The sequence below is a fragment of the Rhamphochromis sp. 'chilingali' genome, assembly GCF_963969265.1.
Source record: "Rhamphochromis sp. 'chilingali' genome assembly, chromosome: 11".
Taxonomy (NCBI): Eukaryota; Metazoa; Chordata; class Actinopteri; order Cichliformes; family Cichlidae; genus Rhamphochromis; species Rhamphochromis sp. 'chilingali'.
In genome coordinates, this window is record NC_137938.1 from 330,862 (window position 1) to 402,950 (window position 72,089).

Sequence of the window (72,089 nt, forward strand, 5' to 3'; positions counted from 1 at the left end):
TTGTGAAGGAACTTTTATCATTTTTGGGCGAATATAAAGCTAAAGACAATGCGGCCGAGAGTGATTTTTCCCGCCCTTCAGACAAAAGAGACAAGTATGACGAGCTGCAGGAAGAAATTAGAGTGATAGGGCAGAAACTCAAGATGGCAGACGCTGCCCCGAGCCTCGGCCAGAACCTGCCGTCTTCTCAAGTACCAGAGGTGACAATTCACAGGGAGTTTCGCATCTGTGGCCAAATAGGTGAGGGAGGGCAGCGCGATCGGCTGTCCTATACCAACCTGCTGCATCAGATGGAAAATGGACTCCGCAAAGGCCACAGTGAGTCAGAAGTTATTGAAGCAGTGATAAGAGCCATCAATCCAGGTCTCAAACTGCGTGATATGCTTGAAATAAAGACTGATTTGACACTCACACAGTTAAAGACAATATTAAAAGGACATTACAGAGAAGATGATACATCTGATTTGTACCAAAAATGATAAATATTTCCCAAGATCCAAAAGAGTCAGCTCAAGACTTTTTATTCAGAGCCATTGAGCTTAAAGATCGCCTCCTGTACGCATCCAAGGACAAAGAAGCAGAACACTACAGTCGGGACCTGGTAAAAAGGAAGTTTTTGAGATCAGTGGGTACTGGGCTGCAAAATGACAACATAAAGTTCCAGATTAAAGCCCTTCTTGACAACCCAGATGTGACTGATGAAATGCTGATTGAGAAACTAAATGAAGCTGCCAATCTCGAGACAGAAAGACTGAACAAGTTAAAGAGGAACAATACAAAACCACCAAGAATCAATGAGCTACATACTAGGGATGAACCACGCAGCAACTCACAGATCTCCGCCACCAAGGAAGACAAGAAAAATCATCCTCCACCCGAAATGCACGACCTGGTGAAAGAGCTGAGGAACAAGGTTGCAGAGGTGAGGCAGATGGTTCTTGCTTCCCTGAACGCTGGCAAGTCGCAGGCTACAAAAAGGACATCAGATGCTGCCGCGGACACCCGGAGGAAGAAAGGCTGCAGGACCTGCCAGAGCAATGGAGAGGGAGACAACTGCACCCACTGCTTTAAGTGTGGCCAGCCCGGCCACATCTCCAGAGGATGCCGAGCTCCACTTCAGCTGCAGGGAAACGCCAGAGGGCCACTGCCACGGGACCAGCAGTGACCCCACCGCCACATCAGGAGTCCCGCCGCTGTGGTTGCTGCCACCAGAGAGAGTCGGTCAGCACCCCACTCCAGAGGTGTGCAGGCTGCTCATCTGTCAGTTACTGTCGCGGAAGAGATCCAAGTCAAGACAGGGCGGAGTAAAGTTGTTTTACGCCCTAGTGAAGCTACTACCATTCGCTGTCGCACACGCATACAGGCTGACGAGGACACTGTAATGTTATTTTGTCCTGTTCTGAACCCCAGCCTGCCTGAGGGGCTTCATTTGCAGGAAGTATTGTTTAAAGTAAAAAGGGGCAACTCAGCCATGGTCCCAGTATCTGTCACAAATACCACATGCCATAATATTACTGTAGATCCGCGTGTGGTCCTGGGGCACATTGAGGGTGTAAAAGCAATATACCCAGCTGCCCTAAAACCTGTAGAAACTTCAACAACTAAAACAGCAGACGATGCAGGTGTTGAAGTCCCATTAGCCCCCACAGGTGAGACAAGTGGTGTTTGGGATCCCCCTGTAGTTCTAGACCATCTAACGAGTGGCCAACAGTCGGCGGTGAGGATGATGCTCAGGGAGGAATGCATAGCTTTTGCAAAAGACGAAAATGATGTAGGCTGCATTCCTAGCCTTCGGATGCACATCACTCTCAACGACCAAACACCAGTTCAAAAGACTTACAATAGTGTGCCTAAACCTCTGCATCAGGAAGTAAAAGCTTACCTGCAAGACTTGATCAATAGGGGGTGGGTCACAAAATCCAAGTCGCCTTATTCGTCACCGATAGTCTGTGTTAGAAAAAAATCCGGTGACCTCAGACTTTGTGTGGATTATCGAGAACTTAATCGCAAATCGGTGCCTGACAGACATCCTATTCCTAGGATACAGGACATGTTGGACAGCCTTACTGGTAGCTCCTGGTTTACAGTACTAGACCAGGGAAAGGCTTATCATCAAGGATTCCTAGACGAAGACAGTCAGCCACTCACTGCATTCATCACCCCCTGGGGTTTATACCAGTGGGTTAGAATCCCATTTGGACTCAGCTCCGCCCCAGCAGAGTTCCAGAGGAGCATGGAGGAGTGTCTTTGGGGTCTGCGTGATGATATCTGTCTACCGTACCTTGATGACAATTTGGTCCACAGTAAATCTTTTGAGGACCATGTTGAGCATGTAAGAGCCGTGCTACAAAGGTATCAGAGACATGGGGTCAAACTTACTGCTAAGAAATGTGAACTGTTCAAGCCTAAGGTCAGGTTTTTGGGTAGAGTGGTGTCAAAAGATGGCCATAGTATGGATCCAGCAGAGGTCTCCTCCGTGATGTCACTTAAAGAGAAACACCCTAGTACAGTGGGGGAAGTGAGACAGATTTTGGGCTTCCTATCTTATTATAGAGCCTATATACAGGACTTTTCACGTATCGCCAAACCTTTGTATGAACTGCTAGCAGCCCAAACAAATGCTAAAAGTAGCCCACAGGACTTAAAAACACAGAACAAGAGAAGGAAGGATGAAAAACAAACAGGCTAAAGGACAGTTGCCTTCATCAGCCCCTGTGAAATGGTCAGAGTCACACCATCAGGTTTTGTCTTACTTAGTCAATAAACTGGCCAGTCCTCCGATCCTAGGCTACCCTGATCTAAACCAACCATTTGTGCTTCATACTGATGCTTCTCAAGCAGGGTTAGGAGCAGTGCTCTACCAGCGCAGTAATGGCAAGGTAAGAGTCATAGCTTATGGATCTAGAACGTTAACGCCGCCAGAAAAAAATTACCATATGCATGCTGGCAAACTAGAGTTTTTAGCTCTCAAATGGGCTGTCTGTGAGCGCTTCAGAAATTATTTGCTGCATGCGCCATCTTTTGTGGTTTATACAGATAATAATCCACTCACCTATGTGTTAACGACAGCAAAGTTGAATGCATCAGGTCAGCGTTGGGTGGCTGAGCTCGCAGATTTCAACTTTACGATAAAATACAGGCCAGGAAAAACAAATGCAGATGCAGATTTTTTATCCAGGATGCCCCTCGATTTTGGGGACTATATGAACTGCTGTATACAGACGGTTAGCCAGGACGTGGTTGCAGCCTCACAGCAGGGCATATTAGTGCAGCAAACAGAAGCTCTAATGTTTAACGCTGTCTCCTTCCACACCCTTCAGCATCAAACACGAGCAGAGGAACTGCTGGACATGATTCAGCCCGTACCGAGAGAGGAAATCTGTGCAGCACAGCGGCAAGACCCCGTGATAGGTAAAATGTACGAGTCTGTAGTGCAAAACAAAAGGCCCACCACACAGGAAATTAAAACTGAGAGCACTGAGTTTAAAGCATTGGCTAGAGAGTGGAGCAAACTAAAAATCAGAGAGGATGGAACTATGTTCAGAGAGACTCGACACAAAAAACAACTAGTCCTCCCCTCAGTTTACCACCCACTAGTGCTCAATGAACTACACAAACAGATGGGTCACTTGGAATCAGAAAGGACCCTAAATTTAATTAGGGATCGTTTCTTCTGGCCTGAGATGCAAAGAGACATTGAACACTTTGTCAGTAATGTTTGTGAGTGTCTCAAACAGAGGAAGCCAAACAGACAGGCACGGGCACCTATGTTGAGCATAGAGACCACTCATCCATTTCAGTTGGTTTCAGTTGACTTTTTGCACCTGGAGCAATGCAAGGGGGGGTGTGAATACATACTTGTAGTTATGGACCACTACACCCGCTTCGCTCAGACAGTTCAGGCTCCTACCAGGACTATGTGGACAGATGGAGAAGGAGAATGGCTGAAGCTTACACTGTCGCCTCCAAAAATGCAGCTAAGTCAGCTGACCGAGGTAAAAGGCAGTACAACAAAAGTGTGCATGGTCCACCACTTCAAATAGGGAGTCGTGTCCTTGTTAGAAATGTTGTGGAGAGGGGTGGGCCAGGTAAAATCCGCTCCTATTGGGAAGACAACATCTACATTATTAAAAGACAAAAGGGAGAGGACAGTCCTGTGTTTGAGTTAGAGCCAGAGAATGGTAAAGGCAGGACAAGGATTTTGCATAGGAATATGTTGTTGCCTTGCGATTTTCTTCCGCTCCTAGCAGATAAGGAGGCAACTGTAACTAGTACTAAAACAAGGAAAAGACATTATAACAAACGGAAACAAACATGCATGACTCCAACACAAGTGGGGAGTGAGGAGGAGGAGGACACAGATGAGTTTTCTGATGCGGTTTTCACCTGGCCTTATCCTGAGCCTCAGTGTTCACCCACATTGGACCCCACAGCAGCAGACTTTATGCCACTAAGGGACAGGGGTGAGCCAGATGAGTTTCCTCACATGTCAGGAGATGGCCAGGGGCCCCCCAGCCAAACTGATGAGGGGAAGATGGACAATATGGAACCAGAGGATGTGGCTATTGTGGGTGCGGGGGAGGTGGACAGCAGCTCTGATGTCAAAGAGGCTTTGGAAACAGACCAGCCAAGTCCATACCCAAAGAGAGAAAGGAGGAGACCACAGACTTTGTGTGTGACTTCCCTAAACCTGCTGGTCTGGAAGTCCAGCAGTTCATCTAAACAAAAGGCACTTAGACTAAAACTGACATAGATATGTTTATCCTGCCATAAAACAAGAAAACAAGGTACGACCTCTCCCATGCTCCCAGGATGTGGGTGTGAATGCCAGAACACTCTGGGAGGCACAGAGTCTCCACAGACTACTATGGATCAAACCTCTATCAATCTACAACTAATTATAAAACTCTAAGCATATATGAGTAGATATTTCTAAGCATAAATGACAATCAACAATACAAATCTAACACTAGTGAATAAGGGCCTCTAAGAACACAATAGCAAAGCCACACAAATGACCAAAAAACACTTTAACTGTTCTGTACTAATACTGTGGTTGACTAAATATATTCTAGTTATATGTGTGAGGGTTTGAAAAGTGTATCATTGCAGTTTTACAGTATGTGACGTGTGTCTTACTGTGGCCAGTTAGTGTGACACTTTGAAAACTGTGGTTTTCCTGAAAACAAGTTCTAAAGTTAACATTTAATGTAGATGAGAGTCAGAGCAGTCAGACAGACTGTTGTAGTCTGTTCTGCACATTCACATCATCTTTTAATCATGGCTGATCTCCTGCTGCTAGTGTACCTGCTTCTCATGTGCAGTAGCGGTTTTTGATACGGGCGACACGGGCGGTTGCCCGGGGCGGCATTGTGGTGGGGGCGCCATCACGGGCATCAGCAAAAAAAAAAAAATTTGCTCGTACTCATGCTGCCCCAACATCATGCCAGCGCATAGTGGGAATGGCACAGGCACCAATCGGTTTTCTATCGCCCATTTGCTGGGAGTAAGGGGCGGGGCGGCGGGGGATTATCTGGCTGGCTGGAGCAGCATCTAATAACCAACTCTCAAAATAAAACAAAATAAAAACAAAACAAAAAACACGAAAACACCAGACATCATGATACAGACAGGAGTAAAGGGATCAATAACAATTTAAAATTTACAGTTTGATGATTTAAAGTCTCACACACAACCCGTCGAAAGGGGAGGGGGGCGGCTGCTTCCAAATAGAGCACATTTCATTCATAATGTTGTAAATCCAAGCCCATTATGTATTCATGATTTGAATCCTGGGTTGTGTGAAATCCCAGAAACAAACGCCAGAGGGAGTGCTCGCCCAGGGCGCCAAACGGGCTAGGACCGACACTGCTCATGTGTAAGTTAAACTTCTTATCAGGTTCATTCGATGTTCACGTCAGCTATTACTTAACATAGCCTCACTTATAATGACTGTTAGCATGTTTCTCTTGTTTACATCAGAATTTTAATAGTTTATATTTTTTTTGTTGAATTTATTTTGTTTTTTCTCCTTTTCTTCTTCAGATTCTTTTCATGAAATCAAAGCACAAGGTCAGTCTTATTTTTCATGTTTTAATCAATGTGTGGTATGTTTTTATTTTTATTTTTTGTAGCTTCTCTACAGTAACTCAGCTTTGCTCATCATGAATACTTTTTGTGCAACTATTAACTATTTAAAACCACAACTGTATGAAATTTCAGCCAGTGTTCCACCTGTACTGAGTGTGAATCCACCTCTGATCACAGAGACAGACTCAGTCACACTGAGCTGTCAGACTCCATCATCTGTTTCTGTGTCTCAGTGTGATTTCTACATTGCAAGCCAAAAACTGCTGACGATTGCACAGAAAAGTTTACCTGCTGAAGTTGAAGTGAGATGTTCTTACACTTTACAGGTTTATACTTTTAAACATGCATCTCCTGACAGCAAGTCATCCACCGTCACCATAAAGAGTGAGTGACGAAAGTACCATGAACAGTTTATAATATGTTTCACTAATGCTTATGAGGTTCATTTCACAGCTTATGCTTCCATTATAAAAATAAATTTAAAATTAATAATATAGATATAAATCTATTTAAATAATATAACATATACTCTATTTTTTCAGATCTTCATCCACCTAAACCGACAGTGAGCCTGCTGATGATCACAGACACAGACTCAGTCACAGTGAACTGTCAGACTCCATCATCTGTTCCTGTGTCTCAGTGTTATTTCATCATTTCAGGAGATAAAACTGTCAAATCAGCTCCTTGTCTGCAGACTCTGACAGGGTCTGAATTTCTGTCATGGACACGTCAAAGTTTACCTGCTACAGTTGAGATGACCTGTTATTACATTTTTAAACATAAATCTCCAGTGAGCAACATGTCAGGTTTCACCATACAAAGTGAGTAAATACTGCTGAAGTGCACTAATACAAGGATGTTTAGCTATGGTATCAATACAAAAAAAAAAAACAGGTTTCTATCAATTTGGGTTTTGAGGGAGGTATAAGAAAAAAATATTTGATCATTTAAAAACTAAAACTCTGAGAGAGGTTTCTATTATTAGATTGAAAGAAAGCAATTAAACATTTGTTCATTTAACTTGAGAAATGTTTACATTTTTAGCTCCTCGGCCTGAACTGACAGTGAATCCACAGATGATCATAGAAACAGAGTCACAGTGAACTGTCAGACACCTCACAGTAACATATCCTTCATCAGTATACAAACTAAGTGATCATTCTGCTTTTCTTGTTGTTTATTCTTTCAGGATCATATATTATGTTCCAAGTTCTGCCATTTTAGTGAATAAGAGCCTCTTACACACAAAAAAAATCAAAGGGATTATGGGATTATGAAGGAACATGTGTGTGTCAGAGTTTATTTAAATGCATTATATTTTAATATTTTTGTGTTTTCAAAGGTGTGTCATGGCACATCCCTATAAATTGTGTTACTGCAGCTAGTTTGTTTGATTCACACAAAATTAATGTGACATTCAGTTATTTAGTTAAACAAATGTTTTACCTTTTTGCTGTGAACTGGCAGTGAATCTATGGGTGATCACCAAAAAGACTCAGTCACAGTCAACTGTCACACTCCTTCATTTGTTTCTGTGTCTGAATGCTTTTTGTTTTCTATCATCAGCTCTTTCATCCAGGTTGTTTGAAGTTTTTATTTATTTTTTAGATCCATCAAGTCTGACTATCTGTACATCGATTCTGAAAGGATCTGAAAGTACTTTGACCTCTGTTGCTTGTATCCTGATGAATTTAAGCAGAGATGCTACTACAGATGAGAGTTTTGCAAGTGAATAAAAGGGTCAATTGTTAATTGAAACAAGCATTTACCTGAATACACTTATCTTACCACTCATGTAGTTGCTTTTACATTATCAGCTTACACAGTAAGCAAGGTAAGCTGATACTACAAAAAAAAAAGAGTGGAACAAATAATTCTCTTGTTATACTATTGTGTATTTAGGTGTTATAAACAAACTGATTTAACTAATTTAACACAATCTCAAAAATATACCTGTATTGGGAGCTGATACGAAACTAATTTAGAAAATACTTAATGTGCTTATTTTAAGTGACAGTTAAAAGCCAAATGTAAAAAAGGATGATTTTGTAGTCACAGCTTTGTGAATTTCAGAGATTCTGGTGAGTAAATGCAGATCTGTGTTTATGACCCAGCATTTTGTGTCACAACATCCTCACAATTTTCATTTGCCTTGTTGATAATTTGAACCTGTGACATGACCTCTCTTGAAGCAGAAAAAAGGATGTGGATGATCGGCGCAGTGCTGATAGTGGATGCCTTTCTGCTTGTGTTGCCTTTTCTGCTTAATCAGTGCTGGACTGGTAAGCATTTAAAAAGTCCAGTTAATACATTTTCACCTTTCATTTCAATTTGATTTCATATTCAGGTTTTATTATTTTATGGTAGTAAAACATGAACAAATGACTGCCTATCCAGCTTCCCTCATTTGTCTTGGACTTCTGAGGCTTCATGAATAATTACTTCTTATTGTTTTTTTAACATTCTGCAGAGAAATGCAGTTTTGGGAGGTAAGAAATGTTATTCTCACATATTAGCATATGTCTTGTGTATCAGTCTACACCTTAACATTGAAGTTCATTCTGTTTTTCTTGTTTTCCATTCAGACAAAAAAGCAAAGTCAATGGTAAATCAAAATGTATGTTACTAATTTTATTTTACTGCAATAATAATTCAGATGCTATCTCAGTAGTTTATATTTAGTCATTAAACACATTTTGTTGCGGTTTCAGTTTTAGATGATTGGAAATCTTTGGTGAGTCTCAACAATTGAAGACTTTTATTTTCAAAACTTCATCTACTCTAGAGATATTCCTTCCTGCAGTGATTATTCTGTGTTGAATAAAGCTGCCGTAATACCTGAAGTAAATTCTTATTAAATGATTTTACAGGGTGGTAATAGTGACACGTACAGTACTGTCACCTATGACTGCAACACTGGTGAGTTTCATTTTCCTTTATTCCTGTTGTTAAATACTCTGATTTTCAAATTTCACTGAAATTGCCACTGCCTTTATCTGATGTCAGTTTGTCTGTTTCCACTCTTTCTCTAGTTTGAAAAAGAAAACAGATCTCCTGTATTTGGGTCGTGTTTCCAGCTGTCCTATAAGAAACATAGAAAAAAAAACACAAATAGAATAAAGAATACATGAGAATGTGTCAGCTTTGACTTAATAACGTTTAATTTAAAGATGATATTTTTACCTCTCTTTAATCTCCATCTTTTCATTGTTGGAAGTTATTTAAAACAGGCCTTGGTTAAACTCCTCAGTTCAGCCACAGCCTATTTTAGCACATTTAAGACAAACTTTCTTCTGAACATCACAATAACACGGTTTGAACAGCAGTTAGGAGGAGCTACTGTGCACATAGTCAAAGCTTTTTGAGTTTCACAGGTGATCTCTCTTTAGCTTTGCTACCTGTCAGTCTGTTTGTATACTTATACTAATAATATACTTGACAAAAGCACAAATAAAAGTTGGAACTTTTAACATGGAGGTAAGTGTATTAAATCATTATATAATATCCACAAAAAGATTACCAATCATGCAAAAGTAGGGTCCATTCCATACTAAGATCTGTGGGTACAAAATGTATGAAGGAACTTAAACCGAGCTTTGACAAATGTCATATGAGATCACATCTCAGACTGATCAGCATGAAATGCTTACTTGTCACTTTAGTAAAAATGCTTAGTTACACTCCTGATAAGTGGTTTGAACAATTCTGTGTGGTGACATCCAGGGGCGGAGCATGGGGGTGGCTTACTGGGCTTAAGCCCGGGTCTTTTTGTCAGAAGCCCGGGGTCTTTTGGAGTGTAATTTTTTCATAGTTAGATGCCTGGCTGACAACTGTATAAAACAAAAAGTGCAAGCAATATTCGAAGCACATAGTGCACACTGTGGGAATTTACGACTGTGCGTGAATCCCCCCTGATATTGGTATGATCCGAGCTCAGGCACTAAGCGACTGAGCGAGAGGGCGGGGCAGCTGCTGCCTGTGAGTGCGTTGTTGGAGAAACGGAGCCAGCCATACTAAGGAGAGCTTAAGTTTGACCAGGTACCAAAGCAAATCATTCGTACCATACAAATAATGTAAATATGACGGTGTATCATGAAAGATTGATATCAAACTGATCACTTGACCAATATTACGTTACTTGCTCTTCAAGTGAATCAACAAATGGCGAAATGAAAAGCCGAACAAATGCTATTTTTTTTAGAGAGTCTTAGCTTACGTGTGTTTATTTCATATTTTCAGTTCTTACCCTCCCCGACTAAATCGGTTTCAGTCATGTACTGAAATATAAGAATGGACATTAGAGGCTTCTTTCAAAGAAAAAACTCAGGTAAATGTTATTTTATATATTATGCTTTGTATGTTGTTCAGTATATTTCTATGCAAAACAAGAGGGATTTCAGTACACAGCAGGATATTCACATTTGTAACCAGATATTTACATACACTTTAGGGAGAAAACATTTTTACTGTACAACATCAATTTAGAGTAAACTTTTGTTTTAGATAAATATTGAAACATCTTTTGAATTAGTTAAATGTCAGAATAAAGAGTGATACTGTTTACCAAAAGTATCACCGTATCATAGGTACTCATGTATCTCGTACCTAGTGTTTCTTTTTAGGTTTGCTATTTTTCAAATTCTACATTTAAGTTATGCAGGCTTTTTTGCACAACAAGGCTAAATAATTATATAAACTTTTCTCAATCTAAATAGTGTACTTTGCTTAGAATTAAAAAAAAAACAAGTGTAGTGCAGGTATATGATGATTTTTAGTGCTACTATCATCTAGTTCTGATTCTGGTTCTGTCTTGGTTAAGTCCTCAGTAGTCCTGATTTTGAACTGTTGTAGTCCTGTTTTAATTCAGGATCAGTTCTGGGTCTGGTTGAATTGGGGTTTAGTCCTCGTGTCTTGATACAGCCCCGACTTTGTTCTGCCTTGCTGCTTAATTAAAAAACTAGTTTAAGGTGTCCTGCACATGTGATATATATTTTTCCCTATATGAAGTCATTCTTTTTTGAACAAAACTCAAAACAGAGCCAATTAATCTTTCAGTCATTTCTAACTCCCCCCCCCCCCCCCCCCCAAAAAAAAAAAAAAGAATCCCACATGCATGCATACTACCCTTTAGGGCTAAGCCCCGGGTGTTTCAAATGTCTGGCTCCGCCTCTGGTGGCATCTACAGAAAGACAAGCAGACCCCTAAAAATAAAATAAGATAAAATAAAATAAAGCTTTAACAAAACAAACAGGACAGATTAAAGCATACTCAGCTCAGAAACACATGGCTACATCCTGATTTCAAAAAGTTAAAAGCATTTCTTTTAAAAAATCTGAGCTGATTTAAAAGCCTTGAGCACTGTGGAATTTGGTTAAATGCCAACATATACAGCAGGATGAAAAATGAAAGTGAATCAGCTGGTTAAAATTTGTCAATTAAGTGATTTCTCAGACATTAATCTGAATGTGTTGTAAGGACTGCATCTGGTCCACTTACCTGTAATCTACCTATAGCACTCTACCCAAATCCCAACCCAGAGGCTTAGCTACAGTGTGCATGCACAATGAATCTGCTAACACCTGCATCCATCTCACATGACAAACTCCAGCCCATGAGGTTCTCAGAGGTTTTTTCTCTTCAGCACCCTCTGCAGCACAGTTCTACCGATGTCCCCAAAGGACTGAGTATCATATATTTGGTGATGGTGAACATTGTGTTCAGATATAATCTGTAAAATCTTGTAGTCCATGATGTTTCAGTTGATTTATAGTGGTATTTTCCAATACCACACATGGAGTGTTATGACATGCATAGGTTCTTTCTCTTCAGCACCCTCTGCTGGTCATAGTGGGATTACTCAAAAGCATATATTTTAGTGGAGTTTTTTTATGTTCCTGTTGGTGGACGAAACAGGAAGCTGGCTGCTTGTTAGCCTGCAGATATGTTGTGCGTTGGCTTAGATGCCTTTTAAAACCTTTAAGCCTTGGAAAGTTATTGCTTGTGAGTATTAGTGAGACAACATGTTTACAAGTTTAGTTAGTGCATTTCTATCACAGATTTGTTTAGAAACAAGTTATTTCATCTGTTATGTTCATTCTTGGGAAGCTAAACTTGCTAAGTTGTATTGTCATCACTACTGAGTCGCTGTTGTTATGCATACTATATAACAGTATAGTTTGAAGTGTAAGTTAAGGGGAGGACATCTGGTAAGTGATGAGCCAGTGGGTACCAGTCTGCTTTCAATACTCTATTTTATAATACATATTGCATAATACATACAGTAGATCCCCAAATTATGTGAATCATTTGGGATGTTACAAACCAAAACAGTGAGCTAATTTTTAAAATAATCAACTTCTAGGTTTTTGTTTTAGTTAAATTTAAATGTAACTTGAATGTGTTTCACACTTTAAAAAATGCTGAACTGATTAAAGGCCAAAATTGTTTAGTCCTTCTACTCATGGTGTTTGCAGTGCGTTAAATGTCACACACTGACATTGAGAGTTTCAAAAAGTGTGTCACAGCAGGTCTATCATTTGACATGTGTCTTACTGTGGCCACTTAATGTTTACTTCTGTCTTTCTGAGAATAAAGTTCTGAAAATGACATTTTGGCTACATTCCACACATACTCAGGTGTTTTTGAAAACTGAGATTTTCCGTTTTCGTTTTTTAAAAAACTCCCGTCCACACATAAAAGCCAAAAATGAAGGGAAAAGGAACATGCCAAAGCAACAGGTGGCAATATATTCCTAACTGTGTAGAAATGTTGGCCAATCAGAAGTCTAGAAGCCTGAGTGGGAAAGCGTGAACAAAGATGGCGCATAGAAACAGAACTGAGTCCTATGTTTGGAGGGACAATAACTGTGTGTGTATATGTAAGCATTTAAACACTGCAGAGAGTAAAATTAACAGCAACGGTATTTGGTCTAACGGTGTGTTCACACCGAACGCGACCAGAGCGTCAGGTTTACATGTAAAGTCAAATCGGAAGCAGATTTGCAGCAGTTTTTGTGTTGCATTTTGTGCAACTCCAGCGTCAATTCGCGCCGCGACAACCAATCACGGTGTGTTCACACCGAACGCGATAGATGTGAACAAAGCGTCAGGTTTACATGTAAAGTCAATGGTAAAGCACGATGACACGCGATTGCATTCCCGTGAAAATTCGGAAGCAGATTTGCGTCGCAAAAACGCGAGAAACGCGCGTCAGTGTACCGCGTCTGGCGCGTTTGACTCGCGAATAAAACCACGCACGTCAGTTTTTGTATCGCGTCAACCGCTCGAGTTGGAAAAATCTGAACTCCAGCGTCAAATCGCACCGTGACAACCAATCAGGAGCCTGGTGACGTGGCTCTCAAAGGGGCAGATCCAGCCAAAGCCCTTCATACTTCATTCAATATGGAGGAAAGGCTAATCAACGCCGTAGCAGCTGTATGACACCAGCTGCTTTCTGTACCGAGACAGGAATATAAAGGACCGAGCTTGGAGGAAGATATGTGAAGAGATCGGGCAACCTGGTAAGTTCATTCATTTCTCTTGTGAAATTTGTCACTGACCTGGGGAAGTCGCACAAAAGCTAGCAAGCCATCGCTATTTTCCCACTGATGTACAAATACCGTTCTGCTTTTATGCTTGTTGTCATATAGGAATATATTTTATTGTTTATTAATAAACAGCACACAGTGGTCCCGTTGTTCATCCGTCACTGCCTCGCTTTTTCGCAGATTTTTTATTGCAGTACAGCATTGCATTCTGCAGCCTGATTGACAAATCTCCTCCATGTCGTGTCTCCTGCACAAATTTATCATTTTTTATAATATGGTTTTTTATAACCATCACGTCCAATAGAAAAACAGCACAAAAACACCCATAACTATGACCTTCATTCAGAAATAGACACCTGCACCGCGAGGGAAAAAGGCACACGAAAGTGGCAGGCAGATGAAGACAAAACGCTGCATAATAATACTTTTACGTTTTGCAATCTACAAAGGTTTGTACTTTCAGAATCAACTTGTGAGAACTGTGAGTAATGTTCATGTGTGTGGGGAAAAAAAGTGTATGAAGTGTGTGGCGAGGGGCTAGTTATTCTGAGAACCCCTGCTGCAATAAATGAGGGACCACTGTATATAATTTCACTATGATTATTGTATTCAACCTGTTAACATTTAATATCATCTCGATAGAACCAACTGATTCTGCAGCAGAGCATCCCCTGTTGCTTCTCCTGGCTCCCCAGTCCCTGAGCTCCTGCTGCTGCACCCACAGGTGTGCAATTGTAGCATCAGATGTACAGCAAGCACTGATAGCTTTGTACTCGGTGGGATTCCCTTGTGATCACCTTTACTAAATATCTACAACCAATCTGATTATATCCTGTTTTGTTTTTTTCAATGTTGAAAATGAAAATCTAGTAGCAGCCTTCTCATGTCTTTGTGTTTTGTGCTGTGTTTTACAGGCCCACAGAGGAGGACAGCTCCGAGGCAGATGAGGGACGGGTCCCAGGACGGTCCATCGGTGGTGGAGCTGGCCATCCTTTTTTTTTTTTTTTTAATGGTCCATTTGATTCATCTTTTATTGTTTATTTTATTTTCACTTGCTGAATACAGGACAGACTTGACTGGAGGAAAGAAGGGGAGAAAGAAAGAGGGAAAGAGAAACAGCTGAGAAGAGGGACGGGGGAGAAGGGCAAAAAACAAAAACCAACAGAATGGGCAGAAAAAAAAATGCATCTATCGATCAGCTGGATCACCTGTTGAGAAAGAAAAAAGAAAACAAGCAGAAGAGAACAAGAGTAATAGAATAAACAACATCACAATGATATATGGGAATATGACAGTAAATACTAACTAGAAAGCGAAAATTTCTGAAGAAATTTTAAGTGTGCCTATGCCGCCGCTAATCAGTATAGTTTGCCATTCAAACGGCTACAGAGAGCAAAACTCAGCAGAGCAGCCATTCTCCACCATGAACTATGGTAAAAACCAAACACCGCTCGCGCCTCACAGATGACAGCTTACGGTTTTGTGTAAAGATGAGGTGACTTCGTACAGCCCCAATTTGTAGACGCTGTGCGCAGAGGTTCATAAGCAGACCCGACAATGTTTACATGAACACACTTTGAAGCATTACGTTATGGACCACTTTTCACACATAGTTGCTGTACCCACACAGCCGGCTGTAGCTTTTCATCTCATAGCCCGACACATACACAAAAGAAAAAAAAAAAAAAGAAAAAAAGCAGAGAGAGCACAGACTTTACACCTGTGAGGCGTGGTCTGCAGATGCCGCTGAGGTGGGTCCACCTCCCCTGCAGCGGCACTGCAGACCACGCCCTGCCACACACATCAAACACGTAAAATAAATATTTATGCACTTTTCATTCACTTTTTGTTTTTTGTTATTTTTACACAGTGTTCTGAATGATTAACAATGGTCTACAGCCAATCTTGTGTATTATTATACAAACTTTGGTTGTAAGATTCAGATAACTATTTAATAAAAGCTAAATATTTTATATGAGAGTAAGAAAGAAAAGTATATCTTTGTCTCATACTCTCATCAGACAATACATGAACCTCTCAATAAACAAAATATTTGCTCGGCTTAAATGACAAACCGCTATTTTACACAGTGGAACACTTATTTTTAAACAAAACCAATGCAGTTCGCCACTGACAGTGCTTACCTTTGCACATCACAGTAAACACTGAACCAAGATGGCGCCCACGCGAACGAGAAATCTGAACTACGGTGTCCTGCAGAGGACAAATGGTCAAAATTGCTAAAATTTACAACATATATGCAGCTCAACAGCGACACCTTGTGACTTATTCCAGTCACTACCTTACATATACATAACGTCTTACCTGACATTCAGTTCACCGGACACTCATACTGAATCACCAGCCCATATAAATGAAAAATAAGTCCAGCAGCCAACCAAGAGTCATCACGAAAGACTAGGGGTGACACGACAGCGTGAGCGGGCCTGGGTGTCAGCCAGCCCAGCCTGGGTGTCAGCCAGCCCGACCTGGGTGGCAGCCAAGCCCCGCTAGCCAGCTAGCCGCCATGCGGCGGTGAAACGAGAGCGTGAGCCGGCCTGGGTATCAGTCAGCCCGGCCTAGGTGTCAGCCAAGCCGCCCTAGCCAGCTAGCTGCCATGCGGCGCTAGCAGTAACATCGTGAGAGATATGGGACTTCTTGATAAAATATGGGACTTCTTGATAAAACGAGCAGATATTTGAAGTTTACACCCCTACATTCTCGCCTGAAAATAGGGGAGGCTGTCATAAAGTTCAAAATCAGTAACTTAGCACGCACAGCTGTATAGAAACTCCGTCGTGCTAGCTAGTACGCAGTACAGTTATTGTAACTGACAGCACAACTGTCAGCACAACGAAAATAAACTACACCTAAACTCGGTTTATATCTGACCCAAATAGAGTGCAGTTAATAACGTCTTACCTGAAATTCAGTTCACCAGCCGCCTGCTTCTCCTGCATTGGGTTTCCCTTATCCACGATTGAGCTCCGCGTTAGCCACCACCGGTCGATCGGTGTTTCTTTCCCCGCATACGAGGGGAAGAGACATATACCGGTGGCTAACGCGGAGCTAGCTAGCCACCGGTATATGAACAACTCAGTTATTTTTTCCACATCGACCAGCATCATCGGCCCATATAAACGAAAAATAAGTCCAGCTAAGACAAAGACTGTTTGCGGAGCGATCGGGGGTGAAAGGAGTTAGAGACGCCTCACTGAAAGCCAAGCCTGGGTGCTTTTGAGCGAAGCGGCGCTAGCTAGCCGAGCTAGCTAGCCGGCTAGCCGGCCGGCCGAACTAGCTAGCCGGCTAGCAGCAACATCGTGAGAAATCTGTTGCTAATATGGGATGTTTTGACAAAACGAGCAGATATTTGACGTTTACACACCTACATTCTCACCTGAAAACCGGTCGATCGGCGGCCGCCTCGCATGTTTCTTTCCCCACATATGAGGGGAAAGAGACACATACCGGTGGCTAGCTAGCTCCGCGTTAGCCACCACCAAACAACTCAGTTAGTTTTTCCTCATCGACCAGCATCATCGGCCCATATAAGCGAAAAATAAGTCCAGCTAAGACAAAGACTGTTTGCGGAGCTATCGGGGATGAAAGGAGTTAGAGACGCCTCACTGAAAGCCAAGCCTGGGTGCTTTTGAGTGAAGCGGCGCAACATCGTGAAAAATCTGTTGCCAATATGGGATGTTTTGACAAAACGAGCAGATATTTGACGTTTACACACCCACATTCTCACCTGAAAATATCTTAAAAGTTTACTTTGTGACCTAGAAACACAAATAAGAGGAATATATTAAACCAAGTGGCAGCCGCCATTGTTTGACTGGTAGAGGCGTGCTTTGAATTGTGGGATATGCAGTTTTCCACCAAGCATACACCCTTGCCGTTACCGTAACTATTCAATGCTTCGTGCAACCTTAAGAATTCCAATGGTTCCTGAAAGCACCGACGCTGTGCGCGCCGTTGATATTGTCGTCATTATGGTAATCCAAATACGGGGACATACCACTAGAGTGAGCCAACACACCACAAATTAAGTGAGTGAGCAAACACACCACAAAGTAAGTTAAGTTTCACTTTCGTTCGTTCCCATTCATTCCAATGGGCAAAAACTTGCATTAAAATATTCATATTTAAAAAACTATAGAAGTAATAAACACCAAAAGGCATAGCAACTCATTCCTGATCCAGCCGCACAAAATGATATAACATATATGAAGCTTGTGTCAAAACTGTGGGATGAGTTACGGTCCAAAATTTCAGGCGGAAAAAGAATAATAATAACTAGAAAGCGAAAATTTCTGAAGAAATTTTAAGTGTGCCTATGCCGCCGCTAATCAGTATAGTTTGCCATTCAAACGGCTACAGAGAGCAAAACTCACCAGAGCAGCCATTCTCCACCATGAACTATGGTAAAACCAAACACCGCTCGCGCCTCACAGATGACAGCTTACGGTTTTGTGTAAAGATGAGGTGACTTCGTACAGCCCCAATTTGTAGACGCTGTGCGCAGAGGTTCATAAGCAGACCCGACAATGTTTGCATGAACACACTTTGAAGCATTACGTTATGGACCACTTTTCACACATAGTTGCTGTACCCACACAGCCGGCTGTAGCTTTTCATCTCATAGCCCGACACATACACAAAAAAAAAAAAAAAAAAAAGCAGAGAGAGCACAGACTTTACACCTGAGAGGCGTGATTGCAGATGCCGCTGAGGTGGGTCCACCTCCCCTGCAGCGGCACTGCAGACCACGCCCTGCCACACACATCAAACACGTAAAATAAATATTTATGCACTTTTCATTCACTTTTTGTTTTTTGTTATTTTTACACAGTGTTCTGAATGATTAACAATGGTCTACAGCCAATCTTGTGTATTATTATACAAACTTTGGTTGTAAGATTCAGATAACTATTTAATAAAAGCTAAATATTTTATATGAGAGTAAGAAAGAAAAGTATATCTTTGTCTCATACTCTCATCAGACAATACATGAACCTCTCAATAAACAAAATATATGCTCGGCTTAAATGACAAACCGCTATTTTACACAGTGGAACACTTATTTTTAAACAAAACCAATGCAGTTCGCCACTGACAGTGCTTACCTTTGCACATCACAGTAAACACTGAACCAAGATGGCGCCCACGCGAACGAGAAATCTGAACTACGGTGTACTGCAGAGGACAAATGGTAAAAATTGCTAAAATTTACAACATATATGCAGCTCAACAGCGACACCTTGTGACTTATTCCAGTCACTACCTTACATATACATAACGTCTTACCTGACATTCAGTTCACCGGACACTCATACTGAATCACCAGCCCATATAAATGAAAAATAACACGACAGCGTGAGCGGGCCTGGGTGTCAGCCAGCCCAGCCTGGGTGTCAGCCAGCCCGACCTGGGTGGCAGCCAAGCCGCGCTAGCCAGCTAGCCGGCTAGCTGCCATGCGGCGGTGAAACGAGAGCGTGAGCCGGCCTGGGTATCAGTCAGCCCGGCCTAGGTGTCAGCCAAGCCGCCCTAGCCAGCTAGCTGCCATGCGGCGCTAGCAGTAACATCGTGAGAGATATGGGACTTCTTGATAAAATATGGGACTTCTTGATAAAACGAGCAGATATTTGACGTTTACACACCTACATTCTCACCTGAAAATATCTTAAAAGTTTACTTTGTGACCTAGAAACACAAATAAGAGGAATATATTAAACCAAGTGGCAGCCGCCATTGTTTGACTGGTAGAGGCGTGCTTTGAATTGTGGGATATGCAGTTTTCCACCAAGCGTACACCATTGCCGTTACCGTAACTATTCAATGCTTCGTGCAACCTTAAGAATTCCAATGGTTCCTGAAAGCACCAACGCTGTGCGCGCCGTTCGTATTGTTGTCATTATGGTAATCCAAATACGGGGACATACCACTAGAGTGAGCCAACACACCACAAATTAAGTGAGTGAGCAAACACACCACAAAGTAAGTAAAGTTTCACTTTCGTTCGTTCCCATTCATTTGAATGGGCAAAAACTTGCATTAAAATATTCATATTTAAAAAACTATAGAAGTAATAAACACCAAAAGTCATAGCAACTCATTCCAGCTCCAGCCGCACACAATGATATATCATATGTGAACCTTGTCTCAAAACTGTGGGGCGAGTTAAGGTCCAAAATTTCAGGCGGAAAAAGAATAATAACTAGAAAAATTTGCATTTCCTGCGAAAATGCAGTGTGGATGCTTAAAGCTGAAGCTGTATGCAAAAAGTAGCTGAAAAAGCTGAAAAGTTGCAGAAATTGTAAAAACTTTGCAGAAGCAAAAGAAGTTTGCTAAAATGGAATAACTTAGCAGAACTGCAATATCTTAGAGGAAACATAATACTTGGCAGAAATACAATAGCATAGCAGAATTTATCAGAAATATTGTAACTTACCAGAAACATGATAACTTCTCAAAAATACAAGAATTTAGGAGAAATAGTATAAGATAACAGAAAGAATATATTTAGCCAAAAATACTTAAACATTACAGAAACACTATGATTTAGAAAAATAGTACAACAGAGCAGAAATATTGTGATTTACCAGAGACACTGTGATGAACTATGAATATTGTAATTTTAAATTAAGACTATGTTTTAGCACAAATATTATAATTTGGCAGAAATACTATAATTTAGCAGAAATACTATATTAAGCACAAATCCTATAAAAAACAGAAATGGTATGATTAAGCATAAATACTACATTTAGTAGAAATACTTTGTTTTAGCACAAATCCTATAAAAAGCAGAAATACTGTACTATGATTTAGTAGAAAAACTATAATTAATCAGAAATACTAAATTTAGCAGAAATACTATATTAAGCACAAGTCTTATAAAAAGCAGAAATACTATATTAAGCACAAATCCTATAAAAGCAGAAATAGTATAATAAGCACAAATCTTATAAAATAGCAGAAATAGTATGATTTAGCACAATAGTAATAAGTTAAACAGAAAAATTGGAAAAGCAAAATGGACAGCTGAAAAAATGCTGAACATGCTGAGGGTCCCTCAAATATACTTGTTAAATGACAAAAATCTGCAAAAAAATCTATAACAGCCACACAAATACAAATATGTACACATAAGGAAACACACATGCACAGAGAGACACACACACAAGATCCAATTCAGTCAACCAGTCTAAATATATTGAATTTGAATCTTACAATGAGATCATCCCATAAAAAGGCTTCCTCTCTCTCTCTCTCTCTCTCTCTCTCTCTCTCTCTCTCTCTCTCTCTCTCTCTCTCTCTGTCACACACACACACGCACACACAAACACAAACACACAGAGGGAGAGAGCTGCTGAATTTGAATCCACCAATCAGAGTGGCTGTGTACTTTTTCCCGCCAAAACAGGTGCTTCTGTTTACACACGCAGCACAGAGAGACACAGGATTATTGCAGTCTATTTCTCATAGTGAGGACTCCCCTCAAACAAATGACCATAATTTCCTAACTGTAGGGGCTAGAACGGTCATTCTTACACCGTTTTGTTCAGAAGTGATTGGGGAATCTTCAAGTGTTGACAATTTATCATTAAAATATGAATTTTTAGAGATATATGACATGGATGACTTGTTGACTTAGAAGCCACGAATTCCCCAATATGCAAATTTGAATGCCTCAGACCACATATATGATTGGCTGGCTGGGAAGCCGTGCAGGCCCTGATTTGTGGATTTGAATTCCTCAGCCCTGATATGATTGGCTGGCTTAGAAGCCATGAAGGCCCCAATATGCAAATTTGAATGCCTCAGGACACATATATGATTGGCTGGGAAGCCGTGCAGGCCCTGATTTGAAAATTTGAATTTCTCAGTCCTCACAGAGGATTGGCTGCCTGGGGACCTGGCAGAAATATGTAGAAATAGTATGATTAAGCATAAATACTACATTTAGTAGAAATACTATGTTTTAGCACAAATACTATAAAAAGCAGAAATACTATAATTTAGCAGAAATACTATATTAAGCACAAATCCTATAAAAAGCAGAAATACTATATTAGGCACAAATCCTATAAAAAGCAGAAATACTATATTAGGCACAAATAGTATAAAAAGCAGAAATACTATAATTTAGCAGAAATACTATGTTTTGGCAGAAATACTATATTTACCTCAAATCTTATAAAATAGCAGAAATAGTATGATTTAGCAGAAATACTGTATTTAGCAGAAGTACCAAAAAGTAGCAGAAATACTATATTTTGCACAAATCTTATAAAATAGCAGAAATAGTATGATTTAGCACAATAGTAATAAGTTAAACAGAAAAATTGGAAAAGCAAACTGGACAGCTGAAAAAATGCTGAACATGCTGAGGGTCCCTCAAATATACTTGTTAAATGAAAAAAATCAGCAAAAAAATATATAACAGCCACACAATCACAAATATGTACACATAAGGAAACACACATGCACAGAGAGACACACACACAAGATCCAATTCAGTCACCCAGTCTAAATATATTGAATTTGAATCTTAGAATGAGATCATCCCATTAAAGAAGCTTTATCTCTCTCTCTCTCTCTCTCTCTCTCTCTCTCTGTCACACACACACACACACACACACACACACACACACACACACACACACACACACACACACACACACACACACAGGGAGAGAGAAGCAAGTTTCTAGGTCAGCCTGGGAGCTGCTGAATTTAAATCCACCAATCAGAGAGGCTGTATACTTTTTCCCGCCAAAACAGGTGCATCTATTTACACACGCGGCACAGAGAGAGACACAGGATTATTGCAGTCTATTTCTCATAGTGAGGACTCCCCTCAAACAAATGACCATAATTTCCTAACCGTAGGGGCTAGAACGGTCATTCTTACACGGTTTTGTTCAAAAGTGATTGGGGAATCTTCAAGTGTTGACAATTTATCATTAAAATATGAATTTTTAGAGATATATGACATGGATGACTTGTTGACTTATAAGCCACGAATTCCCCAATATGCAAATTTGAATGGCTGAGGCCACATATATGATTGGCTGGCTGGGAAGCCGTGCAGGCCCTGATTTGTGGATTTGAATTCCTCAGCCCTGATATGATTGGCTGGCTTAGAAGCCATCTAGGCCCCAATATGCAAATTTGAATGCCTCAGGACACATATATGATTGGCTGGGAAGCCGTGCAGGCCCTGATTTGAAAATTTGAATGTCTCAGTCCTCACAGAGGATTGGCTGCCTGGGGACCTGGCAGAAATATATAGAAATACTATGATTAAGCATAAACACTACATTTAGTAGAAATACTATGTTTTAGCACAAATACTATAAAAAGCAGAAATACTATAATTTAGCAGAAATACTATATTAAGCACAAATCCTATAAAAAGCAGAAATACTATATTAGGCACAAATCCTATAAAAAGAATAAATAGTATAATTTAGCAGAAATACTATATTAGGCACAAATCTTATGAAAAGCAGAAATAGTATGATTTAGCAGAAATACTGTATTTAGCACAAGTACCGAAAAGTACCAGAAATACTATGATTTAGCAGAATAGTAATAACTTACAAAATTACAAATATGGAGGCATATTGAAACACAAATGCACAGAGGGACACACAAACACAGGCTCTAATCCAGTCAACCAGTCTAACTATATTCAATTTAAATCCTACAATGACATGCTGCCAAATAAGGGCAGGGTCCTCTCTCTCCCACTAAACACACACACACACACACACACACACACACACACACACACACACACAGAGGGAGAGAGCTGCCGAATTTAAATCCACCAATCAGAGTGGCTGTTTACGTTTTCCCGCCAAAACAGGTGCATCTTTTTACACACGCAGCACAGAGAGGCACAGGATTATTGCAGCCTATTTCTCATAGTGAGGACTCCCCTCAAACAAATGACCATAATTTCCTAACCGTAGGGGCTAGAGCGGTCATTCTTACACCGTTTTGTTCAGAAGAGATGGGGGAATCTTCCAGTGTTAACAATTTATCATTAAAATATGAATTATTAAAGATATTTGACTTCTAATGCACCATAACTGAGTAGAGCGAAGCAAAAACTGCCTTGACTTGCCCTCAAACAACGCTTTCTAACTCTAAATCTATTTGGAGTATCGATATCATTCTTTCACCGTAAGAGACAGCAGGCTTTGGTGAACAATCATGGAAATTTTCAGGTCTCTGTGGAAATCCATTAAAAAGATATGACGAGAGAAAAAAGTGGTTCATTTCCAGAGTTTGAAATTTGAAGAAATCTGAGCGAAGGACAAATTTCCTACTCTCAAACAAGTCTAACTCATTTCAGAACGGCAATAGGTGAGAAAAAAATTCTTGAATTGTGAGCGTCAGGAGTGTCTGAAGATATACTGGGACAAGCCTTATGTCTTAACTTTGCTTCGTTAAGGAGATATGACGATTGGAATATGCCTCTCATTACAGAAATCAAGCGGTGATTTTGAACAAGCTCTCCATTGACTTTCTATGGAGAGTTTTGCGACTTTGTGTTGGTCTGAGGAGATTTGCCAAAATTCTATAAATCCCACAACAATGATAGTGACATTTTCGGAAAGCCAGCAAAAATACCTACGTTTTGATGTATAATTTGTGGAAGTTGAGTGAAAATTGAGCAAGTAGCAAGAAGTTGTTCGGACATGAAGAGAAGACTGCAAAACCTTCAGTGGCACACTGGAAGCCAAGTGCATAGCAACCATAACAACGCATGTATTTTGTGAAAAATCACAATTTTGCAACTGAAAACTTTAAGAGGCATAAAAGTAAAACGGTAAAAGATTTGAAAAAGCTGATTTATACCTGAATAGCCCAATAATTTGAGAACATTTTAAAGTTTGAATGCTTGTTCTACGTGAAAATATGAGGAAGTAGTTAAGTTTCGAAAACAAGCAAATTTTAGCAGAATTGCAGAAGTTTCCCATTCATTTCAATGGGACAAATTAAGCTTAATATTTTAAAAAGTATAATAGTGAAAAATACCAAAAGACATAGCACACATTAGCAGAAATAGCAGAATAGTTTAAAATTTGAACGGTGAAAATCGACTGAAAATTGTGGAAGTAGTTAAGTGCCAAAAAGTGTACGGAAGTCCCAAGAGGAACTCAATAGTGTGGATGCTTAAAGCATCCACACAATAACTAGAAAGCGAAAATTTCTGAAGAAATTTTAAGTGTGCCTATGCTACTGCCAATGAGTGTAGTTTGCTTTTAATGTGGTGCAATAAGTGCAGGTTGCCATTTATAACAATAGGGGGGAGCAATATGCAACATGAGCATAGTTTGCTATTTATACCACAAGAGGGAGGGAAATTGAATACAGCTGATTTTCAAGTTAAAGAAAAGTAAGCTGTATTGTGATCTCTGCTATATGCAGTGCAGCATACAGAGATGAGAGAAAGATGCTCCAGTTACACCATTACAAAAGAAGTTAATCGATATAAAATAAATTATGTTTAAGTCTGAGGTGTTCAAGAGAAGTTACAATTTAGATTTTACAGTTTTGAGTCGTTTAAAGTGAACAGTTTAACAGATTGTAAACCAAAGTAAGTTTTCTTGGTAGAAAAAAAAAAGCCCATTAAGCGGTATTCAATTTGTATTTCAAAGGTATTTTAATGTGAAAAGGGAAAATTATGCAAATTATGAAATTTCCCCTTGTGGGGACTAATAAAGGTATCTTATTGTATTCAAACTATATTTTGTACAAATACCATTTACAATAATGTATTCCATTTAAACATGATATTTAGATTGTGGTAAACAGCAAAGCAATATAAAATAAGGAAAAAGGAAACCATTCAAGTAACTTTATATTATGAACCGAAGAGTAAGGAAAAGTATAAATGAAAAGCATACAAGCATTAATGTATATAGATAAACCCAACAATCATATGACCCCCTATGAGCAAGCACTTTGGCGACAGTGGGAAGGAAAAACTCCCTTTTGACAGGAAGAAACCTCCGGCAGAACCAGGCTCAGGGAGGGGCAGCCATCTGCCGCGACCGGTTGGGGTGAGATGCAAACAAATCAAAAACTGTCCACAGAGCTACAGGGGGCACACTGGGATCGCAACAGCAGCCATAGAGGGAGACAGATTAGGATGTTCTTTCCAGTACTGAAGTAGGTCGCTTTTCTTATGTGTGCGTTTTTCTCTGAGAGGTAGGTCTCCACTTTAGTTTCTTCTCATGAGGCATTCACGGATACTTCTGGATAAGGGTCATTTGGAAGCAAGAGGTTGGCTGACTTTGCAAAAACAGCTAGAAAACAGATAAAAGCAAAACACAATTTAAAACAAAACAAGAGACATCACAAAGCGCAGGTTTCAGTTAGCGAACTGGCAAGTCATGATGATCTAATAAATATTTGCAAAAATAAATGTAACTTTAGAACTAAATTACCCAAAACTAAATTAAAAAGGAAGTAAAAGAGAGAAATTTGTTTAATACTGGTGTCTTTTGATTAAGTAAGTTGCCATGTGAGGTAAAACCACACGTGGCTGTAATTTGGTGGCCTGTATATAGTTCCAATCAAAGCGTATAGTTGGCTTAAATGGGTTTAATACTGGTGTCTTTTGATCACTTGACTGTATATAAACCTGTTGAACAAAAGGTGCATTTTAATTTCACTATACCTGCCCATCCTTGTAGCTGGTTTCTAGAAGAGTGGCACAGTTTCAACATCAGTGTAGAGCTTCTCCACTGCCTTCACTGGACAGAACACATCTGAGGAGTTATGAATGAATGGATGACTTAATGAATGGATGAGATTATAGTTTGTTTCAAACACTATCAATACCAAATGTTACAATATAAAGAAAGAAACAAAAAAAATACAAATGACCTGTTATGGCAGGGATCCCATCAGGTGCAGTTGCAGTCTTTCTGTTCACGTTTCTGGTCAGCTCTTCAATGGATGACAGCACATCAGCAGTCTTATCTATGAGCTCCCACTGGTGAGCTGTCAGTGTTGCTGGTAGAGCGTGCTCAGTCGCAAAGACATGAAGATCACGTTTTTGTTGCAGTAGGCTTCGCACCACGTAGAGGCTGGTGTTCTGTTGTGTCTGCGTATAAGAGAACATGATTGACTTTATTTTTCAACAAATTCGGTTCAGAGTGTATAGGAATTAATAAAATAGAAGTACATTAAAGAACAAAGGGGATACAACAAAATTCTTGCTTTCATAATGCTAACATGTAACCATATGTCTTTAACATTTAATGGTAATGTAACTGTCCACTATAAATCCTTAATGGAGGAAGACGTTTTTTTAAATTTACCTTGCTGCCTGGAGGACATAAGGAGGTGGGTCTATTCTCCGTTACCAAGGACAACCTGGCTGGTGCTGTCTGCCAACCCAGGAAAAACAGTATATAATGTTAAGACATTAAGTGACCTGACACATTAATTTCACTCTAAAATGCAATGCATGGCATGAACTGGTATGCCAGTTGGGTAACAGATCGTTTTTCTAGTGGACGTGTGTCTGAAATCTGATGAGAGGTTATGTACAGTTAGTCAAAATTATAAAACCTACTAACAGATTTGAAACAGAATGGAATATTTGATACTAAACAGTAGTGGTTACTAAACTTACAGAGCAATAAAAAAGAAAATCCCTGCTGTTTGCATAATGCTGAGATGTAACCATGAATATGTCTATAACATGTAATTGTCTGTTGTAAATTCTTAATAGAGGAATATTTTTTGATATTTACCTTGATACGTGGGGAACATAAGGAGGTGGGTCTATCCTGTGTTTCCAAGGATAACCTTGCTGGTGCTATCTGCTAAAAGGGTATAGAAGACATTAAGTGACCTGACACATTCATTTCATTTAAATGCTCTGCATACCATGCACTGTTATGCCAGTTGTGTGACATTATAACAAACAATCCTAAACTGTATGGGTAGGTGTTCTTAACTGTCTCAAACGTGTTTCGAAAACTGTTCAACTGTCTGTGATCACTACTATATCTTCTTTACCTGGTCAGATGGAAAACTACTGACTGCCTCATCTTGGTTGTGGCCAGTGAGCATTGGGACAGCAGGATCGACCAGGTCAAGTGGTTTCCAGCGCTTCTTTTGTGCCTGGGATCTTTTATTTTTTCTCGGCATCTGGTAGAATGTCAGCAGAAAAACAGAATATTAATTGTTGGCATTTCAAGCATGTGATCAGACCCAGCTTTCATTTTAAGTCAAGCATAATAACCAGGTAGCTGCATTGGTAGCCAAAAGACTTTACAATGCAGTAAATCGACAAACAGTAAATGAATCAAAAATTCTGATGTATACCAGCAATTTTTTATTTTAACCCTCTGATACACAAGATAACTACAAGAACCAAAAAATAATAATAAATCTCTCTTTTCTTTAAATAGACATATTGATAGTGTCACTGCCCGGTCTTAAGGCTTTGTTAAGTAAAGTTCCATAACAGTTTGTATATTGTAATTGGGAAAGTGATTACCTTGAAAGTTGGGAGGCAGATTTGTTGACCACGACAACTACTCCATTTTGGTGTACAGTAATTGGGAAAGTAATTACCTTGCAAAGCTGGGAGGCAGTGTTGTTGCTGGGGCGCTGGTAGAATGCCAGCAGCAAGCAAACCCAGATGTTCACAGCTCCTACTTAACACCTTAAACTTTCCAAACAAATCTTACAAGAACATTTGGCAAAGTGATTGGCTTGCACACCTAGGAGACAGTCTTGTTGCCCACAACAGTTTTGTTATAGAGTAATTGGAAAATTGGGTACCTTGCAAGGCTTACAGGCAGTCTCGTAGCTGGGAGGCGGTCTTGTTGCTGGGGCTCTGGCAAAATGCCAGCAGCAAGCAGACCCAGATGGTCACAGCTCCTACTTAACACCTTAAACTTTGCAAACAAATCTCACAAGAACAATAGAAGTACATTAAAGAATGTTACAAGAGGACTCACCTGTACTTCTTGTTGTAGATGCTGATATCCATATTTAGGTCCATCTGTATGACTTTTAGGCGAGAGTAGGCCAATAGGGAGTGACACTTGGCAAGTCCATATCCCTCATACCCTTGCAGTCATTTTGTGTTAGTGAATAACACAATAAATGGGGTTATGATAACTGTGATATGTATTCAGAACACCTGATTGGAGGCAGGCGTATGGCTGTGATATGTAAATGTGATCAATCAATGTGTGTTTTTCGGTAGTTGCAGCAGTAATCAGTTGTGCATATCCTCTTGACTGCAACAGTTCTTGGATGGGGTTTTTTCCTCTGCTCATAAGGTCCTCATTGAAGTCTCCACAAACAATAATTGGTTGGTGATTCATCATTTCCAACGAGTCCAAAAGACATTGCATTTGTGGTAAAAACCTCACATGGCTGTAATTTGGTGGCCTGTATACAGTTGCTATCAAAGCTGTGACTGGCGATTCAACCTTGACAACAACAAATTCAAGGTCAGTCACATTTTGCAGGTATTTTCGGGACTCTGCTGTAAGAATTGTGTTGTAGTAAATTGCAACTCCACCGCCATTTACCTTTGCCATGTCTGTATGATTTGTGTAAGAGACGTGTCTGTTGCGTGTGGCCATGTTGTATTGTTCCAGCTGGAAGCGGGGAGAAACCGATGATCCAGACAAGTGTGTTTCTGTTATACATAAAACATCAGCAAGGCTGAGTTCATGGTGGCATCTCATGTCCTCCATGTGAGTTGGGAGACCTTGTGCATTATGATGGATAATTGTCAACGTGGGGACTGTGGGATCTACTGATTTTAAGAATTGCAACAGTGGTCTTGCATTCTCAAATGATGCATGTCTCATATTTTTGAGTGCATCTGTGATGGCAGGATCAGCATAGATTTTCTTTTCATCAAAGTCTGTGATGTACAGTCCTTTAAGTGAGGTTGTGCGGCTGAGTGCAACATAGGCCATTCCAGGTTCAAAAACACGCTTCAAGCATACTACTGCTGATTCCATTGTCATGCCTTGTACTTTGTGAGCTGTACATGCAAAGGCCAACTTCATTGGAAATTGCCTGCGAACCACTCCTTTTTTACTTGTGCATTCTTCACATTTCTCAATATACACAAGATTGTCTGAGGATCCTTGTATTTTTCTGCGAAATTTTTGCCCAGAATTTTCATTGTCCAGCGTGAGTCCAATGAGATTCACAGTTTTTGGTCCATCCTGTGTGGCTGTCACAATGTTCGTGATTGTTCCAAATGTCCCATTAACAAGCCCATCTTCAACATCCAAATTTCTGATAATCATAACACGCACTCCAGGTGCAGCTTGTATGTTATCAGGTAAATCTCCTTTGGTGCCTTTCATCATTTCTGCCAGGAGGACCATGTCACCCGTTCGTGGGTCTTTTCTGTAGTCTTCTGCCTGAATATTTATGATATCAGAATGAAGAGCAGTTACAGTTGCTGAATTGTGTTTGTCGACCTCTTTGTTTGTAGCATAAATGTGTAATACATTAGATGGACAGTCTTTTATGTCATGGATAGCCTGTGTGAGCAAGGCTTTGTCATCGGCTTCAAGAGAATCTGTTTTTTGCTTCACTCTTATCCTGTTCAGAACTTCAGCAAAAGAATGATCATCTTTCTGTCGCATGATTTCTGTCAGGTTGACCATGTGGAAATAGTCTTTCCAGAGATCAAGGACATTGTCCTCATACACACAGAGTGGTTTGGCTTTTCCAAGGGGTGGCAGCTGGTAAAAGTCTCCTACTGCAAGGATAGACATCCCACCAAAAGGTTTCTTGTTTCCTTTGATCTGCTGAAGTCTCCAGTGGATGTAGGCAAAAAGGTCTTTAGAAACCATAGATATCTCATCAATGACCAGAATCTCTGCATTTGAAAGTGAAGCTCTCACTTCATCCAGTGCATTCCCCAGTCCCTGATAAGGCGGTTTTAAAGATCTTGGCAGCTTTAGCAGAGAGTGCAGTGTTTTCCCAGATATGTTAAAAGCTGCAGTGCCAGTAAATGCAGTCAGCAGTACTGCAGGGTAGGACATGTCTGCTTGGTCTCGGAATCTGGGGAGTTGGTGCAAAATCTTTGTTGCCTCCTCATATATGCACTTGATAACATGTGATTTTCCACAGCCAGCTCCTCCAGAGACAAAATAAAAGAACTGCTCAGGACAGTGACCCCACACAAGTTTGAAACACCACTCACGCACTGCGTAGAATATGGATGCTTGGGTTTCATTCAGACTTTGGTACATTTTTCTGACAAAGTCTGGGCTCAGCTTTGGTGCTATGATTGCTGGCATGGTTCCACTGCTGCTACCACTGACTTGGTAGTCAGGAACAATGTCCATTTCATTTTCGCCAGTGTCATGTCTGGATTGTCGTTGGGCCACACACTCTAAACGATCTACTTCAACCTCAGGTGCAAAGGTGTTCCATGCATTGATAAGTGGGCCTTGTTGTTCAATCTGTTCCAGTGCCCTTTCCATTGTTTTGCCATGGCCTTCATATCGCTTTTTGTTAAAGGTAACAATTGGCCGTACTGCATAACCATGTTTTCGTCCACTTTTGTAGAACTGCTCGGATGTGGGGTATTCTGTGTTTTTAAGGTCATCATTTGATTGATGTGGATAATAAAGTTTTAGCAGTCTGCTATAAAACTTTTCTGGTTGTTTCTTTTCTGAGAACCGAGGATATCTGATTATTGCAGGTTTCCCTTTTGTTCTTTTTTGAATATAACCCATGTTATTCAAAAGACGGATGGCATTTTTGGACTCTGTTTGACGGCCGTAGAGAATCCTGTACTCTGAAGCAAATTCACCCAAACACATTCTTTCAAAGTCAGGTGTTCTGGGTCTGTTTGCATATTTTTCTGGCAATCCGGACATCCACACATTTTCATCATCTGGTGCCATGCTCTGCAACCTGCTCATCGGGAGACTCATTTTCAGGGCATCATCATCAGTCTGTATGAAGACCACACTGCGTGAACACTTTTTTAGTGGCAGGCTGCATGTCCTTGCCACGGATTCTTGGGCACTGACTTCTCTGTGTTTAGCATATGCCTGCATTATCTGTTTCATTTCATCTCTTTCATTGACACTGGACTTTTTTACTTCCTGGATGACTCCATTAAGAAATTGTGTCATCTCAAATTCGGGTTTAGAGACATAAGACATCATGTACATCAGGCAGCTGTAGTCATCAATGACATATTGGATGTCCATGTTGGCATTCCAGGCCCTCAGCAGATCTGCATTGTATGCATTCACCCAGCAGTCATTAGGTTCACGCTTTAAGAGGATGACATGACTATTGGTTAAATTGAAGACACAATCCAAGTATTGTTCATAAGTTAATTTGCATTTGTGAAGCAGCTCAGACAAGTCTTCAAACGAGGAATTTGGGTTGCAGAGCAAATCTCTCAATGGCTGGAGTTTTTCTTTGGCCTCTTTCATTTTTTTTGCGAGAGCCATTCGTCTGTTCTTTTGCTTTTCATTTGTGCCTTTCTCCTTACTTGTGCTATGCTGCTTATCATTGTGATCATCATCATCATCTGGGCTTGGGAAAGTGATCATTGTTTGATCTACGGGTAGTTTGGGGAAGCCAAACCTACATGACACATTACCTTTTTTACAGGATCTGGAGTGATTTCTGCTGTGGACTTGAACCTCAGACACAATTTTGTGAAGTTCAGGATCGGCATTTTGGTCAGGCATCTTACATGTTATGTACTTGTCAATAAATTTGTACACGTGGTCTTCAAGGTCGCTTCCAAATTCAGGTGCATCTTTGACCCAAACCAGTAAATGGATATGAGGGCTACCTCTGGCCTGAAACTCCACTCGATAAAAGTAATCTTCTACTTCACCGATGGGCTGTGCTGGGGACAGGATCAGTGTTGTCATTAGTGCATCGACTCTTTTTTCAAACAATCGCATCACAGTCACAGGGTTGCTTCGGAGAATTTCACACTTTGTGTTCCAGTCAAGTTGTGAAAAATCCACCTGTTCACCTTGTTGAGTTTTTATGACCTCAACAACCTCAGGCCATCTCATTTCAGCAGCTGAAAATGTCAGGAAAAAAGTTGGCTTTCCTAACTGTCTGACCATAGCATGTAGGTCTTTCAGTGCCTTCTCCCAATAGGCTGGAGTACCTCTCAGAGGTTTCATGAAGCGTGTTGCGTCTTTGTTATTTATCAGTTTCTCCACTTCGTCTTTATTTTGAAGCATTCTGTTAGAAATTTTACGCCCATCCTTGGTGATTGCCTTTCCTTTGCGCAATTGGATGGACATGCTGTTTGTAGCCATGTGTGTTTCTGTTACAAACTGTGCAAAGAATAGGTAGCTTTGGTCAGTTGCAAACCGTGTGTCTGCAGAGAACAGCCGTGTATTAAAATACATGCTTGGGTAAAGTTTCACTTGTCTGGCTTCATCTAATGTGTTCTGTCCAGTTGGGAACTGGACAGGAAAGGCCATGGCTTCAAGTTTAGGAACAGAGAAGAAGCCAACAGGTCTATTTCCTTGCGCGGGTGCAATGCTAAATATTCCTTCACCATATGATAAAATGTCCTGTGCTATATCTGGTGGTTGCATACAGGTGTCTAGAACAAGACCAGGTCGAAGTTCTTCCTTTTCTTTCTCCATATCTTGTAAGGGCTGTTCATTTGACTGTTCAGGCTCCATTAGTTGGTTTACATCATGACATGGCTCAAGCAGTCCAGCTGTTGTATCCTCAGTGGTTCTTCTTTCTGGTACAATTTGCTGGTCGAAGTTTCTGGGCAGTGCATCTTGAATATCTGCATCAGCAGTGTCATGTTCCGTCTCGATTATCTGATTACTTGTGGGATCAGCAAAAGTAGCTTCATCATCAATAGATACATCTTTGTATTCTGAATGCATCTCTTTTAGCTTTGATAATCCTGCTAACACGTTCTTCATGTTTACAGTGTAGAAGTGTTGGTAACCTTTGAATCTGATGTGTCTCTTCAGCTGTACCTGCAGGAGCTGGGCTTCACTGTTAGGTCTGGGAAGACAGTTTACTGTGGTTTCCACATCCGATGGTACACAAACAACAGCCCCATGTACGGCTCTTTGCTGTCCTTTTGGTAATGCAATGATTTTTGCAAACGGGAGAATTTTAGCAGTCAGTTGTCGTTCTAGTACATTTAATCGACTCAGTTCAATTGGAATGGTTGCTAGTGCTAAATTGTTTGCTACTGCGACGGATGGCATCTTGCCTCTTTGTAGGTGGTTGTCACAGTTGTAGCAAATCCACTCTTCCATTCTTTGTTTTGGGAAAGTACAATTAGCTGAGCATTCCCTGTCACAAACATGGACAAATTTTCCTGTCAAGCAAGTGGCAACAATGTTACTATTAGTAACATACTTTGATCTTTTGCAATGTTTAACTTGATTAGGAAACAGAGTTCTGTGGCACACTGTACAGACATGGGTGGGTCCTAACTGAATGGCTTCACGGAAAGCTAATGTGGCTGCTTGCATCACACTGTTCACTACAAGCTGGGGCTGTGCTTCAGACTGTGGACCCTGCTGGAACTGTGTTACTAGTCGTCTGTATTTCTTCTTTATTCTCTGTGCACACAACTTTTTATAAATGGCAAAAGATGCAGTGGTAGCCATTTTGTGTCTCTGGTACTGGGCACAGCGCTGTATATGGTGCAGTCTGAATTGTGAGTCATTGTGATACCTGGCATAAATTGATTTTTTCTGTTTGTGCCTGTAGTTTGGATCAGATGCATATTTTGTTCTTATGTATTGCTTCTGTCTGGTTTTAAAGCTGGTATCCGTGTTGTACTTCTGAACCACATATTTTTTCTGTCTGATTTGAAAGTCGGGATCCGTAGTATATCTTCTGATAATGTAGTCTCTCATTTTTTGTTGAAAATGACGATCACTTTGGTATCTCTTCACCTGGCAGGCTTTTACTTTTTCTTGAATATGAGGATTTGCGTAATATTTTTTGGCTGATAACAGTCTTTGTTTACGGTAATGATAGTTTTCAGCATATTGAGTTTTCATAGCCTGTAATTTTTTCATTCGAAATTCACGACAGGAGGCATATCGTTCTCTTTCGTGTCTTCTTTTGTTTGTCTTCTTTGCCACTTCTTCAGTTGAAGATTTGTCTTTAGCTTTTACATACTCCCTCTGAGCTTGACGAATAGCTTTCTTACGTTGTCGTTTATTTAATTTGCTCACATTTCTTGCTGTTCGGGGGGTTTTAGCCATTTTGTCATCTGGTGAGTTTAAAGTATTGTCTAACATCGTCATGTGGGTTTTGGCTGATTCTGGTTCAGGCATTTGCGCAGTGGGATTCGTGATTTGTGGTTCATCATTTTGTGTTGATGATGTAGCTGTAGCTCCTGGTGTTGCCTGAGTTGACTGTCCAGGGGGTTCCGTGTGAGTGCTGACTGTTTTGAAAGAAACAGGCACAAACTCATATCGTGCATGCTTGCCTTGATTTTGAAAAAGGTTATGCAGGTGGGTGATCAGGTCATTCACATGAGTGAAAGTGAGCATGACTGCTGTTCCATTTGGCTGACGTAAACCCGCTGCACTTCTTGAATGTGAATCAAATAATCCATACCTCCCAGATTTGTCACGGAAAACCGCAATGCACTCAGGTGAGACCATGAGCAAAGCAAAGTTCACATCTGTTGACAGACATTCAAGGCGAATAGCAAGAGGCAACCACCACTCTGTTCTTTGAGGACTGTTCTCTGCTGCTTCCAGAAATCCATAACTTACGTCATCCATTTTCACACTGTAGACATTTGTGTCAGTATGAAGTTCTTTGGGCAGGTCCTCCATGGTCAGATGATCCTGTGTATAACGCTTCTCCTGCAGAAGATTTGTTTTAATCCAACAGTAGAGTGCATCTCCCTGTTCAAGGACCTTATCAAGCATGGCTATGTTGAACTGGTATTCCTCATTAAGGTAGGCCAGGAATGTGAGGGCATTACATGTGCACTGATGATTTCGAGAGAATTCTGTGTACCTCTCATCACTCTGACAATGAGTTGCACTGACACTCCAAAACGGCTGAACTGTGTTGCTCTGTAGCTCCTCCGTCAGTAGGTCTTCATTTGTGTCATGGAAAGGCTGATCAAGAAATGCAAAGGTGACACATATTATTGTTAAACATTTTATGATATGTGTTTCAAGGTTGAGCAATAAAATACATTTAAGTGTTGCTGCAATAATGTAGAAAAATGTGTTTTTATTTTTTTAAGTGTCAACGACTGAACATAGTGTAAAGCGCTTTGGGAGCCTTGGAGACTAAGTAAAGCGCTATACAAATACAGGCCATTTACCATTTTTAATTATGTTAAAATAATTAAGCAATGTGCAGGCAAATTAATCCAAATTATATCACTCGTCAATCATAGTATAGCATAATCTGAAGATAAACAGCATGAGATATGCCAGAAAGAGAAAGGCAGAAAGACAGTGAGAGTGAGTGAGAGTGAGTGAGAGAGAGCAGAGGTGGAAAGTAAAAATGACAAATATTTCAGATATCTGTAATTTGCTTGAGTGCTGTTTTTTTTAACGAAGGTCATATCTGTACCTTCTGCTCCTCATATTTTCAAAGCAGTTAATTTCTTTCAGTATAACACATTATTTTAGGTTGCTGCGGGCCTTCAAACATCAACTAAATTGCAGCCTAAATATAAATATATGAAAGGAAATCCTGTTTACGTATTATTCGTAAGAGGATCTCAGATGCTCTTAAATTAGATGTAATTCGTTCACTGATTTCAGATTAAACCAGATGGTTCTGTACATGTGCCATAAAAACACGTTTCATAGTTGTGTTACATTTTGTAAAGAAATGACACAAAATTCAGTTAGAGGTTAAATGTGATTGAAACAGAATACAGTGACATCCATCTTGATAAAAGATGAGTGTCACAAAGCCATGTTTGTATTTATTTGCATTGCTTTTCACTGTGGATGTCAATTTATGAGAAGCTTTAAGTATTAAATGGTATAAACTTTTTTCTGAACACACACACACACACACACACACACACATACATATATATATATACACATATATATATACACACACGTGTGTGTGTGTGTGTGTGTGTGTGTGTGTGTGAGAGAGAGAGAGATATAGCTAAATAGACAGAAATAGCTGTTGAGATGTCTACATTTTAGGAATCCGAAGAAAGACATTTACAAATTTAGTAAATTTGTACATGTTTTTAAAAAGTACATATTTAGTCTAACATTTTAGTATATTTAGTACGAGTTAGCAAGCATACTTAAGGTGAAAGACTAAATATCAACTGGGCTGCCACGATTTGTCGACTAGTCACGATTACGTCGACTAACAAAATCGTCGACGACTGATTTAATAGTCGACGCGTCGTTTGAAGCTGGAATAAATAGCAGGATTTAAGAGTGTAATAACGGACTGAAACAGAAGATGGCAGCATTGCATGTACAAGGATGTCAGCTGCCGTTAAACCCCGAAGAAGAAGAAGAAGAAGGAGAAGGAGGAGGAGGAGCTGTGTCCCAGAATTCATAGCGCGGCCCAGCGCAGTTTCCAACAATGGCGGCAGCTAGTTAGTTTTAATATTACTCTTATTATTCTTTCTGGGTCACAAAATAAACGTTTAACATATTTTCAGGCGCGAATGTAGCTGTGTAAACCTCAAATATCTGCTCAGTTTATCAGGACACCACATATTTTCAAAAGCGCTCCGACGTTTTCGGAGATGTCTGTTACCCACTAGCTCGATAGCGAGCCGGGGGCTAGGCTCACTAGCGCAGTGAGAACACCGGACTCCCGGCAAATCGTTTTCAAACCGACCGCCGTCTTTCGCTACTCAGGTTAAATATATATGAGTCACTTAGATAACTTAAAATGTTATTGTTTGGCTTTTTTTTAGTATTTTATTTGTTCCTGAGTAAATCGGTTTGGCTGAGATTAAAGTTATAGTTTTTACACAGCTGAATAAACGTCAAGCAGACAGCTGATTATCAGAAGTGTGAGATGCTGGCGAATTTACTCCGGTGTCCTGTTATATTTTAGATAGCAAGGAGTTTATTAAACTTCACCGAAACAATCTGCAAATTTCATTAAAATTTAATAAACTATCATCTTGTCTTTATTTTTAGTTAGCAGAGACCTGAAACACTTAAAGCTGTAAGCTAATGATAGTTATATAAGAGCAGATGCTGCTGGTGCAATAAGCTGTAGTTTTACGTCCAATGGATGATGATCTGATTAGTCGACTAATCGCAAAAATAATCGGTGACTAGTCGACTATCAAAATAATCGTTTGTGGCAGCCCTAATATCAACCCCGGTGATTATACAGCAAAGATTGCATGTATACTAATTTGTTATAGACATTTGTGGACATACCTTTTTAGGTGGAGAATTTGATGCCGTGTGGAAATCATCAGTTGCCCAGACTCGTTTTGCTGGTGGACGAGTGTCTGAAATCTGATAATGGGTTACATACAGTTAATCAAAATTATAAAAACCTACTAACAGAGTTGAAACAGAGTGTAACACTGGATACTTTAAAGAAAACATGAAACAGTAGTGATTACTAAACTTACAATAAAAAATAAAAAAGCAATAAAAAAAAAATCCCAGCTGTTTGCATCATAACTACTAAGAGATTTGAAAGTGAGTGTAACTTTAGAAACTTTAACAAAAATATGGAACAGTAGTGGTTACGTAACTAACAAAGGGGATACAACAAAATTCTTGCTTTCATAATGCTAACATGTAACCATATGTCTTTAACATTTAATGGTAATGTAACTGTCCACTATAAATCCTTAATGGAGGAAGACGTTTTTTTAAATTTACCTTGCTGCCTGGAGGACATAAGGAGGTGGGTCTATTCTCCGTTACCAAGGACAACCTGGCTGGTGCTGTCTGCCAACCCAGGAAAAACAGTATATAATGTTAAGACATTAAGTGACCTGACACATTAATTTCACTCTAAAATGCAATGCATGGCATGAACTGGTATGCCAGTTGGGTAACAGATCGTTTTTCTAGTGGACGTGTGTCTGAAATCTGATGAGAGGTTATGTACAGTTAGTCAAAATTATAAAACCTACTAACAGATTTGAAACAGAATGGAATATTTGATACTAAACAGTAGTGGTTACTAAACTTACAGAGCAATAAAAAAGAAAATCCCTGCTGTTTGCATAATGCTGAGATGTAACCATGAATATGTCTATAACATGTAATTGTCTGTTGTAAATTCTTAATAGAGGAATATTTTTTGATATTTACCTTGATACGTGGGGAACATAAGGAGGTGGGTCTATCCTGTGTTTCCAAGGATAACCTTGCTGGTGCTATCTGCTAAAAGGGTATAGAAGACATTAAGTGACCTGACACATTCATTTCATTTAAATGCTCTGCATACCATGCACTGTTATGCCAGTTGTGTGACATTATAACAAACAATCCTAAACTGTATGGGTAGGTGTTCTTAACTGTCTCAAACGTGTTTCGAAAACTGTTCAACTGTCTGTGATCACTACTATATCTTCTTTACCTGGTCAGATGGAAAACTACTGACTGCCTCATCTTGGTTGTGGCCAGTGAGCATTGGGACAGCAGGATCGACCAGGTCAAGTGGTTTCCAGCGCTTCTTTTGTGCCTGGGATCTTTTATTTTTTCTCGGCATCTGGTAGAATGTCAGCAGAAAAACAGAATATTAATTGTTGGCATTTCAAGCATGTGATCAGACCCAGCTTTCATTTTAAGTCAAGCATAATAACCAGGTAGCTGCATTGGTAGCCAAAAGACTTTACAATGCAGTAAATCGACAAACAGTAAATGAATCAAAAATTCTGATGTATACCAGCAATTTTTTATTTTAACCCTCTGATACACAAGATAACTACAAGAACCAAAAAATAATAATAAATCTCTCTTTTCTTTAAATAGACATATTGATAGTGTCACTGCCCGGTCTTAAGGCTTTGTTAAGTAAAGTTCCATAACAGTTTGTATATTGTAATTGGGAAAGTGATTACCTTGAAAGTTGGGAGGCAGATTTGTTGACCACGACAACTACTCCATTTTGGTGTACAGTAATTGGGAAAGTAATTACCTTGCAAAGCTGGGAGGCAGTGTTGTTGCTGGGGCGCTGGTAGAATGCCAGCAGCAAGCAAACCCAGATGTTCACAGCTCCTACTTAACACCTTAAACTTTCCAAACAAATCTTACAAGAACATTTGGCAAAGTGATTGGCTTGCACACCTAGGAGACAGTCTTGTTGCCCACAACAGTTTTGTTATAGAGTAATTGGAAAATTGGGTACCTTGCAAGGCTTACAGGCAGTCTCGTAGCTGGGAGGCGGTCTTGTTGCTGGGGCTCTGGCAAAGTGCCAGCAGCAAGCAGACCCAGATGGTCACAGCTCCTATTTAACACCTTAAACTTTGCAAACAAATCTCACAAGAACAATTAGCAAACTGATTGGCTTGTAAAGCTGAAATGTAGCCTTGTACTGTATGGTTGAAATGTCCCACTGAGAGACAAAGAGGAACTTTACTCCCTTCCAAACAGTAAAGTTCCTCTTTGTCTCTTTGTTTTAATTACAAACAACGGCTCTGGAATAAAATGGCATCCAGCGCTAAACACACCAATTTTCTAGATATCAGCTGAACACACACATAGAAAATATAAGGGGGGCACTTACCTTGGCTGAAGCAAGAGTTGAGGTGTTAAAGGCTGCTGTAGTTAACGCCTTATAAAAACAGAAAAAGAGGTGTGAAACGCGGCTACAACGAAGCTATTGTTTTGGACGCGGCGACAGTCGCCACTTAAAAGTTTTAATTACAAACGATACCTCTGGAATAAAGTGACATCCAAGTGCTAACCACACCATCATTTTGTAGATATCAGCGTCCAGACACAGAAAATCACTTTCAAAGTCATTTTCAAGCCGGAGAGGCTTACCTATGCTCAATATCCGCTAGCTAGCCACCACCGAGACAAAGGGCGTGAAATGCGATCGCCAAGATACACATACAAAAAAAAAAAATCACTTCGCTTCTTAAAAGTTTTAATTACAAACGATACCTCTGGAATAAAGTGACATCCAAGTGCTAACCACACCATAATTTTGTAGATATCAGCGTCCAGACACAGAAAATCACTTTCAAAGTCATTTTCAAGCCGGAGACGCTTACCTATGCTCAATATCCGCTAGCTAGCCACCACCGAGACAAAGGGCGTGAAATGCGATCGCCAAGATACACATACAAAAAAAAAAAAAATCACTTCGCTTCTTAAAAGTTTTAATTACAAACGATACCTCTGGAATAAAGTGACATCCAAGTGCTAACCACACCATCATTTTGTAGATACCTCATTTGTAGATACCATCATTTTGTAGACCTCGGCTGAATACCCGCTAACTAGCTTTAGCATGTGCCGAACATGACCACGACAAAGAATCACCCAGACACATTAAAAAATCACTTTCAAAGCTAAATTTTAAACCGGAGAGAGAGAGATACACTTACCTTGTCAAACCTTACACTGTTGTTCCGAATACTTCAGAAAATGACGTTCAAATGTCAACTTCAAAACGGAGGAGAGGTGGACAGATGCATACGGGTCCAGCATACGCTACGGTGTCTTCTAAGGTCAATTTCAAACTGGAGGAGGGGCGGACTGACGCGCGCCGTTGATAGTGTCATCATTACGTTAATCCGAATAGGCCGCACCACTCCCGGCATACCACTAGAATAAAGGAATTATCGGCCCATATTAACGAAAAATAAGTCCAGTGTGAAACAGTCGCTTGGCGAGCGATCGGGTGGTTTAGCGAGTGTCAGCCTCTTAAGTTTAAGACAAGCCCGGCTGCTTTTTAAGCGACGCGGCGCTAGCTACCCAGCTAGCGTCAGTACACAGGAACTACTTCCGGTAGTTATACAAAATAAAAGCGTCCCCCATTATAATCCGCTATAATGCTCTTATTGTGAAGGGAAAGCGGGACGCCATACTTCCGCTGTGCGCGCCATTGATATATACCTTGGCTTTACATTAATTGTGAGAAAACAAAACAAACAAATAACTCACCGTTGAGTCGATTGTGAGGTAGTGTAAAGACGAATGAATCGGCTGGGTTATTGCACGCTGTCAACTGGTCTGTAGTGTAGGATTTGTCGATATCTGACAAGTAGGCCAACCACAGGGACACAGCGGCCGCCTCGCATTACTCCCGACATACCACTAGAGTGAGCCAGCACACCACAAATGAAGTTTTCTTGTTCTCCATTCATTTCAATGGGAAAAAACTTGCATTAAAATATTCATATTTAAAAAACTATAGAAGTAATAAACACCAAAAGTCATAGCAACTCATTCCAGCTCCAGCCGCACACAATGATATATCATATGTGAACCTTGTCTCAAAACTGTGGGGCGAGTTAAGGTCCAAAATTTCAGGCGGAAAAAGAATAATAATAATAATAAATCCGAGCAATAGTAATAAGTGTGCCTTCGCATAGGCACACTTAACTAGAAAAATTTGCATTTCCTGCGAAAATGCAGTGTGGATGCTTAAAGCTGAAGCTGTATGCAAAAAGTAGCTGAAAAAGCTGAAAAGTTGCAGAAATTGTAAAAACTTTGCAGAAGCAAAAGAAGTTTGCTAAAATGGAATAACTTAGCAGAACTGCAATATCTTAGAGGAAACATAATACTTGGCAGAAATACAATAGCATAGCAGAATTTAGCAGAAATATTGTAACTTACCAGAAACATGATAACTTCTCAAAAATACAAGAATTTAGGAGAAATAGTATAAGATAACAGAAAGAATATATTTAGCCAAAAATACTTAAACATTACAGAAACACTATGATTTAGAAAAATAGTACAACAGAGCAGAAATATTGTGATTTACCAGAGACACTGTGATGAACTATGAATATTGTAATTTTAAATTGAGACTATGTTTTAGCACAAATATTATAATTTGGCAGAAATACTATAATTTAGCAGAAATACTATATTAAGCACAAATCCTATAAAAAGCAGAAATGGTATGATTAAGCACAAATACTACATTTAGTAGAAATACTTTGTTTTAGCACAAATCCCATAAAAAGCAGAAATACTGTACTATGATTTAGTAGAAAAACTATAATTAATCAGAAATACTAAATTTAGCAGAAATACTATATTAAGCACAAATACTATGAAAAGCAGAAATAGTATGATTAAGCATAAATACTACATTTAGCAGAAATACTATATTAAGCACAAATCCTATAAAAGCAGAAATAGTATATTAAGCACAAATCTTATAAAATAGCAGAAATAGTATGATTTAGCACAATAGTAATAAGTTAAACAGAAAAATTGGAAAAGCAAAATGGACAGCTGAAAAAATGCTGAACATGCTGAGGGTCCCTCAAATATACTTGTTAAATGACAAAAATCTGCAAAAAAATTTATTACAGCCACACAATCACAAATATGTACACATGAGGAAACACACATGCACAGAGAGACCCACACACAAGATCCAATTCAGTCAACCAGTCTAAATATATTGAATTTAAATCTTAGAATGAGATCATCCCATTAAAAGCCTTTCTCTCTCTCTCTCTCTCTCTCTCTCTCTCTGTCACACACACACACACACACACACACACACACACACACACACACACACACACACACACACACACACACACACAGGGAGAGAGAAGTAAGTTTCTAGGTCAGCCTGGGAGCTGGTGAATTTGAATCCACCAATCAGAGAGGCTGTGCACTTTTCCCCACCAAAACAGGTGCATCTGTTTACACACGCAGCAGCACAGAGAGACACAGGATTTTTGCAGTCTATTTCTCATAGTGACGACTCCCCTCAAACAAATGACCGTAATTTCCTAACCGTAGGGGCTAGAACGGTCATTCTTACACCGTTTTGTTCAGAAGAGATGGGGGAATCTTCAAGTGTTGACAATTTAATATTAAAATATGAATTTTTAGAGATATATGACATGGATGACTTGTTGACTTAGAAGCCACGAATTCCCCAATATGCAAATTTGAATGCCTGAGACCACATATGTGATTGGCTGGCTGGGAAGCCGTGCAGGCCCTGATTTGTGGATTTGAATTCCTCAGCCCTCAGATATGATTGGCTGGCTTAGAAGCCACGAAGGCCCCAATATGCAAATTTGAATGCCTCAGGACACTTATTTGATTGGCTGGGAAACTGTGCAGGCCCTGATTTGAAAATTTGAATGTCTCAGTCCTCACAGAGGATTGGCTGCCTGGGGACCTGGCAGAAATATATAGAAATACTATTATTAAGCATAAATACTACATTTAGTAGAAATACTATGTTTTAGCACAAATATTATAAAAAGAAGAAAAACTATAATTTAGCAGAAATACTATATTAAGCACAAATCCTATAAAAAGCAGAAATACTGTACTATGATTTGGTAGAAAAAACTATAATTAATCAGAAATACTATATTTGGCAGAAATACGGTATTTGGCACAAATCTTATAAAATAGCAGAAATAGTATGATTTAGCACAATAGTAATAACTTAAACAGAAAAATTGGAAAAGCAAAAATGGACAGCTGAAAAAATGCTGAACATGCTGAAGGTCCCTCAACTATACTTGTTAAATGAAAAAAATCAGCAAAAAAATCTAAAACAGCCACACAATCACAAATATGTACACATAAGGAAACACACATGCACAGAGAGACACACACACAAGATCCAATTCAGTCAACCAGTCTAAATATATTGAATTTGAATCTTAGAATGAGATCATCCCATTAAAAGCCTTTCTCTCTCTCTCTCTCTCTCTCTCTCTGTCACACACACACACACACACACACACACACACACACACACACACACACACAGGGAGAGAAAAGTGAGTTTCTAGGTCAGCCTGGGAGCTGCTGAATTTGAATCCACCAATCAGAGAGCCTGTGCACTCTTTCCCTCCAAAACAGGTGCATCCTTTTTACACACGCAGCACAGAGAGACACAGGATCATTGCAGTCTATTTCTCATAATGACGACTCCCCTCAAACAAATGACCATAATTTCCTAACCGTAGGAGCTAGAACGGTCATTCTTACACCGTTTTGTTCAGAAGAGATGGGGGAATCTTCAAGTGTTGACAATTTATCATTAAAATATGAATTTTTAGAGATATATGACACGGATGACTTGTTGACTTAGAAGCCACGAATTCCCCAATATGCAAATTTGAATGCCTGGAGCCCACATATATGATTGGCTGGCTGGGAAGCTGTGCAGGCCCTGATTTGTGGATTTGAATTCCTCAGCCCTCAGATATGATTGGCTGGCTTAGAAGCCATGAAGGCCCCAATATGCAAATTTGAATGCCTCAGGACAGATATATGATTGGCTGGGAAACCGTGCAGGCCCTGATTTGAAAATTTGAATGTCTAAGTCCTCACAGAGGATTGGCTGCCTGGGGACCTGGCAGAAATATATAGAAATACTATGATTAAGCATAAATACTACATTTAGTAGAAATACTATGTTTTAGCACAAATACTATAAAAAGCAGAAATACTATAATTTAGCAGAAATACTATATTAAGCACAAATCCTATAAAAAGCAGAAATACTATATTAAGCACAAATTCTATAAAAAGCAGAAATACTATATTAAGCACAAATCCTATAAGAAGCAGAAATAGTATATTAAGCACAAATCCTATTAAAAGCAGAAATAGTATATTAAGCACAAATCTTATAAAATAGCAGACATAGTATGAATTAGCAGAATAGTAATACGTTAAACAGAAAAATTGGAAAAGCAAAATGGACAGCTGAAAAAATGCTGAACATGCTGAGGGTCACTTAAATATACTTGTTAAATGAAAAAAATCAGCAAAAAATATATATATAACAGCCACACAATCAGAAATATGTACACATAAGGAAGCACACATGCACAGAGAGACACACACACAAGATCCAATTCAGTCAACCAGTCTAAATATATTGAATTTGAATCTTAGAATGAGATCATCCCATTAAAAGCCTCTCTCTCTCTCTCTCTCTCTCTCTCTCTCTCTCTCTCCCTGTCACACACAGACACACACACACACACGCACACAGGGAGAGAGAAGTAAGTTTCTAGGTCAGCCTGGGAGCTGCTGAATTTGAATCCACCAATCAGAGAGGCTGTGCACTTTTCCCCACCAAAACGGGTGCTTCTGTTTACACACGCAGCACAGAGAGAGACACTGGATTATTGCAGTCTATTTCTCATAGTGAGGACTCCCCTCAAACAAATGACCATAATTTCCTAACCGTAGGGGCTAGAAGGGTCATTCTTACACCGTTTTGTTCAGAAGAGATGGGGGAATCTTCAAGTGTTGACAATTTATCATTAAAATATGAATTTTTAGAGATATATGACATGGATGACTTGTTGACTTAGAAGCCACGAATTCCCCAATATGCAAATTTGAATGCCTGAGGCCACATATATGATTGGCTGGCTGGGAAGCTGTGCAGGCCCTGATTTGTGGATTTGAATTCCTCAGCCCTCAGATATGATTGGCTGGCTTAGAAGCCATGAAGGCCCCAATATGCAAATTTGAATGCCTCAGGACACTTATATGATTGGCTGGGAAACCGTGCAGGCCCTGATTTGAAAATTTGAATGTCTCAGTCCTCACAGAGGATTGGCTGCCTGGGGACCTGGCAGAAATATATAGAAATAGTATGATTAAGCATAAATACTACATTTAGTAGAAATACTATGTTTTAGCACAAATACTATAAAAAGCAGAAATACTATAATTTAGCAGAAATACTATATTAAGCACAAATCCTATAAAAAGCAGAAATACTATATTAAGCACAAATTCTATAAAAAGCAGAAATACTATATTAAGCACAAATTCTATAAAAAGCAGAAATACTATATTAAGCACAAATCCTATTAAAAGCAGAAATACTATATTAAGCACAAATCTTGTGAAATAGCAGAAACAGTATGATTTAGCACAATAGTAATAAGTTAAACAGAAAAATTGGAAAAGCAAAATGGACAGCTGAAAAAATGCTGAACATGCTGAGGGTCCCTCAAATATACTTGTTAAATGAAAAAATCAGCAAAAAAATGCACAGGGAGAGAGAAGTAAGTTTCTAGGTCAGCCTGGGAGCTGCTGAATTTGAATCCACCAATCAGAGAGCCTGTGTACTTTTTCCCGCCAAAACATGTGCCTCTTTTTACACACGCAGCACAGAGAGGCACAGGATTATTGCAGCCTATTTCTCATAGTGAGGACTCCCCTCAAACAAATGACCATAATTTCCAAACTGTAGGGGCTAGAGCGGTCATTCTTACACCGTTTTGTTCAGAAGAGATGGGGGAATCTTCCAGTGTTTACAATTTATCATTAAAATATGAATTATTAAAGATATTTGACTTCTAATGCACCATAACTGAGTAGAGCGAAGCAAAAACTGCCTTGACTTGCCCTCAAACAACGCTTTGTGACTTGAAATCTATTTGGAGTATCGATATCATTCTTTCACCGTAAGAGACAGCAGGCTTTGGTGAACAATCATGGAAATTTTCAGGTCTCTGTGGAAATCCAACAAAAAGTTATGACGAGAGAAAAAAGTGCTTCATTTCCACAGTTTGAAATCTGAAGAAATCTGAGCGAAGGACGAATTTCCTACCCTCAAACAAGTCCAACTCATTTCAGAACGGTAATAGGTGAGAAAGAAATTCTTGAATTGTGAGCGTCAGGGGTGTCTGAAGATATTCGGGGACAAGCCTCATGTCTTAACTTTGCTTCGTTAAGGAGATATGACGATTCGAATATGCCTCTCATTACAGAAATCCAGCGGTGATTTTGAACAAGCTCTCCATTCACTTTATATGGAGAGTTTTCTGACATTGTGTTGGTCTGAGGAGATTTGCGAAAATTCTATAAATCCCACAACAATGATAGTGACATTTCCTGAAAGCCAGCAAAAATACCTACGTTTTGATGTATAATTTGTGGAAGTTGAGTGAAAATTGAGCAAGTAGCAAACAGTTGTTCGGACATGAAGAGAAGACTGCAAAACCTTCAGTGACACACTGGAAGCCAAGAGCATAGCAACCATAACAACGCATGTATTTTGTGAAAAATCACAATTTTGCAACTCAAAACTTTAAGAGGCATAAAAGTAAAACAGTAGAAGATTTGAAAAAGCTGAATCATACCTGAATAGCCCAATAATTTGTGAACATTTTAAAATTTGAATGGTTGTTCTAGGTGAAAATATGAGGAAGTAGTTAAGTTTCAAAAACAAGCAAAATTTAGCAGAATTGCAGAAGTTTCCCATTCATTTCAATGGGACAAATTAAAGGAAAAAAGCTTAATATTTTAAAAAGTATAATAGTTAAAAATAGCAAAAATCGTAGCAGGAATTAGCAAAAATAGCAGAATAGTTTAAAATTTGAACGGTGAAAATCGGCTGAAAATTGTGGAAGTAGTTTAACGGCGAAAAGTGTACGGAAGCAACTAGAATAATAACTAGAAAAATTTGCATTTCCTGCGAAAATGCAGTGTGGATGCTTAAAGCTGAAGCTGTATGCAAAAAGTAGCTGAAAAAGCTGAAAAGTTGCAGAAATTGTAAAAACTTTGCAGAAGCAAAAGAAGTTTGCTAAAATGGAATAACTTAGCAGAACTGCAATATCTTAGAGGAAACATAATACTTGGCAGAAATACAATAGCATAGCAGAATTTAGCAGAAATATTGTAACTTACCAGAAACATGATAACTTCTCAAAAATACAAGAATTTAGGAGAAATAGTATAAGATAACAGAAAGAATATATTTAGCCAAAAATACTTAAACATTACAGAAACACTATGATTTAGAAAAATAGTACAACAGAGCAGAAATATTGTGATTTACCAGAGACACTGTGATGAACTATGAATATTGTAATTTTAAATTAAGACTATGTTTTAGCACAAATATTATAATTTAGCACAAATACGATAAAAAGCAGAAATACTATAATTTAGCAGAAATACTATATTAAGCACAACCTTATAAAAAGCAGAAATACTGTACTATGATTTGGTAGAAAAAACTATAATTAATCAGAAATACTATATTTGGCAGAAATACGGTATTTGGCACAAATCTTATAAAATAGCAGAAATAGTATGATTTAGCACAATAGTAATAACTTAAACAGAAAAATTGGAAAAGCAAAAATGGACAGCTGAAAAAATGATGAACATGCTGAAGGTCCCTCAACTATACTTGTTAAATGAAAAAAATCAGCAAAAAAATCTATAACAGCCACACAATCACAAATATGTACACATAAGAAAACACACATGCACAGAGAGACACACACACAAGATCCAATTCAGTCAACCAGTCTAAATATATTGAATTTGAATCTTAGAATGAGATCATCCCATTAAAAGCCTTTCTCTCTCTCTCTCTCTCTCTCTGTCACACACACACACACACACACACACACACACACACACACACACACACACACACACACACACACACACACACACAGGGAGAGAAAAGTGAGTTTCTAGGTCAGCCTGGGAGCTGCTGAATTTGAATCCACCAATCAGAGAGCCTGTGCACTCTTTCCCTCCAAAACAGGTGCATCCTTTTTACACACGCAGCACAGAGAGACACAGGATCATTGCAGTCTATTTCTCATAATGACGACTCCCCTCAAACAAATGACCATAATTTCCTAACCGTAGGAGCTAGAACGGTCATTCTTACACCGTTTTGTTCAGAAGAGATGGGGGAATCTTCAAGTGTTGACAATTTATCATTAAAATATGAATTTTTAGAGATATATGACACGGATGACTTGTTGACTTAGAAGCCACGAATTCCCCAATATGCAAATTTGAATACCTGGAGCCCACATACATGATTGGCTGGCTGGGAAGCTGTGCAGGCCCTGATTTGTGGATTTGAATGCCTCAGGACACATATATGATTGGCTGGGAAACTGTGCAGGCCCTGATTTGAAAATTTGAATGTCTAAGTCCTCACAGAGGATTGGCTGCCTGGGGACCTGGCAGAAATATATAGAAATACTATGATTAAGCATAAATACTACATTTAGTAGAAATACTATGTTTTAGCACAAATCCTATAAAAAGCAGAAATACTATAATTTAGCAGAAATACTATATTAAGCACAAATCCTATAAAAAGCAGAAATAGTATGATTAAGCATAAATACTACATTTAGTAGAAATACTATGTTTTAGCACAAATCCTATAAAAAGCAGAAATACTATAATTTAGCAGAAATACTATATTAAGCACAAATTCTATAAAAAGCAGAAATACTATATTAAGCACAAATCCTATTAAAAGCAGAAATACTATATTAGGCACAAATCCCATAAAAAGCAGAAATAGTATGATTAAGCACAATAGTAATAAGTTAAACAGAAAAATTGGAAAAGCAAAATTGACAGCTGAAAAAATGCTGAACATGCTGAGGGTCCCTCAAATATACTTGTTAAATGAAAAAATCAGCAAAAAAATGCACAGGGAGAGAGAAGTAAGTTTCTAGGTCAGCCTGGGAGCTGCTGAATTTGAATCCACCAATCAGAGAGCCTGTGTACTTTTTCCCGCCAAAACATGTGCCTCTTTTTACACACGCAGCACAGAGAGGCACAGGATTATTGCAGCCTATTTCTCATAGTGAGGACTCCCCTCAAACAAATGACCATAATTTCCAAACCGTAGGGGCTAGAGCGGTCATTCTTACACCGTTTTGTTCAGAAGAGATGGGGGAATCTTCCAGTGTTTACAATTTATCATTAAAATATGAATTATTAAAGATATTTGACTTGTAATGCACCATAACTGAGTAGAGCGAAGCAAAAACTGCCTTGACTTGCCCTCAAACAACGCTTTCTAACTCGAAATCTATTTGGAGTATCGATATCATTCTTTCACCGTAAGAGACAGCAGGCTTTGGTGAACAATCATGGAAATTTTCAGGTCTCTGTGGAAATCCAACAAAAAGTTATGACGAGAGAAAAAAGTGGTTCATTTCCACAGTTTGAAATCTGAAGAAATCTGAGCGAAGGACGAATTTCCTACCCTCAAACAAGTCCAACTCATTTCAGAACGGTAATAGGTGAGAAAGAAATTCTTGAATTGTGAGCGTCAGGGGTGTCTGAAGATATTCGGGGACAAGCCTCATGTCTTAACTTTGCTTCGTTAAGGAGATATGACGATTCGAATATGCCTCTCATTACAGAAATCCAGCGGTGATTTTGAACAAGCTCTCCATTCACTTTATATGGAGAGTTTTCTGACCTTGTGTTAGTCTGAGGAGATTTGCAAAAATTCTATAAATCCCACAACAATGATGGTGACATTTTCTGAAAGCCAGCAAAAATACCTACGTTTTGATGTATAATTTGTGGAAGTTGAGTGAAAATTGAGCAAGTAGCAGGAAGTTGTTCGACATGAAGAGAAGACTGCAAAACCTTCAGTGGCACACTGGAAGCCAAGAGCATAGCAACCATAACAACGCATGTATTTTGTGAAAAATCACAATTTTGCAACTCAAAACTTTAAGAGGCATAAAAGTAAAACAGTAAAAGATTTGAAAAAGCTGAATCATACCTGAATAGCCCAATAATTTGTGAACATTTTAAAGTTTGAATGGTTGTTCTAGGTGAAAATATGAGGAAGTAGTTAAGTTTCAAAAACAAGCAAATTTTAGCAGAATTGCTGAAGTTTCCCATTCATTTCAATGGGACAAATTAAAGGAAAAAAGTGGAATATTTTAAAAAGTATAATAGTTAAAAATAGCAAAAATCATAGCAGGAAAGAGCAAAAATAGCTGAATAGTTTAAAATTTGAACGGTGAAAATCGGCTGAAAATTGTGGAAGTAGTTTAACGGCGAAAAGTGTACGGAAGCAACTAGAACTAGAAAAATTTGCATTTCCTGCGAAAATGCAGTGTGGATGCTTAAAGCTGAAGCTGTATGCAAAAAGTAGCTGAAAAAGCTGAAAAGTTGCAGAAATTGTAAAAACTTTGCAGAAGCAAAAGAAGTTTGCTAAAATGGAATAACTTAGCAGAACTGCAATATCTTAGAGGAAACATAATACTTGGCAGAAATACAATAGCATAGCAGAATTTAGCAGAAATATTGTAACTTACCAGAAACATGATAACTTCTCAAAAATACAAGAATTTAGGAGAAATAGTATAAGATAACAGAAAGAATATATTTAGCCAAAAATACTTAAACATTACAGAAACACTATGATTTAGAAAAATAGTACAACAGAGCAGAAATATTGTGATTTACCAGAGACACTGTGATGAACTATGAATATTGTAATTTTAAATTGAGACTATGTTTTAGCACAAATATTATAATTTGGCAGAAATACTATAATTTAGCAGAAATACTATATTAAGCACAAATCCTATAAAAAGCAGAAATGGTATGATTAAGCACAAATACTACATTTAGTAGAAATACTTTGTTTTAGCACAAATCCCATAAAAAGCAGAAATACTGTACTATGATTTAGTAGAAAAACTATAATTAATCAGAAATACTAAATTTAGCAGAAATACTATATTAAGCACAAATCCTATAAAAGCAGAAATAGTATATTAAGCACAAATCTTATAAAATAGCAGAAATAGTATGATTTAGCACAATAGTAATAAGTTAAACAGAAAAATTGGAAAAGCAAAATGGACAGCTGAAAAAATGCTGAACATGCTGAGGGTCCCTCAAATATACTTGTTAAATGACAAAAATCTGCAAAAAAATTTATTACAGCCACACAATCACAAATATGTACACATGAGGAAACACACATGCACAGAGAGACCCACACACAAGATCCAATTCAGTCAACCAGTCTAAATATATTGAATTTAAATCTTAGAATGAGATCATCCCATTAAAAGCCTTTCTCTCTCTCTCTCTCTCTCTCTCTCTCTGTCACACACACACACACACACACACACACACACACACACACACACAGGGAGAGAGAAGTAAGTTTCTAGGTCAGCCTGGGAGCTGGTGAATTTGAATCCACCAATCAGAGAGGCTGTGCACTTTTCCCCACCAAAACAGGTGCATCTGTTTACACACGCAGCAGCACAGAGAGACACAGGATTTTTGCAGTCTATTTCTCATAGTGACGACTCCCCTCAAACAAATGACCGTAATTTCCTAACCGTAGGGGCTAGAACGGTCATTCTTACACCGTTTTGTTCAGAAGAGATGGGGGAATCTTCAAGTGTTGACAATTTAATATTAAAATATGAATTTTTAGAGATATATGACATGGATGACTTGTTGACTTAGAAGCCACGAATTCCCCAATATGCAAATTTGAATGCCTGAGACCACATATGTGATTGGCTGGCTGGGAAGCCGTGCAGGCCCTGATTTGTGGATTTGAATTCCTCAGCCCTCAGATATGATTGGCTGGCTTAGAAGCCACGAAGGCCCCAATATGCAAATTTGAATGCCTCAGGACACTTATTTGATTGGCTGGGAAACTGTGCAGGCCCTGATTTGAAAATTTGAATGTCTCAGTCCTCACAGAGGATTGGCTGCCTGCGGACCTGGCAGAAATATATAGAAATACTACATTTAGTAGAAATACTATGTTTTAGCACAAATACTATAAAAAGAAGAAAAACTATAATTTAGCAGAAATACTATATTAAGCACAAATCCTATAAAAAGCAGAAATACTATAATTTAGAACAAATAGTATAAAAAGCAGAAATACTATAATTTAGCAGAAATACTATGTTAGGCACAAATCCTATAAAAAGCAGAAATACTATAATTTAGCAGAAATACTATGTTAGGCACAAATCCTATAAAAAGCAGAAATACTATAATTTAGCAGAAATACTATGTTAGGCACAAATCCTATAAAAAGCAGAAATACTATAATTTAGCAGAAATACTATATTAGGCATAAATCCTATGAAAAGCAGAAATAGTATGATTTAGCAGAAATACTGTATTTAGCACAAGTACCGAAAAGTACCAGAAATACTATGATTTAGCAGAATAGTAATAACTTATTGAAACACAAATGCACAGAGGGACACACACACAAGATCCAATTCAGTCAACCAGTCTAACTATATTCAATTTAAATCCTACAATGACATGCTGCCAAATAAGGGCAGGGTCCTCTCTCTCCCACTAAACACACACACACACACACACACACACACACACACACACACACACACACACACACACACAGGGAGAGAGAAGTAAGTTTCTAGTTCAGCCTGGGAGCTGCTGAATTTGAATCCACCAATCAGAGAGCCTGTGCACTTTTTCCCGCCAAAACAGGTGCTTCTGTTTACACACGCAGCACAGAGAGGCACAGGATTATTGCAGTCTATTTCTCATAGTGACGACTCCCCTCAAACAAATGACCATAATTTCCTAACCGTAGGGGCTAGAAGGGTCATTCTTACACCGTTTTGTTCAGAAGAGATGGGGGAATCTTCAAGTGTTGACAATTTATCATTAAAATATGAATTTTTAGAGATATATGACATGGATGACTTGTTCACTTAGAAGCCATGAATTCCCCAATATGCAAATTTGAATGCCTGGAGCCCACATACATGATTGGCTGGCTGGGAAGCTGTGCAGGCCCTGATTTGTGGATTTGAATTCCTCAGCCCTCAGATATGATTGGCTGGCTTAGAAGCCATGAAGGCCCCAATATGCAAATTTGTATTCCTCAGACCACATATATGATTGGCTGGGAAACCGTGCAGGCCCTGATTTGAAAATTTGAATGTCTCAGTCCTCACAGAGGATTGGCTGCCTGGGGACCTGGCAGAAATATATAGAAATACTATGATTAAGCATAAATACTACATTTAGTAGAAATACTATGTTTTAGCACAAATACTATAAAAAGCAGAAATACTATAATTTAGCAGAAATACTATATTAAGCACAAATCCTATAAAAAGCAGAAATACTATATTAGGCACAAATCCTATAAAAAGCAGAAATACTATATTTAGCAGAAATACTATGTTTTAGCACAAATACTATAAAAAGCAGAAATACTATAATTTAGCAGAAATACTATATTAAGCACAAATCCTATAAAAAGCAGAAATACTATATTAGGCACAAATCCTATAAAAAGCAGAAATACTATATTAAGCACAAATCCTATAAAAAGCAGAAATACTATATTTAGCAGAAATACTATATTAGGCACAAATCCTATGAAAAGCAAAAATAGTATGATTTAGCAGAATAGTAATAACTTACAAAATTACAAATATTGAGGCATATTGAAACACAAATGCACAGAGGGACACACAAACACAGGCTCTAATCCAGTCAACCAGTCTAACTATATTCAATTTAAATCCTACAATGACATGCTGCCAAATAAGGGCACAGTCCTCTCTCTCCCACTAAACACACACACACACACACACACAGAGGGAGAGAGCTGCTGAATTTAAATCCACCAATCAGAGTGGCTGTTTACGTTTTCCCGCCAAAACGGGTGCATCTTTTTACACACGCAGCAAGGAGAGGCACAGGATTATTGCAGTCTATTTCTCATAGTGACGACTCCCCTCAAACAAATGACCATAATTTCCTAACCGTAGGGGCTAGAAGGGTCATTCTTACACCGTTTTGTTCAGAAGAGATGGGGGAATCTTCCAGTGTTAACAATTTATCATTAAAATATGAATTATTAAAGATATTTGACTTCAAATGCACCATAACTGAGTAGAGCCAAGCAAAAACTGCCTTGACTTGCCCTCAAACAACGCTTTGTAACTCGAAATCTATTTGGAGTATCGATATCATTCTTTCACCGTAAGAGACAGCAGGCTTTGGTGAACAGTCATGGAAATTTTCAGGTCTCTGTGGAAATCCAAAAAAAAGTTATGACGAGAGAAAAAAGTGGTTCATTTCCAGGGTTTGAAATCTGAAGAAATTTGAGCGAAGGACAAATTTCCTACCCTCAAACAAGTCCAACTCATTTCAGAACGGTAATACGTGAGAAAGAAATTCTTGAATTGTGAGCGTCAGGGGTGTCTGAAGATATTCGGGGACAAGCCTCATGTCTTAACTTTGCTTCGTTAAGGAGATATGACGATTCGAATATGCCTCTCATTACAGAAATCCAGCGATGATTTTGAACAAGCTCTCCATTGACTTTATATGGAGAGTTTTGAGACCTTGTGTTGGTCTGAGGAGATTTGCCAAAATTCTATAAATCCCACAACAATGATGGTGACATTTTCTGAAAGCCAGCAAAAATACCTACGTTTTGATGTATAATTTGTGGAAGTTGAGTGAAAATTGAGCAAGTAGCAAGAAGTTGTTCGGACATGAAGTGAAAATTACAAAACCTTCAGTGACACACTGGAAGCCAAGAGCATAGCAACCATAACAACGCATGTATTTTGTGAAAAATCATAATTTTGCAACTCAAAACTTTAAGAGGCATAAAAGTAAAACGGTAAAAGATTTGAAAAAGCTGATTTATACCTGAATAGCCCAATAATTTGAGAACATTTTAAAGTTTGAATGGTTGTTCTAGGTGAAAATATGAGGAAGTAGTTAAGTTTCAAAAACAAGCAAATTTTAGCAGAATTGCTGAAGTTTCCCATTCATTTCAATGGGACAAATTAAAGGAAAAAAGTGGAATATTTTAAAAAGTATAATAGTTAAAAATACCAAAAGATATAGCAGGAATTAGCAAAAATAGCTGAATAGTTTAAAGTTTGAACGGTGAAAATAGCACAAAAATTGTGGAAGTAGTTAAACGGCGAAAAGTGTACGGAAGTCCTAAGAATAATAATAATAAAGAATAAAGAGAAACAGGAACTCTATAGTGTGGATGCTTAAAGCATCCACACAATAATAATAATAAAGAATAAAGAGAAACAGGAAAACAATAGTGTGGATGCTTAAAGCATCCACACAACTAGAAAAATTTGCATTTCCTGCGAAAATGCAGTGTGGATGCTTAAAGCTGAAGCTGTATGCAAAAAGTAGCTGAAAAAGCTGAAAAGTTGCAGAAATTGTAAAAACTCTGCAGAAGCAAAACAACTTTGCTAAAATGGAATAACTTAGCAGAACTGCAATATCTTAGAGGAAACATAATACTTGGCAGAAATACAATAGCATAGCAGAATTTAGCAGAAATATTGTAACTTACCAGAAACATGATAACTTCTCAAAAATACAAGAATTTAGGAGAAATAGTATAAGATAACAGAAAGAATATATTTAGCCAAAAATACTTAAACATTACAGAAACACTATGATTTAGAAAAATAGTACAACAGAGCAGAAATATTGTGATTTACCAGAGACACTGTGATGAACTATGAATATTGTAATTTTAAATTAAGACTATGTTTTAGCACAAATATTATAATTTGGCAGAAATACTATAATTTAGCAGAAATACTATATTAAGCACAAATCCTATGAAAAGCAGAAATAATATGATTAAGCATAAATACTACATTTAGCAGAAATACTATATTAAGCACAAATCTTATAAAAAGCAGAAATACTATATTAAGCACAAATCCTATAAAAGCAGAAATAGTATATTAAGCACAAATCTTATAAAATAGCAGAAATAGTATGATTTAGCACAATAGTAATAAGTTAAACAGAAAAATTGGAAAAGCAAAATGGACAGCTGAAAAAATGCTGAACATGCTGAGGGTCCCTCAAATATACTTGTTAAATGACAAAAATCAGCAAAAAAATTTATTACAGCCACACAATCACAAATATGTACACATGAGGAAACACACATGCACAGAGAGACCCACACACAAGATCCAATTCAGTCAACCAGTCTAAATATATTGAATTTAAATCTTAGAATGAGATCATCCCATTAAAAGCCTTTCTCTCTCTCTCTCTCTCTCTCTCTGTCACACACACACACACACACACACACACACACACACACACACACACACACACACACACACACACAGGGAGAGAGAAGTAAGTTTCTAGGTCAGCCTGGGAGCTGGTGAATTTGAATCCACCAATCAGAGAGGCTGTGCACTTTTCCCCACCAAAACAGGTGCAGCAGCACAGAGAGACACAGGATTTTTGCAGTCTATTTCTCATAGTGACGACTCCCCTCAAACAAATGACCGTAATTTCCTAACCGTAGGGGCTAGAACGGTCATTCTTACACCGTTTTGTTCAGAAGAGATGGGGGAATCTTCAAGTGTTGACAATTTAATATTAAAATATGAATTTTTAGAGATATATGACATGGATGACTTGTTGACTTAGAAGCCACGAATTCCCCAATATGCAAATTTGAATGCCTGAGACCACATATGTGATTGGCTGGCTGGGAAGCCGTGCAGGCCCTGATTTGTGGATTTGAATTCCTCAGCCCTCAGATATGATTGGCTGGCTTAGAAGCCACGAAGGCCCCAATATGCAAATTTGAATGCCTCAGGACACTTATTTGATTGGCTGGGAAACTGTGCAGGCCCTGATTAGAAAATTTGAATGTCTCAGTCCTCACAGAGGATTGGCTGCCTGGGGACCTGGCAGAAATATATAGAAATACTATTATTAAGCATAAATACTACATTTAGTAGAAATACTATGTTTTAGCACAAATATTATAAAAAGAAGAAAAACTATAATTTAGCAGAAATACTATATTAAGCACAAATCCTATAAAAAGCAGAAATACTATAATTTATAACAAATAGTATAAAAAGCAGAAATACTATAATTTAGCAGAAATACTATGTTAGGCACAAATCCTATAAAAAGCAGAAATACTATAATTTAGCAGAAATACTATATTAGGCATAAATCCTATGAAAAGCAGAAATAGTATGATTTAGCAGAAATACTGTATTTAGCACAAGTACCGAAAAGTACCAGAAATACTATGATTTAGCAGAATAGTAATAACTTATTGAAACACAAATGCACAGAGGGACACACAAACACAGGCTCTAATCCAGTCAACCAGTCTAACTATGTTCAATTTAAATCCTACAATGACATGCTGTCAAATAAGGGCAGGATCCTCTCTCTCCCACTAAACACACACACACACACACACACACACACACACACACACACACACACACAGGGAGAGAGGACTAAGTTTCTAGGTCAGCCTGGGAGCTGCTGAATTTGAATCCACCAATCAGAGAGGCTGTTTACGTTTTCCCGCCAAAACAGGTGCCTCTTTTTACACACGCAGCACAGAGACATAGACCTGCTTCTTTCAGTTTATTTCACATAGTGAGGATTCCCCTCAAACAAATGACCATAATTTCCTAACCATAGGGGCTAGAGCGGTCATTCTTACACCGTTTTGTTCAGAAGAGATGGGGGAATCTTCAAGTGTTGACAATTTATCATTAAAATATGAATTTTTAGAGATATATGACATGGATGACTTGTTGACTTAGAAACCACGAATTCCCCAATATGCAAATTTGAATACCTGGAGCCCACATACATGATTGGCTGGCTGGGAAGCTGTGCAGTTCCTGATTTGTGGATTTGAATTCCTCAGCCCTCAGATATGATTGGCTGGCTTAGAAGCCATGAAGGCCCCAATATGCAAATTTGAATGCCTCAGGACACATATATGATTGGCTGGGAAGCCGTGCAGGCCCTGATTTGAAAATTTGAATTTCTCAGTCCTCACAGAGGATTGGCTGCCTGGGGACCTGGCAGAAATATATAGAAATACTATGATTAAGCATAAATACTACATTTAGTAGAAATACTATGTTTTAGCACAAATACTATAAAAAGCAGAAATACTATAATTTAGCAGAAATACTATATTAAGCACAAATCCTATAAAAAGCAGAAATAGGATGATTAAGCATAAACACTACATTTAGTAGAAATACTATGTTTGAGCAAAAATCCTATAAAAAGCAGAAATACTATATTAGGCACAAATCCCATAAAAAGCAGAAATAGTATGATTAAGCATAAATACTACATTTAGTAGAAATACTATGTTTTAGCACAAATAGTATAAAAAGCAGAAATATTGTAATTTAGCAGAAATACTATATTAGGCACAAATCTTATAAAATAGCAGAAATAGTATTATTTAGCACAATAGTAATAAGTTAAACAGAAAAATTGGAAAAGCAAAATGGACAGCTGAAAAAATGCTGAACATGCTGAGGGTCCCTCAAATATACTTGTTAAATGAAAAAATCAGCAAAAAAATGCACAGGGAGAGAGAAGTAAGTTTCTAGGTCAGCCTGGGAGCTGCTGAATTTGAATCCACCAATCAGAGAGCCTGTGTACTTTTTCCCGCCAAAACATGTGCCTCTTTTTACACACGCAGCACAGAGAGGCACAGGATTATTGCAGCCTATTTCTCATAGTGAGGACTCCCCTCAAACAAATGACCATAATTTCCAAACCGTAGGGGCTAGAGCGGTCATTCTTACACCGTTTTGTTCAGAAGAGATGGGGGAATCTTCCAGTGTTTACAATTTATCATTAAAATATGAATTATTAAAGATATTAGACTTCTAATGCACCATAACTGAGCAGAGCGAAGCAAAAACTGCCTTGACTTGCCCTCAAACAACGCTTTCTAACTCGAAATCTATTTGGAGTATCGATATCATTCTTTCACCGTAAGAGACAGCAGGCTTTGGTGAACAGTCATAGAAAATTTCAGGTCTCTGTGGAAATCCAACAAAAAGTTATGACGAGAGAAAAAAGTGGTTCATTTCCACAGTTTGAAATCTGAAGAAATCTGAGCGAAGGACAAATTTCCTACCCTCAAACAAGTCCAACTCATTTCAGAACGGTAATAGTTGAGAAAGAAATTCTTGAATTGTGAGCGTCAGGAGTGTCTGAAGATATACGGGGACAAGCCTCATGTCTTAACTTTGCTTCATTAAGGAGATATGACGATTTGAATATGCCTCTCATTACAGAAATGCAGCGATGATTTTGAACAAGCTCTCCATTCACTTTATATGGAGAGTTTTCTGACATTGTGTTGGTCTGAGGAGATTTGCAAAAATTCTATAAATCCCACAACAATGATAGTGACATTTTCTGAAAGCCAGCAAAAATACCTACGTTTTGATATATAATTTGTGGAAGTTGAGTGAAAATTGAGCAAGTAGCAAACAGTTGTTCGGACATGAAGAGAAGACTGCAAAAGCTTCAGTGGCACACTGGAAGCCAAGCGCATAGCAACCATAACAACGCATGTATTTTGTGAAAAATCACAATTTTGCAACTCAAAACTTTAAGAGGCATAAAAGTAAAACAGTAAAACATTTGAAAAAGCTGAATCATACCTGAATAGCCCAATAATTTGTGAACATTTTAAAATTTGAATGGTTGTTCTAGGTGAAAGTATGAGGAAGTAGTTAAGTTTCAAAAACAAGCAAAATTTAGCAGAATTGCAGAAGTTTCCCATTCATTTCAATGGGACAAATTAAAGGAAAAAAGCTTAATATTTTAAAAAGTATAATAGTTAAAAATAGCAAAAGTCATAGCAGGAATTAGCAAAAATAGCAGAATAGTTTAAAATTTGAACGGTGAAAATCGGCTGAAAATTGTGGAAGTAGTTTAACGGCGAAAAGTGTACGGAAGCAACTAGAATAAAGTATAAAGAATAAAGAGAAACAGGAACTCAATAGTGTGGATGCTTAAAGCATCCACACAATAACTAGAAAAATTTGCATTTCCTGCGAAAATGCAGTGTGGATGCTTAAAGCTGAAGCTGTATGCAAAAAGTAGCTGAAAAAGCTGAAAAGTTGCAGAAATTGTAAAAACTTTGCAGAAGCAAAAGAAGTTTGCTAAAATGGAATAACTTAGCAGAACTGCAATATCTTAGAGGAAACATAATACTTGGCAGAAATACAATAGCATAGCAGAATTTAGCAGAAATATTGTAACTTACCAGAAACATGATAACTTCTCAAAAATACAAGAATTTAGGAGAAATAGTATAAGATAACAGAAAGAATATATTTAGCCAAAAATACTTAAACATTACAGAAACACTATGATTTAGAAAAATAGTACAACAGAGCAGAAATATTGTGATTTACCAGAGACACTGTGATGAACTATGAATATTGTAATTTTAAATTGAGACTATGTTTTAGCACAAATATTATAATTTGGCAGAAATACTATAATTTAGCAGAAATACTATATTAAGCACAAATCCTATAAAAAGCAGAAATGGTATGATTAAGCACAAATACTACATTTAGTAGAAATACTTTGTTTTAGCACAAATCCCATAAAAAGCAGAAATACTGTACTATGATTTAGTAGAAAAACTATAATTAATCAGAAATACTAAATTTAGCAGAAATACTATATTAAGCACAAATACTATAAAAAGCAGAAATAGTATGATTAAGCATAAATATTACATTTAGCAGAAATACTATATTAAGCACAAATCCTATAAAAGCAGAAATAGTATATTAAGCACAAATCTTATAAAATAGCAGAAATAGTATGATTTAGCACAATAGTAATAAGTTAAACAGAAAAATTGGAAAAGCAAAATGGACAGCTGAAAAAATGCTGAACATGCTGAGGGTCCCTCAAATATACTTGTTAAATGACAAAAATCTGCAAAAAAATTTATTACAGCCACACAATCACAAATATGTACACATGAGGAAACACACATGCACAGAGAGACCCACACACAAGATCCAATTCAGTCAACCAGTCTAAATATATTGAATTTAAATCTTAGAATGAGATCATCCCATTAAAAGCCTTTCTCTCTCTCTCTCTCTCTCTCTCTCTCTCTCTGTCACACACACACACACACACACACACACACACACACACACACACACACACACACACACACAGGGAGAGAGAAGTAAGTTTCTAGGTCAGCCTGGGAGCTGGTGAATTTGAATCCACCAATCAGAGAGGCTGTGCACTTTTCCCCACCAAAACAGGTGCATCTGTTTACACACGCAGCAGCACAGAGAGACACAGGATTTTTGCAGTCTATTTCTCATAGTGACGACTCCCCTCAAACAAATGACCGTAATTTCCTAACCGTAGGGGCTAGAACGGTCATTCTTACACCGTTTTGTTCAGAAGAGATGGGGGAATCTTCAAGTGTTGACAATTTAATATTAAAATGTGAATTTTTAGAGATATATGACATGGATGACTTGTTGACTTAGAAGCCACGAATTCCCCCAATATGCAAATTTGAATGCCTGAGGCCACATATATGATTGGCTGCCTGGGAAGCCGTGCAGGCCCTGATTTGTGGATTTGAATTCCTCAGCCCTCAGATATGATTGGCTGGCTTAGAAGCCATGAAGGCCCCAATATGCAAATTTGAATGCCTCAGGACACATATATGATTGGCTGGGAAACCGTGCAGGCCCTGATTTGAAAATTTGAATGTCTAAGTCCTCACAGAGGATTGGCTGCCTGGGGACCTGGCAGAAATATATAGAAATACTATGATTAAGCATAAATACTACATTTAGTAGAAATACTATGTTTTAGCACAAATACTATAAAAAGCAGAAATACTATAATTTAGCAGAAATACTATATTAAGCACAAATCCTATAAAAAGCAGAAATAGGATGATTAAGCATAAACACTACATTTAGTAGAAATACTATGTTTGAGCAAAAATCCTATAAAAAGCAGAAATACTATATTAGGCACAAATCCCATAAAAAGCAGAAATAGTATGATTAAGCATAAATACTACATTTAGTAGAAATACTATGTTTTAGCACAAATAGTATAAAAAGCAGAAATATTGTAATTTAGCAGAAATACTATATTAGGCACAAATCTTATAAAATAGCAGAAATAGTATTATTTAGCACAATAGTAATAAGTTAAACAGAAAAATTGGAAAAGCAAAATGGACAGCTGAAAAAATGCTGAACATGCTGAGGGTCCCTCAAATATACTTGTTAAATGAAAAAATCAGCAAAAAAATGCACAGGGAGAGAGAAGTAAGTTTCTAGGTCAGCCTGGGAGCTGCTGAATTTGAATCCACCAATCAGAGAGCCTGTGTACTTTTTCCCGCCAAAACATGTGCCTCTTTTTACACACGCAGCACAGAGAGGCACAGGATTATTGCAGCCTATTTCTCATAGTGAGGACTCCCCTCAAACAAATGACCATAATTTCCAAACCGTAGGGGCTAGAGCGGTCATTCTTACACCGTTTTGTTCAGAAGAGATGGGGGAATCTTCCAGTGTTTACAATTTATCATTAAAATATGAATTATTAAAGATATTTGACTTGTAATGCACCATAACTGAGTAGAGCGAAGCAAAAACTGCCTTGACTTGCCCTCAAACAACGCTTTCTAACTCGAAATCTATTTGGAGTATCGATATCATTCTTTCACCGTAAGAGACAGCAGGCTTTGGTGAACAATCATGGAAATTTTCAGGTCTCTGTGGAAATCCAACAAAAAGTTATGACGAGAGAAAAAAGTGGTTCATTTCCACAGTTTGAAATCTGAAGAAATCTGAGCGAAGGACGAATTTCCTACCCTCAAACAAGTCCAACTCATTTCAGAACGGTAATAGGTGAGAAAGAAATTCTTGAATTGTGAGCGTCAGGGGTGTCTGAAGATATTCGGGGACAAGCCTCATGTCTTAACTTTGCTTCGTTAAGGAGATATGACGATTCGAATATGCCTCTCATTACAGAAATCCAGCGGTGATTTTGAACAAGCTCTCCATTCACTTTATATGGAGAGTTTTCTGACCTTGTGTTAGTCTGAGGAGATTTGCAAAAATTCTATAAATCCCACAACAATGATGGTGACATTTTCTGAAAGCCAGCAAAAATACCTACGTTTTGATGTATAATTTGTGGAAGTTGAGTGAAAATTGAGCAAGTAGCAGGAAGTTGTTCGGACATGAAGTGAAAATTGCAAAACCTTCAGTGGCACACTGGAAGCCAAGAGCATAGCAACCATAACAACACATGTATTTTGTGAAAAATCACAATTTTGCAACTCAAAACTTTAAGAGGCATAAAAGTAAAACAGTAAAAGATTTGAAAAAGCTGAATCATACCTGAATAGCCCAATAATTTGTGAACATTTTAAAGTTTGAATGGTTGTTCTAGGTGAAAATATGAGGAAGTAGTTAAGTTTCAAAAACAAGCAAATTTTAGCAGAATTGCTGAAGTTTCCCATTCATTTCAATGGGACAAATTAAAGGAAAAAAGTGGAATATTTTAAAAAGTATAATAGTTAAAAATAGCAAAAATCATAGCAGGAATTAGCAAAAATAGCTGAATAGTTTAAAATTTGAACGGTGAAAATCGGCTGAAAATTGTGGAAGTAGTTTAACGGCGAAAAGTGTACGGAAACACCCGGAATAATAATAAAGAATAAAGAGAAACAGGAACTCAATAGTGTGGATGCTTAAAGCATCCACACAACTAGAAAAATTTGCATTTCCTGCGAAAATGCAGTGTGGATGCCTTAACGGCTGAAGATATCTGCTGAAAAAAGCTGAAAAAGTTGAAACAAAAAAAAAAAAAAAAAAAAAAAGATGCCCTGAGCAGGATTCGAACCTGGCCCTCCTGATCAAAGGGCAGCTATTTAGCTCACTGAGCCAAACACTTTCTCACAAAGAAAAGGTGGAGAGATTGACAATTGTGCTAGCAGAATTTGGGCAAAAAAAAAGGGGTGAAAATTCTGCTGAAAAGAGTTCCATCAGCAGAATTTCTGCTGAAAAGAGGTGAATGAGCAGAATTCTGCTGAAAAGAGTTTTTTTCTGAAAACAGCAGAAAAAACTGAAAATTTTGCTGAAAAGAGGTTTTTGCTGAAAAAGAGCTGATAAAGTTTGGATTTGTGCTGAAAAGGGGTTAAAAAAACTGAAAATTTTGCTGAAAAGGGGTGAATAAAATGAAATTTGTGTTGAAAAGAGTTTAAAAAAAGTTTAACTGTTAAGTGAAAGAAATGTTGCCATAAGCTGGATTTGAACCCAGGCCTCCCAGTCTGAGAACAGATGCTTATCTCACTGAGGTAAAGCACAGCTCAGCCCATCATGCAAAATCAGTGACCACATTGATAATGTGTTCCATTCATTTCAATGGTCAAAAGTCATAACACACATCAGCAGAAATAGCAGAATTTTTTAAAGTTTAAACATAGCATTTCTGCTAAAACTTAGTATTTATACTAAATAATATTTTTTTCCTGCCAAATCATAGCATTTGTGCTGGAACACAGAAAGTTCCACCAAATCATACAATTTGTACTAAAACATTATTTATGATTTAGCAGAAACATTGGGACTTGGTAGAAATACTATGATTTACATGAAATACTTTGACTTAGCAGAAGTACTACAATCTAGGAAAAAAGTACTAAAGCATAGCAGAAATTCTATCATTGAGCAGAATTACTAGGATTTAGAAGAAATACTAAGATTTGGCACAAACACTGATGTGGCTCAAGAACCTTTATTGTGCAGTTATACTATGATTTGGAAGAAATACTATACTTTGGCACAAATACTATGATTTGGAAGAAATACTATGTTTTAGCACAAATACTATGATTTGGCTCAAATACTATAACTATCCTCGGTCAGAAGGAGAGGCTGACATCCAGGGATTAGATTACCACAGGTGGAGTTTATTGCGGTCAGATGGATGGTACAGGGAGGTATGGCATACAGTAGGAGGATGTGGAGAGGTGATATGGTGTGGTTTCTATGATTAAGAACAGGGTATGCATTACAACATGCATACAGATTAAAGATTAAGAAAACTGGTAACAAATTCCTCCACTACAAATCAGTCTGATGCCACTTTTTACAGGGTTCCCGTTTACTAAGGCACTACCCAAAAGGCGCCACAAGAGGGCACTCCAACACAAGAGATGACCTATTTACACTGATGCACTTAGTAAACAGCCCCTACTTAGCCACTACATAATACAGTGATATTACAGTATACAAATTCACACGAATACTATGATTTGGCAGAAATACTATGACTGAGTAGTAATACTATAACATAACAGATTTCCTAAAAAAAACTATTAAATTGCAGTAATTCTATGACTTGGCAGAGATACTACGTTTTAGCACAAATACTATAACAACGCAGAGATACTATGACTTAGTAGTAATACTATAACATAACAGTTCAATGTTCTTGCACAAATACCACAATATGGCAGAAATACTATGTTTCAGCACAAATACTCTGGTTTAGCACAAATATTATAACATAGCAGAAATATAATTATATAACAGAAATGCTATATTTAGAAAGAAAAATATAATATAGTAGAAATAGTATGATTTAGCAGAAATACTGTATTTAGCACAAGTACCAAAAAGTAGCAGAAATACTATGATTTAGCAGAAATACTATGATTGAGCAGAAGTACTAAGATGTAGTAAAAGTACTTTGATTTAACAGAATTACAATTATGGAGGAGTAATACTTTAAAATGGGAGAAATAGCCTAAAGGGAAGAGTATTTGTGCCATGGAGTGTTAACAAGAAGGTCCATATTAGAAAAGCTGGTAAAATCATAAAAGTTTGCAGAATTGTAATAAATGATGAATATGAATTACTGGTCTGTGACAGTGTATTAATTTGTAGGGAAAAAACATGTTGACCAAGGTGGAATCGAACCCACGATCTTTGGCTTGCAGACCCGTGTCATTACCAACTGCGCCACTGGGAAAGAGAGCAGCCGCTTTGGAAAAACAGGGTGATGAGTAGTCAGAATTAGATCGCGGTGAGAGGCGACAAACGCCGTTTTTTGGAGGTACAAAATGTTGTGTAACTCAAAAACTAGGTGGACTAGAAGCATAATTCTTGTACTGGGTGAATCAGCGGACTTTGGTGTACTTTGACTGCGATTTTCATTGCTCTATGTACATCCGTCGCTGAGATATGACGAGAGAGGAAACGGAAAACCTCAGATATGATTGGCTGGCTGGGAGGCCGTGCAGGCCCTGATATGTGATATGTGTCTGAGTCCTCACAGAGGATTGGCTGCCTGGCAGAAATATATAGAAATAGTATGATTAAGCATAAATACTACATTTAGCAGAAATACTATATTAAGCACAAATCCTATAAAAAGCAGAAATAGTATATTAAGCACAAATCCTATAAAAAGCAGAAATACTATATTAAGCACAAATCCTATTAAAAGCAGAAATAGTATGATTTAGCACAATAGTAATAAGTTAAACAGAAAAATCGGAAAAGCAAAATGGACAGCTGAAAAAATGCTGAACATGCTGAGGGTCCCTCAAATATACTTGTTAAATGAAAAAAATCAGCAAAAAATATATATAACAGCCACACAATCAGAAATATGTACACATAAGGAAACACACATGCACAGAGAGACACACACACAAGATCCAATTCAGTCAACCAGTCTAAATATATTGAATTTGAAGCTTAGAATGAGGTCATCCCATTAAAAGCCTTTCTCTCTCTCTCTCTCTCTCTCTGTCACACACACACACACACACACACACACACACAGGGAGAGAGAAGTAAGTTTCTAGGTCAGCCTGGGAGCAGCTGAATTTGAATCCACCAATCAGAGAGCCTGTGCACTCTTTCCCGACAAAACAGGTGCATCTTTTTACACACGCAGCACAGAGAGGCACAGGATTTTTGCAGTCTATTTCTCATAGTGACGACTCCCCTCAAACAAATGACCATAATTTCCTAACCGTAGGGGCTAGAAGGGTCGTTCTTACACCGTTTTGTTCAGAAGAGATGGGGGAATCTTCAAGTGTTGACAATTTATCATTAAAATATGAATTTTTAGAGATATATGACATGGATGACTTGTTGAATTAGAAGCCACGAATTCCCCAATATGCAAATTTGAATGCCTGGAGCCCACATACATGATTGGCTGGCTGGGAAGCTGTGCAGGCCCTGATTTGTGGATTTGAATTCCTCAGCCCTCAGATATGATTGGCTGGCTTAGAAGCCATGAAGGCCCCAATATGCAAATTTGAATGCCTCAGGACACATATATGATTGGCTGGGAAGCCGTGCAGGCCCTGATTTGAAAATTTGAATTTCTCAGTCCTCACAGAGGATTGGCTGCCTGGGGACCTGGCAGAAATATATAGAAATAGTATGATTAAGCATAAATACTACATTTAGTAGAAATACTATGTTTTAGCACAAATACTATAAAAAGCAGAAATACTATAATTTAGCAGAAATACTATATTAAGCACAAATCCTATAAAAAGCAGAAATACTATATTAGGCACAAATCCTATAAAAAGCAGAAATACTATATTAGGCACAAATAGTATAAAAAGCAGAAATACTATAATTTAGCAGAAATACTATGTTAGGCACAAATCCTATAAAAAGAATAAATACTATAATTTAGCAGAAATACTATATTAGGCACAAATCTTATGAAAAGCAGGAATAGTATGATTTAGCAGAAATACTGTATTTAGCACAAGTACCGAAAAGTACCAGAAATACTATGATTTAGCAGAATAGTAATAACTTACAAAATTACAAATATGGAGGCATATTGAAACACAAATGCACAGAGGGACACACAAACACAGGCTCTAATCCAGTCAACCAGTCTAACTATATTCAATTTAAATCCTACAATGACATGCTGCCAAATAAGGGCAGGGTCCTCTCTCTCTCACTAAACACACACACACACACACACACACACACACACACACACACACACACACACACACACGTAGAAAAATATTTAGTATACACATCCAGAAATGCATATACTATTATATATTGTACATATATTTATTAGTTTCAGATGTAGCCATTCTTGTATTTTGCTTGTTTACATTATTGTATTTTGCACAACTCTGTTGCTTGTGAAGCTCGCACACAAGAATTTCACTCACATGTACTGTACCAATGTACCTGCACATGTGATTTGATTTGATTTGATTGCAGCAAGCTTTGACCTAAACTTGGGGTCTATGTTTTCTAAAACATAATAAAACATCAGCAATTTATTTACTGAAGCATGTGACCCAAGAGGATTGCATATCTCTATTTCGTCAGAATACAAAATTATTTGTAAAGCACAAGGTTTTACTGAAAACAGAGGGTGGACTTTAAAAAGGCTCCCATTAATAATGTCACACAAAAAGCCATCTTTGTGGCAAGGCTGTGGTGTGGTGTGGTGTTCAACATATCAAAAATCCTGGAATTTGACAAAAACTGTTCTAATAAGGGGCACATAGTAAAAATTTCTGTTTCTGACTGCAAGAACTTTTGATTGTCCTTTCTTAACTCTGCAAACCTTTTGGGACATAACTACCTCCTCTGGTTTAACTGGGTTGAAAAGCATCTTGATGGTGCTGTCCTGCATGTATGTGGTAGCCATCATGGAGAAGGGATTTTGAAAAGTGTCGAATTCTGCCAATAATGACTCTTGCAGCTGCTCCATACTGTCTGAATGTCTTTCAAAGATCCTCTTTGTAGCAATGGGAATTGCATTTACCTGTGTGTTCCACCCGGAGTCTGGAGAGTGTAACACCGGAAGGTGAGAACCGGAGACCCATGACTGTTTATTAAGAGTTTAATAAAAGTTTACCCCAGTTGGAGGGAAAGTTCAACCGAGCATCTTGTGAAGTTTATAGAGAGAACAAGATGAAACATGGTTGCAGCGGGGTCTAGAGTGATCCACACCGCGCTTTGAAGACAACAGATTGAGCGGACGGTATCTGATAGGTTTGTAGCTTGTACCTGTCCGCTGGAACGTTGAAGACAATATAGTTACACTGCAAAGCAAGACACAAGCAGGCTGGTTTTACTCATGCATGAGGGAAAGCTGGCTGGAGCCGAGTGTCGTTCCACCACTTGACCTCCGTCAGACTCTCAGCCAGGCTCCCCATAGCACTCCTTTTATTGTGGTTACATGAATATGCATAGGGTCATTAACATATGACATCTTACATAGGTATACATGTGAACAAAGAATACTGTGTGTGTGTGTGTGTGTGTGTGTGTGTGTGTGTGTGTGTGTGTGGTGTCCAGATGTGACCCTGTGAAGACTCCCCAAAGCTGGTGCCAGGAGTCTAGCGGTCCATCTGAACAAAAGGCTCTTATACTTAAACAGATATACGTGTGCTTGCTATACCATAAATCAATAAGAAAAGATACGACCTCTCCTAGGAGGTGTGATCTACGCCGGAACACTCTGTAGAGGGAGTGAACGCACTCCCCCTTCATGCTACACAGAGCTGTTACAGACCTCCTAGGATGAGACATTCTTTCAATTGTGGAGCAGGGAAATTATTTTACTGCTATTGTTAAATAATCATCATTATTACCATTGCATTAATAATATAATCTGTAGTTTATATTGCATTCAGAGGTTGAACAGTGTGTGTCTTTCAGAAAGACTAAGTGGCAGGCTGACAGGAAGCTGCAGAGAGTTTGCAGAAGTGAAAGCAGGAAGTTATTTTGAGCAGCAGGCTAAGACGATCATTGCTTTAACAATGTAACAGATAGCTTTAAGATGGCCTTAAGATGTTTATGATGATGTTAACTTTGTATTTCAGGTGCAGTTATGGCTATTTTGTACACATTGCATATCTGTGCTTATTTGAGTTGATGTTCAGGTTCTTTAAAGGTCTTAAGCTTCACTGACGTGACTGTTCAGATGATCCATGCTGAGGGAAAACTAGAACAAAGAAGGAATTGCAATACATGCTTACAATACATTTATATCAGGTCATTTTTATATTAAACTTTTAGTAGAGGTTCTTGGTTAAAACATTTATTTAGTAGAAGACATACACATAGTCTCAGTGAGCCTCTGGTCTGGTAAAAGGTCAGAAGTGCGAGAGGTGACATAGAGGCTGAGTGAGGTCGTGACACACACACACATGAGTTAGATTTATTTAGAGGAGAGAGGTTAGTCATGTCTGGTTGGAACTGCGAAAGTGTCTCGGTAAAAGAGGAACCGTCCTTGTCTTCTCGGCAAGAAAGAGGAACTGAAAGGTTGACCGGAGGAATCGGCCATGAAAATAGAAGATGATGTTCTGTGTGAAAAGTCCTTGTGGTGTTGATCTGATCTATGTATAAAATGTATCTGTGACGTTAAAGGGGCGTCATTAAATTTAAGCCCTGACAGTATAAAAATCTGTGTATGCTTTGAGTAAGTTGAAGATCACTTGCTGTCTGCGTACAGAGTGTTCTTCCCACACGTGTGTATTCATTAAAAATCATCGTTTGACCAAGAGCTTCTGGACCAAGGGTGGTTTGTACTCTCCCTCCTCAATGTTGAACCTT

The 72,089-nt window shown here is 38.4% G+C and overlaps 1 protein-coding gene across 10 annotated transcripts; it reads right to left on the bottom strand.

Annotated features, from left to right (window-relative positions):
* Window positions 1–24,853: 24,853 nt before the first annotated feature.
* LOC308405400 (ATP-dependent DNA helicase PIF1) lies at window positions 24,854–41,642 on the bottom strand. 10 transcript variants are annotated; one of them, XM_080896026.1, is made up of 12 exons: window positions 41,202–41,642; window positions 39,224–40,420; window positions 38,956–39,027; window positions 38,518–38,586; window positions 38,062–38,142; window positions 35,681–35,784; window positions 27,695–27,826; window positions 27,427–27,495; window positions 26,989–27,057; window positions 26,552–26,771; window positions 26,343–26,433; window positions 24,854–25,968 (listed from the first exon to the last, which is right to left on the bottom strand). In XM_080896026.1, exons 2-8 carry the CDS (start codon window positions 39,353–39,355, stop codon window positions 27,492–27,494), a joined length of 594 nt encoding a protein of 197 aa, XP_080752152.1. In that variant the 5' UTR covers window positions 39,356–40,420; window positions 41,202–41,642; the 3' UTR covers window positions 24,854–25,968; window positions 26,343–26,433; window positions 26,552–26,771; window positions 26,989–27,057; window positions 27,427–27,491. The 10 variants fall into 10 exon arrangements, with proteins under 10 accessions (XP_080752152.1, XP_080752151.1, XP_080752150.1 ...); XM_080896025.1 differs by having other exon boundaries at window positions 27,427–27,498; XM_080896024.1 differs by lacking the exon at window positions 27,427–27,495 and having other exon boundaries at window positions 26,343–26,418.
* Between the last annotated feature and the right edge of the window lie 30,447 nt (window positions 41,643–72,089).

Excerpts from the sequence above, each read along its gene's own strand:
- LOC308405400 (XM_080896018.1), bottom strand. The coding sequence starts at position 31,152 with ATGGAAAGGGCACTGGAACAGATTGAACAACAAGGCCCACTTATCAAT.